The following is a 72,089-nucleotide window of genomic DNA, read 5'->3' as shown; positions in this document are numbered from 1 at the left end:
GAGCAGATCGAAGACGGCGACCACACCGCGCTAGAGAATGTGGGGTCATTTGGAAGCAGGGTGTTGTGACGACGGCTGACTGACTCCTCCCCCACCCTCTCTCTCTTGCACAAAATTACCAATCCCTCTCTCCCCCGCACAAAATTGTCAATCCCTCAACCCATGAGATCCTTCCCCTCTCGTCCATGTTTTTCCAGCTCTCTCATCAAACATGTTGTCTCTTCTCCTTCCATGTATACAGAATCTAGATGCACACGCATCTCACGTATATTACATGTCTCCATCTTTCTCACAGACCTAACTTCTTCCTCTCTCTTTCTCTTTCTCTCTCTCTCTCTCTGTCTCGTTGGGTTTGTCTCCTACTCTCTCATCCACATACATACAATCTTTCCTACCCTATCTGCTCCATCTTCAAAAGCTCTCTCTGCATGTTTCATTCACACATTAGGATATGTCAAAATGTTGCTTCTATAATGGCCGATGTAGAGTTTTGGTTGTTTTTGTTGCATCCTACAAAGTAATAACTATGAAATGCATTTAGATTCTCATTTGACTGGGATTATGTGAGTTTGAGCATGTTGTGAAGTACTATAGACCTTGTATACATCTTGGGATTCGACAATGATTGTAACTACTGAATTGTATAGACCATTACATTCGAAGTAAATAGCCTAATATATTTATTTCACAATTTCAAAAAATGATTAGTTCACTACAAACTAAGAAAACAAATGTGTACTCCCTCCGTTTTTATTTAAGTCCACGTATTAGCATTGGTCAAAGTCAAGTTTTGTAAACTCCCAGAAAGCTTATAACAAAAAATATTAACATATACAATAACAAATAAATACCATTAGATTCATTATTGAATGTACTTTCACATCATACATATTTGTTATGGTAAATGTTTATATTTTTATATAAACTTGGTCAGACTTTAGGAAGTTTGACTTTGGTCAAACCTAATATGCAGAGTTTACTACTACTACTCGCTAGTTGCTTAGCCGAATCACTCAACACGCCACACGGGGAGTCCAGTGTCACAAAATTTTGAGGTCGGCGGGAAAATCTCCCGTGACCCTGATTCGAGCAGTGGGAAGTTACCATCATAGCCTTCGGAACAGGCATACGGATGACGCTTGGTAGGGGGCTGTTTTCGTAACTTCAGGTTCACCCTACCTAGCCAACCCCACCCCGGCACCCAGAGTAGTACACCTGAATACTCCACATTTTCTATCCCCACCGCAAAATAGACTTCTCCACGGCACCACAGCCTTCGTGCTCCTCCCCTTTACATCGGCGCACTCGTCCACCGCAGCGCATCTGCCTCATCGACGACCTCGTATGCCGCACTGGAGCCGGTCCACCGTCGTCGTCGTAGATGGAGCCTCTTCCACGGTCTCGGATCTGCTTCCCGAAAGCTGACGCCAAGCGCAGAAGTACCACCATCGTGGACAATGAACTGACTCCCGTTGCCGACCATGACTCACAGAGGCCGCCGCGACCATCGTTCTCCTCCTTGATTGGTAATGTGTGTATTGAATCACTTAGCAATACATGTGCAGTTCCAATTTTGTTCATACCTACCCTTCAATTTTCTTGGGTGCTATTGTTCCCGTAAAAGTAATTAGTTATAGCCTCCATTGTCCAACAGAATATCAGCTTGTAATTGTGCGTCGCTCTTGTACCGCGCTGTGCTTGGGTAGGTTTTTTATCTGCAACCAGTAGTGTGGCAAATGATGGAAAGGTTTTTAGAACTAGCAAGATGCCCATGCGTTGCACGCATCAAGATGCATTTGTATGAGTAGTTTATCTTGTGGGAGAAAAGGATGAACGAGGTAAGGCCTTATTTGCAAATCTGGAGAGGGGTATGGGTATCTTTTCGCAAAATTCCCATTTGTTTCCTTCCTATCTGTCAGATATAAATCGGACGGCCTATATTGCAAGAAAAAAAAGTATAGAGAAAAAAAAGTAGACGTCGGGAAGAGAGTAGAGATAGCAGAGACGTCGGGAAAGGATCGCACACGCGCGGGGAAAAGCGGCCGGGCGTGCGCTAGTTTTGGCGCGTGGCGTCCGGCGCGCTTTATAAAATCCAACTCCCTCCCACCGCTTTGTGCCTTGCCACCGCTCTGTGCCTCGCCACCGCTCTCTCCCCGCTCTTTTTCGCCTCGCCGCCGTTGTGCCACCATGCCGCCGCATTGCCGGGAAACTTGGGGATACCGCGGCATCCGCCCGTGCCCTTCCGGCGGCTTCTCTGCCGAGATCCGGTTCCACGGGATGCGCCTCGGCCTCGGCAATTTCGACACCACCAACGAGGCCGCCCGCGCGTATGACGCGGCGGCGTGGCACCTCCGGTGGCCTCATAGAACATTGAACTTCCCCAACGTGCCGACGTGGGAGCGGGCGCAGGAGCTCGCGCCTCTGCCGCGGCTTAGCACCAACGAGGATTGTCGCGAAAACCGGAGGCGGGAGCACCGTCTCGGCATCGCCGAGATGGACGAGGAAGCCATGGCGTTGTGGCGCCAACACTTCCTGTAGAACATCATCAACGAGCGCGAGTTCTACGCGCAAAGGAGGGCGGAGAGGGATAAGAGGAGGGCGGAGCGAGCCGCTTATCGCGAGGGCAAGCGTAGGCGAAAAGCAGACGCTCAATTCAACATGAGGCTAGGAGCAGCGTCGCCCTGGAAATCCGACGACGATCGGTATCTTCACGCCTACAGTAAGATGTCTAAGGAGGACATCACCGAGGAGGAGTCGGACGACGAGGAGTAGTTGAATTATCTTTTTTTATCTATCTATGCTGAGAACTATCCTCTACTCTCTAGTATCTACTTCTCGATCTCAGCAGTGTAAATGCTTTTTTAAAGCGCCACGCGTTGCGATTCTGTTGGAGATGCTCTAACATGGCAGAGAGTGCTTTAATGTTGCCCACAAGATGCGCGAGTATTACTAGTAGTATTTTTCTTGCCATGTTGAGATTTTAAAACCACGAGTGTGAACATGCAGAGGAGCAACGAAGACCAAACACGGGATATTCGGGACATCTTTAAGGAGCGTGGCAAGTTAAAGAGGAGTTACATTGAACCTGTAAAACGAGCTTTGGTAAGTAACACCCTTTCAATTACTTTTGTTTAGCCTCGTGTTCTTCGATGTGTATATGTTGTTGTTTTTGTTTCTATTAAGCATGGTGTTCTTCGATGTGTAATAAGAAGAGTCTTAATCGTCCTAATGCTTTCGTTTTTAACTTGATGTAGGAAGTGGGTGTTCTCACCTTGTAGTCTGTTTTTATATTTCTTTTCCTTTTGAATTCACTTCTCCGAGTTCTATTTATCTAGCTTCTACTAAATGGATCTAGGTTTCTCTGAGTATTGATCTAAAAAAGAAGTAACTTCATGTCAGGATGCAGTTCCTGCGAGGAGGGAAGTATGGTCAACCTCGAGATCATGTTTCCAAAATGAGGTTGGATTACACACAAGGTGCCAGTTCCCTAATGATGCTGGATTAGACACAAGGTGCAAATTCCCAGATGATGCTGGATTACACACAAGCCAGGTGGAGTCGTCAGCTGTTCGTGTCCTCGTGGCATTAGTAAAGGCTGAAAGAAAGCATGCAGCAGCCCTTGAGAATGTAGCCGAGTTCCTGAAGAAGCGAAAAGAGCAATCAAATGCTCTCTTCACCCAAGCCAAAGAAGAGATGGAAGAAGCCAGAAATAAGCTAGCAGAGGCAGAGCAGGCTAGGCGTCTCCTGCTATCTAAAACTGTTGTCAATACAAAATTTCCTTCATAATAGCTAGGTTCAAATGTTTATCCAGTCAGCATGCATGTTGTGATGTCTGTGCATCTACTGATGTGGCACAAAATGTTTTTTTGGGTCATGTAATAACAACAATTACTTTCCTAACAATAACAGACGAAGCGTTGGACATGGTATAGTTCACGCACAAGCCCGACATTCCAAGTTCAACTTCCACATCAAACTCATGTTCACAGATATCTGCACATTCATACATAATGTCCACAACCATGATTCACTTCAAAGCCAAAAAAATGTGAGGAGAGTTATAAATAAAGAAAAACCTCTACTAGTTCCTGCTACCAGTGCGAGCACAACAAGTCAAGACCATGCATAAATTAATTATATTTTAGTCATTTTTTCCGTTCTAAAATGCTTGCCGGCTCGTGGAAGGACGTGTTGCCGGCACACGCGCGGATTCAATGAAGGCAGGCGGGGCAGTCTTAAGCTGGTTGCACGCGGCGAGGAGGCGTGCTCAGCCGGGCTTGCAGCGAGTGCGGCCCTCTTGGCCGGCGTGCCGGTTCAATGCCTGCGCTATGAGAGGTCGCGTCCGTGTTAGAGCAATCACTCCCTCCAGTCCTTTTTTGTTTCGGTATAACAAAATCTCGTTTTCCATTCATATTTTACAAGTAAAATTCGTAGACAAACTTTGACCCAAAGTACGATGGGGACTAGTAAACCAGAAAGGAGGTAGTGGTTTTTTAATCAAAGAAGGGTTTCCCCTTTCGATTACTGAAAACTAGCATCTAAATCTAAACCATAGTATTTTCCCTAGAACTACCAGGTTCAACATCTTGCAACATAAACCCATACAACCACACGCCAAGGAGGTACGTAGTACTATGAATTCCATTTTCTCTCCATACCAATCGTTCTAAAAACTACTTACTACTTATAACGTGCCATTGAAAATCGGAACTCTTAACCCCGCTAAAAAATGATATTTTAAACATGGCTACTCGATCTGTGGCAACTGGCGAGCCACCGCGCTCCAAGTCATTCACTTGTGGTCCCGACCATCAACTCCTACAAAGGTGCTCCACCACGTACCCGGTACCCGCGAATGCAGCAATCGTGGACCTAGGGTTTTAGGGTTTATTTGTTAACGTCGCCTTTACGTAACACTCATGTGTGCGAGACAGCGGGAGGCCGACTGCGTGCGTGCACCTCTTCTCTTCGCATATGTACTCCACCATTTGTCTGGTGTTCAAAAAATTATAATAACTAGTCGTCAACCCGTGCACCTGCACGGGCTAGTAATAATATCATCATAAACAAACTCCAAATTTTTATCACACATGAATGCAATTGAAGAAATTTAAATAATACACTTTGAGCATTGCCATGATATTAACATCCATCTAGTGCTCATCAAATTGTGTGCACTTCCTAAATGCTTCTGAATCAAATCAGTATTGGATTTTTTATTAAATTCGGTATGCTCTCAGCTCAGTTGAGAAGAGTTTGGTTAACACCAAAGTAAAGCAACATATGTTGTGTAGTAGCGAGGAGAAAATATGCTCTTTAATAATTGAGTGCTTTGCATGGCCAAACCACCAAAGGGCAAAGAAACATTTTACATCGCAAATATACATTTCTTTCTTCATCAAGATTACAACCCCACAAAAGGGGATCATGAGCAATGCATCGGACTTTCTCGTTTATTGAGTAAATATAGGTGCTACTGATTATAAAAACAACAAACTAGGAATAAGAAATTATTGATTTCCTTCACAATGCCGTAGCAAGGCCCTCTGCGGCTCGCCTCCATCTCTAGGGTGAGGTCACCATCTGGCTTAGCTGCTCTGCCACCTCAACCATGTGAATAGTGATGTTGTTGAGAGCATGCCCCAATTGATTCTGATAACCATCCGAACTCCCCAACGCGAGGAAGAGACTACACTCGGCACAAAAGATAGTTGGAGAAATTCGTATTTGAATCAAAAGCCCAGTATAATATATTGATGCATGAAGCATTCACTCATTGTCATAAATATCAAATGATATATAATCCACACATTGAAGGCCCAAATAGGTATGGTTTAAATTGAGCTGCACATTCAAACTATCTTTTATTCTCCACGTACATAGATCAGTAATTTTGAGGCCAAGCACAGTTGAAGAAATGACATCTATTTGCATACGGATATATGATGTTAATTATATGTTTGCATATAGGAGAACAACTTGCAGAAGTTCTCAAGGTAGCAACACCAGTCTTTTAAAGCATTATAACTACATCCAATATCTACTACTTGCATCCTCTATTTATTTGATTAGATTAGATTGATGTTGCTAATTGTTGTACCACAAATCGGTGAGAGACAAAAAATAGTACTTCAGTGGAAGATGTACAGACTGAGAACATCTATCGTAACTTAGTAGAGATATTACATTGATATTACCTGCAGGCCAATCTAGCACAATGAATTTTCTTGTTTGCACGAATGCAACCTCATAAAGAAAACATTTAGTCAAGAAACATTTCGAGGGTTGCATTAAACTTCAGACAATCATGTCACATAACTGGAAAAGAGAAAGAAATGTGCATACAGGAACAAATAGTATAAGTAGGTGACGCCAAAACAATTAGCCACTTCTTTCCATGCTTAGTTGTGTTTTGTAATTAATTACTAAACCAATAGTTCGTTTTTTAGTTTTGAAACATCACACTTTCGTAACTAAAAACTAATCGATCAATTGAATATTGAGCAATATAAGTAAATGTACGTCTCTTTTTGATAGCTTATCACTGCAATTTATCCATAATTTATTTTTCTTTGTAGAGAACAGAGTGGAATAGCAGTAAGTAAAATTACAGTAACTAAACCTTGACTTGCTTCTGTAGCATTTTGATTAAGATCAAAACAAAACACCGTCAAATGTTTCGTAATAGAAAAAACAAATGTACACATTTTTAACTCAACATGTGCACTTCGTCAATATGTCATGAGTCCTTATGCTTCAAGCACATTAACCTGATGCACTGTGTATGGACATGCACGGCCGAACCCATATGATCTTAGCTCAAATCTAAGAGGAGGTTAATGTGTGATATTTCACCAGTTTATACATTGGACGCGTCTAGTGGGTGGCCGGCTGCCCACTAGCGCGATCGAGCGGCTGGCCGAAAAAGGTAACCCCCTGTCCCCCGCGCAACAGAAAAGAAAGGGGCCACCATCCCGACTGATCGAGCGGCCACCAGAACAGACCGATCGAGCGTCCACCAACAGAATCGCCCCCTACGTGGCCAGCTGTCCCCAGCTCGCCCCCGCGCCCGCTCGTCCCCATGCCCCAGCCCCTCCCACACTGCCTTCTTCTTCTTCTGCACGCCAGAAGGAGGGACATCCAATAGAATCGCCCCCAGCCCTTCTTCCTCCTCCTACACAGTCGACATGGGAGCCCCAAAGTAGAAGAAGAAGCTGCTTCAAAAAAGAAGATCTAAGGGCAGGGTGGTCAGAGCCATACCAGGCAGCAGCATCAAGTAGGTAAGCCCCCTATGCCCCTCTTCACTTCCCCCTTTCTTCTACTGCATATGTAAACCCCCTTCTCCATGGATCTAGGACAAATCCATGGAGAAGCTGCTTCAAAAAAAAGGTGAATCTGGCACATCACACCAGCCTACTTGATGTTACTGCTGGATGTGTTAAACAAGCCAAAAACTACTTGATGCATGCCAAACAAGTTTCTCCCACCTGGATGTGTTAAATAAGCTGCTTCAAAAGTGTTTCCCCTGCCCCTTTTATGTGTTCAACAAATCAACTAAGACATATTTTCTGGCCAACTAATACGTGATTCTAGGCAAGTGAACATGCATGCTTGCCAACTGGATATATGCATCCTAGCTAACTAAAACGTCTATTATAGCCAGCTGAAAACATTGACTGTACAACAGATCATGCATCCTGGGCATGCTGATATATGCATCCTGGCCAACTGAAATGTCTATTCTAGCCAGCTAAATACATTGGTTGTGCAACAGAACATGCATCCTAGCCAAAATGATATATGGATCCATGAAAATTCAAACATCTATTTTAGCCAACTAAACACATTGGTTGTGCAACTGAACATGCATGCTGGCCAACTGATATATGCATCCTAGGAAAATTGAAACATCTATTCTATCCAACTGAATACATGGACTTTGCAACTGAACATGCAAGCTGGAAACTGATATATGCATCCTGGAAAATTGAAACACCTATTCTAGCAAAAATTGAACACATTGACTGTCAAAGTAAATTTGCATGCTGGCCAACTGATATATGCATCCTGGCCAACTCAAAGAACTATTCTAGCCAAAACCAAAAAACTGCAGTACGACAACTTCTGCAGCAATATGTGCGACAGATAAATAAACAAGGTTATTGAAGCCATAAAACCACATTAAAGTAGTCACGCATATATTGCTTATACCACACATATATTCTGGTAGCACACCTATTGAAAAGCTATAGTGTAAAAATATGTTCAAATATACTGGAAGTAGAAACAGGAACGGCGACGAAAAACATATATCTATAGTTTGTCCTCAAATTCTTCTTTCTTCTTTCACCTGAATTTTGCATCTGAAAAAAGTAGCATTAAATTGTGTCCCAATTATGTGCAGCAAAATCTGAATAAGTTCCTTGCCAACGGAAACCCTGCGGATCATTGCAACAAAAGCAGAGGAAAAAGTCAGAAAACTCTATGGTAAAAAGAAGTCAAGTTCTTACCAACTATTTACTGCAAACTGTGCAACTAACATAACAAATGTGTGCAAAAACAAAAAAATGCATGCATGTTATAATAAAAGATTCTGCTACAAACATGTTGCTTTTGGAACTAAAATTGTCATAAAATGGTGTGCAACTGCCTATTTACTAAGTTTTTAGGTTGTTTGAAACACTCTTTTCTATGATTAACAACTGATGACATCACTTTCTTCTTTTTTATATGTGCAGTGAGTGTGTGGCAGCATCAAAAAAAGAAAAAAAATGCTTGATCTCAAGGAGTTGTCTCCTGATCTCAATGAGCTTCCTCATGATACGGATCAGCAGCAACCCAACATACCACAAGGAAACTAGACAGAAAATGTTCGATCTATTTACTACACGCAGGCAAGTCATGGTGGAAACCCTATGGGCCATGACAATGTGGCAGGCGAGCCATCAACCCGTGGTGCCCCTGTAGTGGTGTCTTTGCAATCAGAGAGCCATACTCTAGATGACACGGGAACCGAGGCAAATGTTCCTGGTCCAACCAGGACTGAGCTAGGAGCTGGGGCTGTTGACGGAGCTGTGCAAGAAGAAGAAGGAGAGGATGAGGCTGGTTCTCAACCTATGGAACCCTATGTTGGCATGAGGTTTGACAGCCTTCAAATTGCTAAGGATCACTACAACAGCTACGCACTACGGATGGGTTTCTCTATCAAGATGAACACATCTAGATGGACACGCCGCACCAATGAATTGATAAAACAACAGTTTTGCTGCAACAAGTTCAAGAAGCCCAAAGCTGATGATGGAGGAGCTGAGGCTCCTCCTGTCCTGGACCCTATTCCAGATCCAAAATCTGTTGATAATGATGAGGAGATGGAAGAAGAACCTCCAATATTTGCTGAAGAGGAGGCTGGTACTAGTAAGAAGAAGAAGAAGAAGCACAAACGCGAGACAATAAAGCAGACTCCGTGCAAAGCGAAAATGTTGGTGAAGCTGATAGATGGGCGATGGGAGGTGACGCACTTTGTTCGTGACCACAATCATCCGCTCGTGAACAAACCTTCATTATCCAAATACTTGAGACCCCACCAAGGCATCTCACCTGATGAAAAGGAGTTTCTGCGCATCTCGTATAACTGCAACTTGACTACAGGTGTGGTGTTTTTCTATATCCCTTAAAGAATTAAGTTTTCCTCTAGGCAGTCCAGTGTGCAACTATTATGGTACTACTGTGCAACTGAAATGACTTAACTGTGCAACTGCTGTCCAACTGGTGTGCAACTGAAATGACTTCACTTCATGTGTAGTTGTGCAACTAGATTGTCTTTACTGTGCAAATAAACAATGTCCTGTATGCAAAAAGTGCAAACGTGTTTTAAAAAATATGCAGCTAGGTGTCCATTTCCTGCGATTATCTTCTGTGCCAACACATGTCCTATTACTGAGCAGTTGGATGTGCGCATTCGTGCAACTAAAAAAAGGATACACTGTTTGTTTTTGTATTATGCAGGACGTATGATGCATGTAATGGCAGAGTTCTATGGATCTGAGATGATGGTGCCATTCAGACCAAAGGCAATAACTAATATGTGTACAAGTTTCCGTAGAGATGACACAAAGGAGGGTGATCTGATTGGGACAATTGCGCACTTCAAGGATATACAAAAAACCGATCCAGACTTCTTCTATAAGGTGAAATATGATGAAGAGGACAGAGTTGTCAACATATTTTGGGTGGATGGCTTAGCTCGAAAAGCTTATGCGGAGGCATACCACGATTGCATATCGTTTGACACCACCTACATGACCAACATGTACAATATGCCGTTCGCGCCCTTCATAGGAATAAACCTACATGTCCAATCTTTCATGATGGGTTGCGTGTTTGTGAGGCAGGAGTTGGCATCGAGCTTTGATTGGGTCTTTGGAGCATTCCTAGAGGCTATGGATCGCAAACCTCCTGACAACTTCATCACCGATCATGATGGTGCAATGAGGCAGTCAATACAGAGCATCTTTCCAACCACCGTGCACCGCTGTTGTCGATGGCACATCATGAAAAAGGCTCAGGAAAAAGTTGGTTGGCTACTGTGCCGGAATCCAGGACTCTCTGATGATTTCAACAAGTGTGTTGACTTCAGCTTCACTATAGACGAGTTTGAGCAGAATTGGGTTTGGTTAATGGTGAAGTACGAGGCTATGACACGCATGCACTTTGAGAAGTTGTACGAATACAGGTCAACTTGGGTGTCGTGCTACTTCAAGCACAGGTTCTTCCCGTTCCTACAGTCTACACAGCGTAGTGAGGGGTTCAACGCCGTCCTGAAAAGATATGTGAACCCACACAACTCAATGCTGAACTTCGTCAAGCAATATGAAAAAATCCAGAACCACATCCTTGCCAAGGAAGGCTGCAATGATTACAGGACAGAACACCTTGAGATTGAGCTGTGGTCCAACTTCCCAATAGAGAAGCAAGCTTACAAAACCTATACTAGGGACCTTTACCGCAAGTTCAGAGAAGAGTTTGAGCTGATTGGACGTTATAATGCATTCCAAGTTGGTGCTGATATATTTGAGCTCAGACCGAACCAGGAATTTGTTGCCAAATATGGTTCTCGAAACTACTTGGTGCAGGCAAGGGTGGAGGAGGGTTCCTATTTGTGTGAGTGCTGTAAAATGGACAAGGACAGCATCCTCTGTTGCCACATCCTCAAGGTGTTCACCCATATTGGAGTTGATGTCATACCGGAAAGGTACCTGCTAAGACGGTGAACACCTACTGCTGTACCTAGTGCGCCAGGGACTGGTTATGAGCAACCGGATGAAATGCCTCCTCAGTCAAAGAAGCAGATAAGGGAGAGGAACATGATATACGATTTTCAGAAACTAGCAAAGTTTGCAAGTGGTTCTGATCCAGCACAAGCTATTGTATACAAGCATATGCGCGCAACACGTACCGAGATTGGCCACCTGAACAAGTCCAAGAAAAAGAAAAAACCGACTGCTGTCACGGGGCCATCAGATGATGGCAACCCTCGAGGACCTCCTCCACCTCCAGATAGCAATAAGGGGGCGCATTATCCAGGTAATTACCTGCCCCAACTCCTGATCTAACTAGGTGTGTAACTTCAGTTGCACACATCATTGTGCCCAGTTGCACACATCATGGTGGCCAGTTGCACAGAAACAGGCTGCCTAGTTGCGCATGCTGTGTTAGTTCAAGCATCGAGATAACACAACTAACTTGTTTTCCTATTCTGGATATAGATGATGTCAACCCTCAAGGACATCCTCCATCTCCTGGCCCTACAGGCAGCACTTAGGGGCCTCATCATCCAAGTAATTACCTGCCCCAACTCCCCATCAAACTAGGTCTGTAACTCCAGTTGCACACATCATGGTGCTCAGTTGCATAGAAAACAGGCTACCTAGTTGCGCACACTGTGTTAGTTCGAGCATCAAAGATAACACAACTAACTTATTTGTCCTGTTCTGGCTATAGGTGATGCCAACCCTCAAAGACCTCCTCCCCCGCCCGGCCCAACTAGCAGTGCCCTGCGTGCTACTCCCAATGGACCTACAGACAAGACTCAGGGGGCTCATCACCGAGGTAAAAATACCTTCCCCAACTCCCAACAAAACTAGGGTGTGTGACTTCAGTTGCACATATCATCTTGCCCAGTTGCACAGAACATGCTGCCTAGTTGTGTGCGCTGTGTTAGTTTGAGGATCAAGATAAAAATCTAACTTGTTAGTCATGTTCTTCCCATAAGCGATTACAATCCAAGTACCATGACGGGCCGTGCTACTACAGGTGTTTTTTCAACTTAACTTGCACACAGCAACCAGTTAGTTGCACAACATAGGCTGTGTGGTTGTAGAGAACATCAGTGCTGGTTGCACAACAAAAAAGGTACTAAATTTTTTATATGATTATCACACAGGTGATCGTGATGGTCCTACTACCCCGTTGGAGGTTGCATCCCCTGCACAAGCTTCTGATGATTTTGTGCCCAGGGATCCTCCAAGGTCTACTACAAAGGGTAGGGCAAAAAGTCGACGGTACAAATCGGCGTGGGAGCTACACCCAAAGAAGAAAAACAAATGCAGCCAATGCCAATCTACAGAGCACACTGCTGGTGTGTGTCCACTCAGGCTACTGTGATTCTGTTTCATCGTTTGTAACTTTGAGACAAAAAAGGAAAAGAATGATGTTTTTTAGCAATATTGGGACCAAGTGGACACATTCAGCATCTATGATATCTCTTTATGTAATTTATGCACTGTGTAAAAAAGGTTGCTATTTGTGCCTTTGTTGGCAACTGGTTAAATATTTAGTTGTTGAACAATTGTATGTCCAGTGCTTCTAATGTATCAAACAAAAGTGATGACATTGACTTGCAAACGGAATTGCTACTAGTGTGCAACTACAAAATATGCTTAAAAATTGTGCAAACCAGCAACTACCTCCATGGAGCAGAGAAAGAAAGAGAGTACTGACCTAGTCCTTGTCGTATCTCAGCAACTTCCTCCATGGGGCGCTGTTGTGCATGTTGGTAACCCAGTCATATGCCAGCTTCTTCCTGATGTTGAGTACTTCCTTGGGTTCGTAGTTGGGAAGTTGGCTACCGTTCCACTCAGTGGCGTTAAGCAGTGCGAACAGCCCACACTCGTTACTGCGATGGGTAAGAACAGAAAATTTGTCACATAAAATTAAAATCAATAAAGATAATGCACTCTGTGCAAATTCTTATATTCTACAGTGCAACTGCTTATGTGCCACAGTGCAACTGCTTATGTGCCACTGTGCAACTGCTTATGTGCCACTCTGCAAAGTGGCTAGATAATCCATTAGAAACTCATAAAAATGATAAACAGATTGCAGACTAGTACTGTGTCTTAAAAAACTAAAGATTGCACATGTAGAAAAATTTAATAACTACAAAATGATGGTAAGAAATTGAGAAGAGAGCCGGCAAACGGGGGATCACACTCTTAAGTAATGACTGCACTGCATTCATGCGCATGTGGCTAAGGGTCCGGCGGCAGACCGGACCGCTGAAGTCGCCGAACTGAGGCGACAGATTGAAATTGTGGACGCCGACATCACACTTATGAACGAACAGCTTAACGAGTCACAAAGTATGTGCTCTGTTTTCCTTATTTTTATAGGAAATATTAAGAGGAGCATAATGTTAATGTGATATGCTTCAACTACAGGCGGAGCTGCTGCCTGGAGGCCCTGAGGGCGGAGCTTGCCCTAGCCAAGGAGCAACCCGGGCTAGCAATGCGGCTGCCCTAAAGGCGGTCGAAGAGTTGAGAGCCGAACAGGCTGCTCATCGCCGAAGCGAAGATAAAATAGCGGAGATGGCTGTGGAGCTGAAAAACACCGCCGGCTTGTATGAGCTCCTTGAAAAGGAGAATCAGGCGAAGTCGGCTGACCTGAAGAAGGCCCTTGATGCGGCCAAGGAGACGCGTTCCGAAATTAGGGATGCGCGGGAGGAGCTTCGACAGGCCGGAGAAATCGCGACTAGAAGCCCCTATTTGTTGCGGATGAACTTCTTAGATCCAAAGTACGCTCCTCTGGATCGGCGCTGGAGCCCTGCAGATGCGTATGCAGATCTGGCAAAGAGTACGGCTGATGTGGCCAAGTTTTTTGAGGATCAAAAATATAGTGAAGTAGAAAGGCTGTTCTGGTCGCAATTCAGTGCCCCAACGCGCCCGTTGCCATTGAGTGAAAAGATGGCCGTTGTGGCCGAGCTCCATAGGTTGTCCGGTCTTGCAATGAGGTCTGTAATAGACCATCTATGGCCGAAGGGGCCAAAGCTGGACAATTATTTTGGTTTAGTGCAACAATTCCTTGGTGCCGTATCACAAATCGATGCCATGAAGAGGTCGGCGTGCATAGAGGGTGCGCTGATGGCTCTTGCCCGTGTTAAAACATATTGGGAAGATATGGAGGCCACCATCATTGCAACCCAGAATCCGGCGGGAAGCCAGGATCCAGCCGAGCACTACTTGAAGCAGGTAATAGAAGGTGCTCGTTTAATAGAGGCTCAGTGCTCGAAGAGTGTCATGTTCGAGTGACAAATCATTTTGTTGTAGAAACAATTGTATTTTAATTATAGAGGCTATGTTTATACTTTCGCCCGAAAGTGTTATTGTGCCTCCTGTGCGGCCGTTTGATGTATATATAACCTGAAAGTTAGCAGTCGTTGGCTTCAGCCCCTACGCAAAAATATGTGTAATCACACTTGATCCAACGTCTTGGTCCATTAAGGAGGTGATCGCATGTCGAACTAGGCAACCGGACTATATAGCTTTAACACTTTCACTTAGCCATAGGAGTTTGACGGTGGGGCTACTATGTAGCCCCTGGTACCTTTGCGTGCATCCGAATACGGGCATGTGTGTACATGACCGGGGAACAATCCTTCATTAATGCGGAGGAATCCTAAAGATTCCGGTGAGTCCTCGAGTGGTTGACCAGTCTCGCTATATCATGACAGTCAGTTTTCGGCTTTCTCTACTGAGGTGCTCATCCGGAATAACCAGGGCAGAATCGCAGTAGTTCTCCTTTGGCCGGCTTAGCCGATAGAAGCGAAATGTAAGGCAGCAAACACAGGAGCCGGGCAAACCCAACATTTGACCAAAGACATGATTCGGAGCTAATGCATATAAGGCCAAACTCGTGACGCCGAACACTCCCGAGGGTATTCGGACTTCATAACATATACTGGGCTGAGTAGCGCCCTTGATTATGAACCCTGTATTTCCAGGTACGTGCAGTAGTCTGTCGTGGCGAAATGCCAATCACGCCAGTATCCCCTGTGGGTGTATAGAATACCCATGGGATGTCAAGCAACAAGAGACAATAAAGAAGGTTTACACAGAGGCTTAATCTAAAGAGAAACCTTTGAGCGGGACCCTGCTGCACGTTTGCGCCTTCGTCTCTGTTGTGCCGTGTCGTGGTAGGGTGTCGCACGAATGTTGTCTGTAAAGAGGAAAACTCATGTAAAAGAGTACGGCGTAATCGTGCGAAGAGTTGATTATTACCAATGGATAGTAAGGGTGTAAGTGATAGAGGCGGGGTGTCCCGATCTTTCGATGAGATGATAACTATCGATTTGGTGAAGATGACTTTGACGATCCGACTACAAACATGCACGACGTTGCGCCTTAGCAATCGCTAAACCAACTTCGAGAGGTTATTGACCACGCCGGAGCATAATCAACCTGACCACGAAGGTCTATTCCTGCAAGCAATCGAAGAACAAGCAAGAATATGATAAAAGCAATCTGAATATTGCGAGTATATATAAATTATTGATAGATAAAGGTGGGGATCCGTAAGCGGTCTTGGTCCGGTCGTTGGACACAAACGAAGTACACGAAGTTGCAATGGCTAACTTTTAACTAAACAAATCCCAAGGGAAAAGCTACTAGATTGATCTACTTATATAGGAGCAAGGGGTGGTGGCCTAGGAGGTGGTAGGACGTCCCAAGGCAGCCTAAAACTAACCCTAGGTCGTACAAGGCCAATGGGCCCAAGTGAAGGTGATGCAACACCTTTGGACTTGTTGTTTGACTCGGATTCTGCTGCAGCGTCTGATTGTTTCGTCGATATCTCAACGCTCCAGACGAATTTGAAGGTGAATCCAATTGGGCTGGAAAGAGCACACAATCTAGAATCCAACAAAAAAAGAATCACCCAATTCGGAGTCCGTATGAAAAAGTTGTTGGTGTTTTGAGTCAGGTATGTCTGTGCAGTCCGAATCTGAATCTAGAACGTGAGAGACTTGGACTCTATCTTCTCTTGGCCCAAAAGTGACGTGAGAGAACTTTTTGAACAGCACTTAAACATCTCTTTCTCCCTTATCTTCATATGTGAATTGTACAAATATCCCATACACCTGCAATTAGACAAAACACAAAAGTGTGTGAAGTATTTTTGTTCTGGATAACATAAATAGATTATTGAATAGTTTGCACTAGAAATCAGTTGACAAATATGCATGTATGCAATATTTTTAGTCGTATCCAAGGTAGTCATGTCCTCATCATCCTCCCCTTTTTGAAAACAAAGCCGTCCTCGGCGTTGCTTAATCTGAAATGTGGCTAACAAAAGAGACAAGGTATACATGTTGTATATGTATATGTCATCCATTTTTACTTCCCTTGATTTTTGCACATATGACACATGTATACATGAGTAACTTTCATAGATCATAAAATATAAAGCCAAAATATTATCATAAGTAGAAGGCATGAAAATATTGTAACTCGGTTTGCACATATAAGTGAAGCTCTTATTCCTATCAAAAGATTGACAATATTCATCATTAAACCATCCCAACATTGGTGAATAAACCTTACTTGCATCAAATTTACATGCTACAACATGCTTAAATAAGCAAACATGCAGTAAGTCATTGGACACAGAATCATCACCAAGATTAGAGGTCATATCAAAATGATTAAACATTGGTTCTTTTGCATCAATAGTTAATTCAATGGGTGCACTCAAAATTGTTGGTATTTCAGTTGTTTGATCACATGATGCATTCATGATAGTAACATGATTCTCTAAAATAGGTGGCGTGCTCAAATCAACAGGTAACTCAACACATGATGTTTCTAAGTTAATTAGGGATGCATCATTCTCATGTGAAGTTATATCATCAATACATTTACTGTTACCTTGTCGCAAAGACGTAGCTGATGTCGGTATGGACAATGACAATGTACCATACACTTGAGATGATGTCGCACTCACAATCTGAGGTGTGGCTGCTCCAGTAGGTGCAACGGTGGAGGAATCAACTGATGGTAGTGAGCATGAGTTGGAATAGTAGTTGTTGTAGTCACCCAATGCATCCTCCTGTAACTGTCTCTCAAAGGTACAAGCACAAACATACATACCAGTAATGCAACGAGGAATATACCTAAATCTTGCCTGAATATCATGGTTCAAACCACCAAAAAATCTATTCATTGTATCATCCTCAGATTCTTCTATGTCACAATGATGCATATAAGATTTGAACTCTTGGTAGTAAGCATGAACAGTGTTATTGCCTTGTTTAAATTGTTCGAATTTGCGAAGCAATTCACGACGATAGTAAGGAGGGAAAAATTGTTGTCTCATTACATGTTTCAAATCTTTCCAAGTTGTGGGTTGGTTATCAATGTTTTTCTTACAATGCACACTCCACCAAACGGAAGCAAAACCAATAAATGTTCTAGTGGCAGCTCGTACTCGCTCAAGTTCAAAAAAGTCATGGTAACTAAAAACTTGTTGTACTTCAAGCTCCCAATCTAGATAAATAGCAGGATTAAATCTACCCTCAAATGATGGTAAAGAGATAACCTGACCATGTGCTTGTGTGTGTTGTCCCAACTCTTGCGATGGTGAAGATGTGTTCGTCGTCCAAAAACTTCTATCTCCGGTACCTGTCATGATTAGTAGAAACAAGAAACAAAATTCGAGAATAATGTTCCTATGAACTACTAGGATGTGGTTGTAACGTGCTCACAGGAAGCAAATATCAATATCTTATAAGTTCTTACCATGCGGTAGGTGGTGACAGGCAACCAGCAGTGTCAAGTAACTCTGAAGATTGTGTAAAGCGATTGCCAGGGGAACGTACGTATACATGGTGTAGAAATATGTGGAGCTGGATTGGCTATATATGGTAGCAAAAAATTAGCAATAATCAATTCAAAGATGCAATGTTGAATAAATGCTCAACGATGGTACTGTGCTGGTCCTAGGCTAGACCAGACTAGATACGCGAGCCTAGAACACTAATGAGGTCACGGCATAGCACAACTAGCATCAATGAAGGATAAGTAGCTCTTGACAGCAAGATATAACTGAAGATCACGACGGTAGTAAAGATAATGATGAATAACAACTGCCAAGCAGGATATATAACAACTCTCTCTCCAACTTTCCCCTTGAAAAGTTTGCTACTAACTCAAGCTTTCCAATGCAAAAAGAATCACTCAATTCCGAATTGATATGAGGAGTCAAAGAATTCTAAAACTGGCCTGAAAAACTAGAACAAACTGTATGCGCGAACTTCAGAGGGCAAAAAGACCTATTTAGAAGCTGATTTTGAGACGTCAAATATTGAACTAGCTTTTGCAACTATTCAGATGTGTCTAGTCGCTAGCTTTAATTTGAGTACTTGTGGAGCCAAAACGGACTTCGTATGAGGAAGTTATGCCTGTTTTACTGAACAGTGCACAAAACAGATTCCAATTCGAATTCAACTACGAGATTGAGTCTAGATAGATCCGAATTTTGTTTTTTTTTCTCTTCTTTTTTCTTTTCTCTCTTTTTTTCTGTTTCTTTTTTTCTCTCACTCTTTCCAAAACAAACTAGATAAGATGCAGATTGGATCAAGTGAAGATATGATGATCTCAACTATGATTATGACAATGAACAATGGGTAGCACGTGGTGGAAATTGATGGATGGGTGGTGGACAGCGGAAGAGATAACGATGCAGCGGCGGCGTGGCTAATGTGAGCAGAACTCGAAACTCTAAACGAACTATGCACTAAGACCAGCAACTCGACACGAGGATGCAACCGATAATTCAATAATGCAAAGAATGAAAAAAAATTGTAAAGGCTCAGACCGGCTTGGACAAAGGATGAATAGATCTAACTTTTTTTGTGGCTTTTTTTCTTGGAAAATAGGTAAGAAAATAAATCTAATCTAGGGAAAACTAGAAATTCTCATCGAGCAACCTGAAAACTGATACCACTTGATAGAGGCGGGGTGTCCCGATCTTTCGATGAGATAATAACTATCGATTTGGTGAAGATGACTTTGACGATCCAACTACAAACGTGCACGACGTTGCGCCTTAGCAATCGCTAAACCAACTTCGAGAGGTTATTGACCACGCCGGAGCACAATCAACCTGACCACGAAGGTCTATTCCTGCAAGCAATCGAAGAACAAGCAAGAATATGATAAAAGCAATCTGAATATTGCGAGTATATATAAATTATTGATAGATAAAGATGGGGATCCGTAAGCGGTCTTGGTCTGGTCGTTGGACACAAACGAAGTACACGAAGTTGCAATGGCTAACTTTTAACTAAACAAATCCCAAGGAAAAAGCTACTAGATGGATCTACTTATATAGGAGCAAGGGGTGGCGGCCTAGGAGGTGGGAGGACGTCCCAAGTCAGCCTAAAACTAACCCTAGGTCATACAAGGCCAATGGGCCCAAGTGGAGGTGATGCAACACCTTTGGACTTGTTGTTTGACTCGGATTCTGCTGCAGCGTCTGATTGTTTCGTCGATATCTCAACGCTCCGGACGAATTTGAAGGTGAATCCAATTGGGCTGGAAATATCACAAAATCTAGAATCCAACAAAAAAAGAATCACCCAATTCGGAGTCCGTATGGAAAAGTTGTTGGCGTTTTGAGTCAGGTATGTCTATGCAGTCCGAATCTGAATCCAGAACGTGAGAGACTTGGACTCTATCTTCTCTTGGCCCAAAAGTGACGTGAGAGAACTTTTTGAACAGCACTTAAACATCTCTTTCTCCCTTATCTTCATATGTGAATTGTACAAATATCCCATACACCTGCAATTAGACAAAACACAAAAGTGTGTGAAGTATTTTTGTTCTGGATAACATAAATAGATTATTGAATAGTTTGCACTAGAAATCACCTGAAAAATATGCATGTATGCAAAAATTTTAGTCGTATCCAAGGTAGTCATGTCCTCATCAGTAAAACATTGGCCTGTTAGTAAGGTCAAGCAAAAAGGTGGGCTTTATTGCATGTTTGCAGCCCCTGATGCCCTCTATGGGGTTACATGTATAGCACCCAGCTCAGGTTTATCTGGGCCGTTACCGAGGGTGGTGTGCCGGACTCGTCTAACCGTGTTCGTGGTCTTAACGACCGATCATGCGTTCTGATAGGAGAGGCCGCTTAGTGTCCGGCTGCTAGAGCCGCCGCATACTCTTCCGCACGTAAAGAACGCTTTGTATTTCCGTTGACGGTGATGACGCCATGTGGACCGGGAATCTTGAGTTTAAGGTAGGCGTAGTGCGGTACTGCATTGAAGCGAGCAAAGGCTGTTCTTCCGAGCAATGCATGATAACTACTTCAGATGGGAGCGATGGTGAAGAGTAATTCTTCGCTTCTGAAGTTGTCTGGAGAACCGAATGTCACCTCTAATACAAGGGAGCCCCTGCAGCGGGCCTCAACGCCTGGTATCACCCCTTTAAAGGTGGTGTTACTTTGGCTTATTCTGGATGGGTCTATCCCCATCCTGTGGACAGTGTCCTGATATATTAGATTGAGACTACTGCCACCGTCCATGAGGACACGAGTGAGATGGTATCCGTTGATTATTGGGTTGAGCACCAGGGCAGCCGATCCTCCGTGCTACATACCAGTTGGGTGGTCCCTGTGATCAAAGGTGATCGGGCAGGCCGACCAGGGGTTGAGTTTGGGGGCGATGGGCTCTACAGTGTATGCGTCTCTGAGCGCGCGTTTGTGCCTTCTCTTTGGTATGTGAGTCGCGTAGATCATGTTTACTATTTTTACCTCTGGTGGGAATTTTTTCTGTCCCCCGGTGTTCGGCTGGCGAGGCTCATCCTCGTCTTCACTTGGTGTTTCCCTTCCCTTGTGTTCGGCATTTAACTTGCCGGCCTGCTAAAAGACCCGGCATTCTCTGTGAGTGTGGTTTGCAGGTTTTTCGGGGGTGCCATGAATTTGACATAGTCTGTCTAGGACTTTGTTCAGGCCGGATGGTCCCTCTTTGCTGCCTTTAAATGGCTTCTTTTGTTGACCGGGTCGAGGGCCCCTGAATCCGGCGTTGACCGCCGTGTTGATCAGACTTTCTTCCTTGTTTCGACACTTGTTTTTATTGCACCGTGGCTTCCCGTTGCCATCCCTGATTTCGGATGTGCCCGGGTCCCTGGTGCCTCTGCGGGCCAACCAGCTATCTTCACCTGCGCAGAAGCGGGTCATAAGGCTTGTTAAGGATGCCATTGTCCTTGGCTTTTCTTGGCCGAGGTGTCTGGCGAGCCACTCGTCTCGAATATTTTGCTTGAAGGCCACTAGGGCTTCGGCATCCGGACAATCGACAATTTGATTCTTCTTAGTGAGGAATCTATTCCAAAGCTTCCGGGCGGACTCTCCGGGCTGTTGTATTATGTGACTTAAATTGTCAGCGTCCGGAGGTCGGACATTGGTCCCTTGAAAGTTGGCCCTGAAAGCGTCCTAAAGTTTCTCCCAACTTCCGATCGAATTTTTGGGGAGGCTTTTCAACCAGTGTTTAGCTAGTCCCTTCAACTTGAGGGGAAGGTATTCGATGGCGTGGAGGTCGTCCCCACAAGCCATGTGGATATGAAGTATAAAATCCTCAATCCAGACCCCAGGGTATGTCGTTCCGTCGTATGCCTCTATGTTCACGGGTTTGAATCCCTGTGGAAATTCGTGATCCAGTACCTCTTCAGTGAAGCACAGAGGGTGCGCAGCCCCTCTGTATCTGGACATGTTGTGGCATGCTGTCGACTGTTGTTGTGTCTGGTGTTGATTCCGAACTGGTATTCGATCAGTCTTATCGTTTTGGTGACCATAATCCTACGCCGGAGCATGTCCTCTAGATCCATAGATGGACCTGGTCACGCCGGCCTTTTTGTCCAGCAGCTCACGTAAATCATGTGCGGCGTCAATAGCTGCTCTATTGCGGTCATGGAGTGGTTGGTCCGGCATACTGGCTGTATTGTTCTTTGGCGGAATGGCCTCATCATCAAATTCTGGCAGCAGCTTGCGCTTTGGGTAGCTCTTCGTGTGGCGATCGTCGCCATATCTTTCTTCAATGTCTAGCACTTTATTCCATCTGCGATTGAGCGTTTCCTGCGCGGCCTTAAGCCTTTGCTTCTGCTTCTTTAGGCTTCTCGCAGTGGCCATAAGCCTTTTGTGGAGGTTATCTCGTTCCAGACGTTTTTCCGGGATGATGAATGCATCGTCGTCCGGGCTGTGCTCTTCTCCCGAGGCAGGTTGATGAGTTCGGCCCTCAGGATTGCTGTGATTGGGCGTCTGCTTCGGACTGTGTTTGACGTGGCCTGGCTCTTCCTGCTCCATCGCTTGGTCCATATGGTCGTTGTTGCCTTTGGAGTTGACTGGGGTGTCGATTTTTCTAGCGCTGTTATCGCTATTTTTACTGTGGCTAGACTTAGAGCGGCGTCTGCGCCGTCATTTTGGCTTTTGTCCAGGGGTTTTATCCTCTGTTGTGTCCTTTTTGTCGCCATTGTCCTCCTTAGGCGTGTCCACCATGTATATATCATATGATGAGGTGACCGTCCAGCGCCCCGTGGGCGGTGGTTCCAAATCGTCCCCTGCGCCGACGTCCATACCGTTGGTGTCGTGGGAGTCGAAGTCAAGCATGTCTGTTACGTCAACGATAGTGGCTATGAAGTGGGTGGTGGGTGGGCAACTAATTTCCTCGTCGCCTGCTTCCCACTCGAGCCGGACATAGTTCGGCCAAGAGTCCCCTGACAAAGAGAGAGACTTTAATGAATTCAGCATGTCACCAAAGGGCGAGTGCTGGAAGATATCCGCAGCGGTGAACTCCATTGCTGGAGCCCAACCAGATTCGGCGGGCTCAGGGGCGCGCGGTCTGGAACCTACGACCGGACACAAGTCCAGGGGTCCAGTGACACAGACTTCCTTGGGGGTGGAGTCTGTGTTCGGCTTTACCGCCAATGAGTATGCGGCCTCCGGGGTGGGGTCCATCCACCCGTCCTCGGACGACGCGATCTGCCCCGGATTTAGGTCCGGAGCTCTTGCAGGTGCGATATCCCGAGTATTGTCTGACAGTAGGTCTAAGTCGTGCTCGTCGTGACTGTTCGGCGCTCCTGGCGTAGGCCCGAATCCGTCGAAGATCAAGTCTCGGCGGATATTGACCGTGTAGTTCAAGTTTCCGAACCTGACCTGATGGACAGGGGCGTAGCTGTCGGTCTGCTCCAGATGGCCAAGCGAATTGGCCCGCAGTGCGAAGCCACCGAACCTGAAGATCTGTCCGGGGAGGAAAGTCTCACCCTGGACCGCGTTGTGGTTGATGATTGAAGGAGCCATCGAGCCTCGCAGCGACGACACAGAGGAACTCTCAATGAAAAAGCACCAATGTCGGTGTCAAAACCGGCGGATCTCGGGTAGGGGGTCCCGAACTGTGCGTCTAAGGCTAATGGTAACAGGAGGCAGGGGACACAATGTTTTACCCAGGTTCGGTCCCTCTCGATGGAGGTAATACCCTACTTCCTGCTTGATTGATCTTGATGATATGAGTATTACAAGAGTTGATCTACCATGAGATCGTAGAGGCTAAACCCTAGAAGCTAGCCTATGATTCTGATTGTTGTTTTTCTATGGACTAAACCCTCCGGTTTATATAGACACCGGAGGGGGCTAGGGTTACACAGAGTCGGTTACAAAGAAGGAGATCTAACATCCGGATCACCAAGCTTGTCTTCCACGCAAAGGAGAGTCCCATCCAGACACGGGACGAAGTCTTGAGTCTTGTATCTTCACGGTCCAACAGTTCAGCCAAAGTACATAGTCCGGCTGTCCGGATACCCCCTTATCCAGGACTCTCTCACTTCCATCGATGTAACTCTTTACGACGAGCTCTTTTATCACCTCCATAACCGAGAAATATTTCCTTAGTCCTCACTAAGGATAATTTTGACTGTTGTCCAGTGATCTACTCCTAGATCAAAAATTGTACTCCCTTGCTAAACTCAGGGCAGGGTACACAATAGGTCTGGTACACAACACAACATACTTTTATAGAACCTATGACTGTGGCATAAGGAATGACTATCATTCTCTTTCTATTTTCTGATGTGGTCGGGCTTTGAGTCTTACTCAACTTTACACCTTGTAATACAGGCAAGAACCCTTTCTTTGACTGATCCATTTTGAACTTCTTCAAAACTTTACCAAGGTATGTGCTTTGTGAAAGTCCAATTAAGCGTCTTGATCTATCTTTGTAGATCTTGATGCCCAATATGTAAGCAGCTTCACTGAGGTCTTTCATTGAAAAAACTCTTATTCAAGTATCCCTTTATGCTATCCAGAAATTCTATATTATTTCCAATCAACAATATGTCATCTACATATAGTATTAGAAATGCTACAGAGCTCCCACTCACTTTCTTGTAAATACAGGCTTTTCCAAAAGTCTGTATAAAACCATATGCTTTGATCAACTCATCAAAGCGTATATTCCAACTCCGAGAGGCTTGCACCAGTCCATAAATGGATGGCTGGAGCTTGCACACTTTGTTAGCACCCTTTGGATCGACAAAACCTTCTGGTTGTATCATATACAACTCTTCTTCCAGAAATCTATTCAGGAATGTAGTTTAGACATCCATCTGCCAGATTTCATAAAATATGGTAACTGCTAACATGATTCGAACGGATTTAAGCATCACTACAGTTGGGAAAGTCTCATCGTAGTCAACTCCTTGAACTTGTCGAAAACCTTTCGCAACAAGTCGAGCTTTCTAGATAGTAACACTACTATCATTGTCCATATTAATCTTGAAGATCCATTTGTTTTCTATGGTCTACCGATCATCGGGCAAATCCACCAAAGTCCACAGTTTGTTCTCATACATGGATCCCATCTCAGATTTCATGGCTTCAAGCCATTTCGCGGAATCTGGGCTCATCATTGCTTCCTCATGGTTCGTAGGTTCATCATGGTTCGTAGGTTCATCAGGGTCTAGTAACATGACTTACAGAATAGGATTACCGTACCACTCTAGTGCGGACCATACTTTGGTTGACCTACGAGGTTCGGTAGTAACTTGACATGAAGTTTCATAATCATCATCACTAGCTTCCTCACTAATTGGTGTAGGAATCACTAGAACTGATTTCTGTGATGAACTACTTTCCAATTCGGGAGAAGGTACAATTACCTCATCAAGTTCTACTTTCCTCCCACTCACTATTTTCGAGAGAAACTCCTTCTCTAGAAAGGATCCATTCTTAGCAACGAATATCTTGCCTTCGGATCTGTGATAGAAGGTGTACCCAACAGTTTCCTTTGGGTATCCTATGAAGACGCATTTATCCGATTTGGGTTTGAGCTTATTAGGTTTAAGATTTTTCACATAAGCATCACAACCCCAAACTTTAAGAAGTGACAACTTAGGTTTCTTGCCAAACCACAGTTCATATGGTGTCATCTTAACGGATTTAGATGGTGGCCTATTTAAAGTGAATGTGGCTGTCTCTAATGCACAACCCCAAAACGACAGTGGTAAATCGGTAAGAGACATCATAGGTCACACCATATCCAATAAAGTGCGGTTACGACGTTCGGACACACCATTATGTTGTGGTGTTCCAGGTGGCGTGAGCTGTGAAACTAGTCCACATTGTTTTAAATGAAGGCCAAACTCGTAACTCAAATATTCTCCTCTACGACCAGATAGTAGAAACTTTATTTTCTTGTTATGATGATTCTCCACTTTACTCTGAAATTCTTTGAACTTTTCAAATGTTTCAGACTTGTGCTTCATAAAGTAGATATACTCATATCTTCTCAAATCATCTGTGAAGGCCAGAAAATAACGATACCCGCCACGAGCATCAACACTCATTGGACTGCATACATCGGTATGTATTATTTCCAATAAGTCACTAGCTCGTTCCATTGTTCCGGAGAACGGAGTTTCAGTCATCTTGCCCATAAGGCACGGTTCGCAAGCATCAAATGATTCATAATCAAGTGATTCCAAAAGTTCATCTTTATGGAGTTTATTCATGCGCTTTACACCAATATGACCCAAACGGCAGTGCCACAAATAAGTTGCACTATCATTATCAACTTTGCATCTTTTGGCATCAATATTATTAATATGTGTATTACCACGATCGAGATCCAACAAACTTATTTTCATTGGGTGTATGACCATCGAAGGTTTTATTCATATAAATAGAACAACAATTATTCTCTGACTTTAAATGAATAACTGTATTGCAATAAACATGATCAAATCATATTCATGCTCAACGCAAACGCCAAATAACATTTATTTAGGTTCAACACTAATCCCGAAAGTATAGGGAGTGTGTGATGATGATCATATCAATCTTGGATCCACTTCCAACACACATCGTCACTTCACCTCAACTAGTCTCCGTTTATTCTGTAACTCCTATTTTGAGTTACTAATATTAGCAATCAAACAAGTATCAAATACCCAGGGGCTACTATAAACACTAGTAAGGTACACATCATTAACCTGTATATCAAATATACCCTTGTTCACTTTGCCATCCTTCTTATCCACCAAATATTCCGCTTCAAGTGACTATTTCCTTTGCAGTAGAAGCACTCAGTTTCAGGCTTTGGTCCAGCTTTCGGCTTTTTCATGGGAGTGAAAACTTGCTTGCCATTCTACTTGAAGTTACCTTTCTTTCCCTTTGCCCTTTTCTTGAAACTAGTGGTCTTGTCAATCATCAACACTTTGATGCTCTTTCTTGATTTCTACCTTCGTCGATTTCAGCATCACGAAGAGCTCGGGATTCATTTTCGTCATTCCTTGCATACTATAGTTCATCACGAAGTTCCAGTAACTTGTTGATGGTGACTAGAGAACTCTGTCAATCACTATCTTATCTGGAAGATTAACTCCCACTTGATTCAATTGATTGTAGTACCCAGACATTCTGAGCACATGCTCACTAGTTGAGCAATTCTCCTCCATTTTTAGGCAAAGTACTTGTCAGAGGTCTCATACCTCTTGACTCGGGCATGAGTCTGAAATACCAATTTCAGCTCTTGGAACATCTCATATGCTCCGTGACGTTTCAAAAATGTTTTTGAAGTCCCGGTTCTAAGCCGTAAAGCATGGTGCACTAAACTATCAAGTAGTCATCATATTGAGCTAGCCAAACATTCATAACGTCTGCATCTGCTCCTACAATAGGTTTGCCACCTAGCGGTGCATTAAGGACATAATTCTTCTGTGCAGCAATGAGGATAAACCTTAGATCACGGACCCAGTCGCATCATTGCTACTAACATCTTTCAACTTAATTTTCTCTAGGAACATATAAAAACATAGGGAAGCTATAACGCGAGCTATTGATCTACAACATTATTTGAAAAAAACTATCAGGACTAAGTTCATGATAAATTAAAGTTTAATTAATCATATTACTTAAGAACTCCCACTTAGATAGACATCCCTCTAGTCATCTAAATGATCACGTGATCCAAATCAACTAAACCATGTTCGATCATCACGTGAGATGGAGTAGTTTTTAATGGTGAACATCACTATGTTGGTCATATCTACTATATGTTTCACGCTCGATCTTTCGGTCTCCAATGTTCCGAGGCCATATTTGCATATGCTAGGCTCGTCAAGTTTAACCCGAGTATTCTGCGTGTGCAAAACTGGCTTGCACCCGTTGTATGTGAACATAGAGCCTATCACACCCGATCATCACGTGGTGTCTCAGCATGAAGAACTGTAGCAACGGTGCATACTCAGGGAGAACACTTATACCTTGAAATTTAGTAAGGGATCATCTTATAGTGCTACCGTTGAACTAAGCAAAATAAGATGCATAAAGGATAAACATCACATGCAATCAATATAAGTGATATGATATGGACAATATCATCTTGTGCCTTTGATCTCCATCTCCAAAGCACCATCATGATCACCACCGTCACCGGTGCGACACCATGATGTCCATCGTAGCATCGTTGTCGTCTCGCCAACTATTGTTTCTACGACTATCGCTACCGCTTACTGATAAAGTAAAAACAATTACAGGGCGATTGCATTGCATACAATAAAGCGACAACCATATGGCTCCTGCCAGTTGCCGATAACTCCGTTACAAAACATGATCATCTCATACAATAAAATATAGCATCATGTGTTGACCATATCACATCACAACATGCCCTGCAAAAACAAGTTAGACGTCTTCTACTTTGTTGTTGCAAGTTTTACGTGGCTGCTACGGGCTAAGCAAGAACCCTTCTTACCTATGCATCAAAACCACAACGATATTTCGTCAAGTATGTGTTTTTAACCTTCACAAGGACCGGGCGTAGCCACACTCAATTCAACTAAAGTTGGAGAAACTGACACCTGCCAGCCACCTGTGTGCGAAGCACGTCGGTAGAATCAGTCTCGCGTAAGCGTATGTGTAATGTCGGTTTGGGCCGCTTCATCCAACAATACCGCCGAATCAAAGTATGACATGCTGGTAAGCAGTATGACTAGTAACGCCCACAACTCACTTGTGTTCTACTCGTGCATATAACATCTATGCATAAACCTGGCTCGGATGCCACTGTTGGGGAACGCGGCGCACACGCAAGATTATGGTGATGCATAACAACGAGAGGGGAGAGTGTTGTCCACGTACCCTCGTAGACCGAAAGTGGAAGCGTTATGACAACGCGGTTGATGTAGTCGTATGTCTTCACAATCGACCGATCGTAGTACCGAACGTATGGCACCTCCGCGATCTGCACACGTTCAGCTCGGTGACGTCCCATGAACTCCAATCCAGCAAAGTGTCAAGGGAGAGTTTTGTCAGCATGACGGCGTGATGACAGCGATGATGATGCTACCAATGCAGGGCTTTGCCTAAGCACCACAACGATATGACCGAGGTGGATTATGGTGGAGGGGGGCACCGCACATGGCTAAGAGAGATCAATGATCAACTTGTGTGTCTATGGGGTGCCCTCCTCCCCCGTATATAAAGGAGTGGAGGAGGGGGGAGGGCCGGCCCTCCTATGGCGTACCCTGTAGGAGTCCTACTCCCACCGGGAGTAGGATCCCCCCTTCCCTAGTTGGACTAGGAGAGAAGGAAGGGGGAGAGAGGGAGGAAGGAAAGGGGAGCGCCGCCCCCCTCCTAGTCCAATTAGGACAAGAGGAAGAGGGGGCACGCGGCCTGCCCTGGTCTCCTCTCTCTCTCTCCACTATGGCCCAATAAGGCCCATACACTTACCGAGGGGGTTCCTGTAACCTGCCGGTACTCCAGTAAAATCCCAATTTCACATGGAACTATTCCGATGTCCAAATATAGTCATCCAATATATTGATCTTTATGTCTCGATCATTTCGAGACTCCTCATCATGTCTGTGATCATATCCAGGACTCCGAACTACCTTCGGTACATCAAAACACATAAACTCATATTACCGATCGTCACCGAACATTAAGCGTGAGGACCCTACGGGTTCGAGAACTATGTAGACATGACCGAGACACGTCTCTGGTCAATAACCAATAGCGGAACCTGGATGCTCATATTGGCTCCTACATATTCTACGAAGATCTTTATCGGTCAAACCGCATAACAACATATGTTGTTCCCTTTATCATCGGTATGTTACTTGCCCAAGATTCGATCGTCGGTATCCCAATGCCTAGTTTAATATCGTTACCGGCAAGTCTCTTTACTTGTTCCGTAGTGCATCATCCCGCAACTAACTCATTAGTCACATTGCTTGCAAGGCTTATAGTGATGTGCATTACTGAGAGGGCCCAGAGATACCTCTCAGACAATCGGAGTGACAAATCCTAATCTTGATCTATGCCAACTCAACAAGTACCATGGGAGACACCTCTAGAGCACCTTTATAATCATCCAGTTATGTTGTGACGTTTGGTAGCACACAAAGTGTTCCTCCGGTATTCGGGAGTTGCATAATCTCATAGTCATAGGAACATGTATAAGTCATGAAGAAAGCAATAGCAACAAACTAAACGATCAAGTGCTAAGCTAACGGAATGGGTCAAGTCAATCACATCATTCCCTAATGATGTGATCCCATTTATCAAATGACAACTCATGTCTATGGCTAGGAAACTTAACCATCTTTGATTAATGAGCTAGTCAAGTAGAGGCATACTAGTGACACTCTATTTGTCTATGTATTCACACATGTACTAAGTTTCCGGTTAATACAATTCTAGCATGAATAATAAACATTTATCATGATATAAGGAAATATATAAATAACAACTTTACTCTTGCCTCTAGGGCATATTTCCTTCATGTAGAGCATCTTTATAATCACCCAGTTACGTTGTGACGTTTGATAGCACACAAGGTGTTCCTCCGATATTCGGGAGTTGCATAATCTCATAGTCAGAGGAACATATGTACAAGTCATGAAGAAAGCAGTAGCAATAAAACTGAATGATCATTATGCTAAGCTAACGGATGGGTCTTGTCCATCACATCATTCTCCTAATGATGTGATCCCGTTCATCAAATGACAACACGTGTCCATGGCTAGGAAACTTAACCATCTTTGATCGACGAGCTAGTCAAGTAGAGGCATACTAGGGACACAATGTTTTGTCTATGTATTCACACATGTATCAAGTTTTCGGTTAATACAATTCTAGCATGAATAATAAACATTACAAAATAACAACTTTATTATTGCCTCTAGGGCATATTTCCTTCAGTTTGCTGCCCAGGCTCCCGAGTTTGTATGTATATAGAAGACCGAGATTCGTTCGGTGGAAGAAGAAAAAGGATAAGGTTGTGTCGGAGCTAAATCCGACAGATCTTGGGTAAGGGGTCCCGAGGTTGTGGTCTCTACTAGATGGTAACAGGAAGAATAGGGACACGGTGTTTACCCAGGTTCAGGCCCTCTCGAGGAGGTAAAACTCTACATTTTGCTTTGATTGCATTGATGTGGATGGAGCACAAAGTACAATTGATCTACCTCGAGATCGTATGAATGAGTGTGAAAAGTCTTGCCTATATGGACTAAACCCCTTGGCTTATATAGGGGTCGGGGGGTACCTAATGTTACACACGGTCGGTTGCATCTAGAGATAAATATGCTGAATATTTGAATATGTCTTCAAGTGTGCGCCAAGTCTTTGAAAAATTCCATCTTGAGTACGCCGAAGGTCATGGAAAATATCAAACATGACCCATTCTTCGGTTATAGGTGGGTCCTCGACCCGGCCCATGATGAGTGGTAGGCCGACAAGATGAGTACCCCCTAATCGAGGACACCGCCAGGTTGTGTGCGATGTGGGCCAGGGGCATGAGTGCTCGAGCGAGGCGACCACCGGAAGTTCTTCTGGTCAACCAAAATGAATCGTTTACCTTTTGGTTATCAATGAGCAATACTTCTTTCTGGGGAGCACCTATTCGTCACGTAACTGAAAAAATGTTTCAATAATCACTTTCTTTTCTGACCATCAAATTGACATTCAACGGCTGACTCATCCTCCTCAAACCCACTCAGCCATGTTCATCTTCTTCCTCACGCAGTTGACAGCCGACCTAGCCCTAACCACCTGCCCTAGGATGTTGCTGCAACCTCTTTCATTTGCACCAGGATGATGTTTTATGTTTTTGTTATATTATAGTACCTTTGACAGCGGGTAGCCTTCTCTTTCCACCTCCACAAGAAAGATTCCATGCTTTCCTCCTCCTCCCGTCGATGCCACCGCCGGTCCGCCTCAACTTCGATGGCCTTTGGGCCATGGAAGTGCGGAGAACCTCCTCCCCCCTCCCACAGGGGGAGGGACCCCGTTCTCGTTCTTGTTAAATTTAGCGTCATGGTTGGGGTTGTGTGGTGGTGGCGATGTCCCTCAGTTGGAATAACGTATCCCACATTCTATCCCCATCCTAGTGCATCTAGCTTCGACAAAGGGTATGTGTGGAGGTGTGTCTCCGTCGGATCTCATGAGATTCAGTCGGTGCTGGTCTTTAGTGGATCTATTTGGATCCGGTCTTCTTTCGTCTTTGTGTTGAGTGTTTACTTCTGATCTACGACTTTCTTCATCGACGATGGTTGCTCCTCTAGTGCGGGTCCTATGAGTCCTTAGCACGACAACTTCCCGACTGTCTATTACAAGGTTTGCCCGCTCCGACGAGGGAGAGACAATAACGACGACACACCTTTGGCTCGCACTAGTGTTTGTAGTCATCACTAGGTGATCGACGGATCTGGTTGTAATTTTTATTACCTCTGTTGTTTGGTGTTCCTATAGACCCAAAGCAGTCGGACCCTTCCCTGGACCCTGCACAAGCGGGAGCTACGTGCACAAGGATGTACTTGTTTTTTTGGTGTTTAGTGTTCCTTATACTGCCAGGATTGAAGATGAATATATTGCAAGTTTCTCCGGAAAAAAAATAGCACCTTTGACGGTGGAACCCGTTCCTTGTTTTGGATTGCATGGAAAAGAAAGAGAGAAAACATATTTTGAGGTCCGTCCGCGCGTAACGGTGTTTCTCGCTGCTTCTAGCGACTGTGTGGCGACTCAGTGCGTGTTCTCGTCGGCAACCCTTCACGTTTAATCCCCATCTGTTTTCCAAAAAAACATACACAAAATCGCCCTGATTCTCCTTCCCACCGCCCCATACAGAGATTCCTATCCTCCTCCAGCAAGTGTGAGAGCCCTATCCAGATCTGATTCGGAACAACCTGGTGAGGAATAGAGAGGATTTTGGGAGGAGGTTGTGGGGTGTGGCGGCGGCATATTTGGAGGCGTGAAGGGGGCTACGGTGGAGAGGCGAACCCAGCAGCCATCACCTGCATTGGGGGGACCTGATGGCAGCATACATGGAAGGAGTGGAGATTAAGTTCAAGAACCTGCAGCTCTGTGAAGCGGAAAAGAAAGGGATCAGGATTGGTAGGAAGCAAGCATGCTCCTCTCAGGTGAGTAAGATTCAGGCAGTAGGCAAGCTATTTGCAGAGAGGCCTGCTAGGGCTGAACATGTGGGAAGAACTCTAGGGGGAGTCTGGAGCCCATTGTTTGGGGTGGATTGCAAAGACTTGGGTAGGAATAGATTTCTATTTATTTTCCAACAAAAGGCTGATAAGGAAAAGGCACTAGATGTTGGACCATGGAGATTTAACAATGACCTATTGGTGATGGAAGATTTTGTGCCAAGTAGAACCATAGATGAATATGAATTCAAGACAATACCTATTTGGGTTAGAGCTTACGGCATCCCAATTGGAATGATGAACAGAGAGACAGGAGACTTAGTAGGAGAACAAATTGGAGAAGTTATTGATGTAGACCCAGATGTTAATGGTGATTCAATGGGGGCATTTATGCGGATCAAAGTTAAATTAGATATCACTATCCCAATTATGAGATTTATAACAACGTTCACTGAAGATGAGGTAGAACAAGAACAGAAAGATGAAATGATTCTTTTGGGAGATGATGAAATGAAAGAAATAAGAAATGAGAAGAAAGAAGGGGAGGAAAAGATTGTCTCATTCACATACGAGTATCTTCCCGACTTCTGTTATAGTTGTGGAATTATTGGACATACTGAAAAATCGTGCCCAACTAGATCTAGAAGAACGGGGTCTAGGCAATTTGGATCATGGCTGCGTGCAAATATGTACAAGGGGATCTCAAGCGAAGAAAGAAGTAGGGCTCCAAATAATAAAGGAAAATTCTAGCCACGCAATAGTACAGGTAACAAGGGGAGCAAACAGGGAAGCGATGGGCCGTTCTGGCGAAGAGATGTACCAAGCGAAGATGATGAGGGAGGACCAAGGAGTGATGGGAATGAAGTTACAAGTCCTCTCAAATTAAAACAGTGTGAGAACCAGGTAGTAGGGGAGGAGAAAAGACTGGATCGCGGCGGAATAGTGATACAAGACCCCACTGAAAAGGTACAAAGAATGGAAAGAGAACCAAGTAAGGCTGAAGAGATGAATGACACTATCACAAAAGTAATACATGATATCCAAGGGTCAACAAAGGTTATTTTGGAGCAGAACAAGGAAGAGTCCCAGAACAAAGAAGGAAATATATTTATGGAGTCAGGAAAAGGCATAAAGAGAGGTACTTTCAAGCGAATTGAGAGGAAGGAAAGAAACCAGCAGAACCAATTAAGTACGACAGAATAGAAGAAGAGAAAGGTAATTATGATGGAAATTGATGAAGATATAGAACTAGCAAAGAAAGCAAAGATGGAAGTCGAGGAGGGTGAAGAAAAAGAGGAGAACAACTCTGAAACTGCAAACGTCGGGCTGCAGGGACAGCCTGGCGAGCCAAAATGAGAATTGTAGTATGGAACTGCCGGGGATTGCGGAATGGCCCGGCGGTGAGAGGACTTCTGGATCTTCAGAAGCAGGTGGACCCCGACATCCTCTTCTTATCTGAGACCAAATTGGATAAGAGGAGGATGGAAAAGTTTAAGTGGATGTTACAGATGGGAAACATGATAGTGAGAGATTGCGAGGGGAAGAGTGGGGGATTGGCATTGTTTTGGAAAAAAGAAGTAAATTTGGAGCTGCTCAACTATTCTAAGAATCATATTGATGCAAAAATAGTGGAAAAGGATGGGTTTAAATGGCGATTTACAGGTATTTATGGAGAGCCAGCGAATGATAAAAGGAATATAACTTGGAAATTACTTCGTGTAATAAGTCAGCAGCTGAACCTTCCATGGTTGTGTGCGGGCGACTTTAATGAGATCAGGTATAACCATGAGAAGAGAGGGGGGCCAGCCAGAGCTCAAAGCCAAATGGAAAATTTTAGAGCAGCCCTAGCAAGTTGTGGGTTGAGAGATTTGGGCTATGTGGGGGATAAATATACGTGGCGTAACCATAGTTGGGATGCTAGCCGGTTTGTTAAAGAAAGACTGGATAGAGCTGTGGGGTCGAGAAGTTGGTGTGCAAGATTTCCTAACTTCAGAGTCCTAAATGGAGACCCACACCACTCAGACCACAGGCCTATAACTATCCAAATAGGGTAAGCTGGGAGAGTATTTTCTTATAAAAGAAGGGCTCATAGTTTCAGGTTTGAAGCTAGGCGGTTGCAGGAGGATGATTGTGAAAAGGTGGTCAACAATGCCTGGTCCAATGCTGGCCTACGGGGAGAGCAAAATACCCAGGCGATGTTGAGTAAGGTAGCAGGAGATCTAAAGGACTGGGAGACTAATGTTTTAGGTGATCTGGAGAAAAGAATCAAAATGTTAAAAAAGGAGCTAGAAGAGGTGCGAAGAGGAGACATTACCCAAGAAAGGGTTAACAGAGAGCACTTTTTGAGGGAGAAGTTGGACAGATTGGAGCACCAAAAAGATACGCACTGGAAACAACGGGCCCATGTCAAATGGTTACATGATGGGGATAAGAACACATCATTTTTTCACGCCTTTGCATCTGAAAGGAGGAAAAGGAACACCATCAAGAGGCTGAAAAGGGAGGACAACACTTGGGTGGAGGGGGAGGAACCTTTGAAAGAGCACATTGCAAATTACTTTTTTAACATCTTCTCTTCCATGGCTGGAAAGGATAATGAAGAAATTCTACACGTGGTTCAACCAAGGGTGACAAAAGAGATGAATGATATACTGTGTGCTGAGTATACAGAGGAGGAGGTGAAACGGGCCTTAGACAACATAGGTGACCTGAAAGCACCAGGACCTGATGGTATGCCAGCCATATTCTTTAAAAGATTTTGGCAAATTGTTGGGAACCAGGTCACAAAGGAGGTTCTTCAAATATTGAGAGGAGGAGAAATGCCTGAAGGGTGGAATGATACGCTAATAGTATTAATTCCGAAGAATGCCAACCCAGCAAGCATAAAGGATTTGAGACCAATCAGTTTGTGTAATGTGGTGTATAAGCTGGTCTCCAAGGTAATCACAAACAGGCTTAAGGTAATTATTCCCGACATCATCTCCCCTAACCAGAGCGCCTTCGTGCCAGGGAGGCTAATTTCGGATAATATTCTTTTGGCATATGAGCTAACTCATTTCCTGCAGAGGAGAAGAAGCGGCTTGATGGGCTATGCAGCTGTCAAATTGGATATGAGCAAAGCCTATGATCGTGTTGAATGGACATTTTTAAAAGATATGATGCAACGGCTAGGCTTTAAGCGGTGTTGGATTGAACTGATAATGCGTTGTGTCTCAACTGGTAAGTACCAGATCAAGGTGAATCACGACACAACTGAAATAATTACACCTCAAAGAGGCTTGCGCCAAGGAGATCCACTCTCTCCATACTTGTTCCTCATATGCGCAGAGGGGTTATCTGCCATGTTACATGAAGCTGAGATGAGGGGGTCACTGAGGGGGATTAAGATCTGTAGAGAAGCGCCCAGTGTAAGTCACTTGTTGTTTGCAGATGACTCATTGCTACTCATGGAGGCTAAAGCTGAGAGTGCCCATGAAGTTAACAAAATATTGAACTCCTATGAAACTGCTTCAGGCCAAATGATTAACAAAGACAAGTCCTCAATATTATTCAGCACAAACACAAGTCAAGAGATGAAGAAGGAAATGAGAAGTATTCTACAGATTAAGTCGAAAGGTTTAACCTCGAAATATCTAGGTGTTCCATCCTACGTGGGTAAAGCCAGAGCGAGATGCTTTGAATATATGAAATAGAGAGTGTGGAAAAAGATCCAAGGCTGGAAGGAAAAACTCCTTTCAAAAGGTGGGAAAGAAATCCTTATTAAAGCAGTAGCACAAGCAATCCCGGTGTATTCCATGGCTTGCTATGATCTAACCAAGTCCTTGTGCGACGAGCTAAGCTCCATGATCAATAAATATTGGTGGAGTCAAATAGATAAGGAGAATAAAACACACTGGGTCAGCTGGGAAAAACTGACGAAGACAAAGAAGACCGGGGGTCCAGGATTCAGGGACCTCCATGCTTTCAATATAGCCATGCTTGCGAGATAAGCTTGGAGGCTTATTCAAAATCTAAACTCATTATGTGCGCAGGTTTTGTCTGCAAGGTACTACCCAAATGACTCGATTCTAAATGCCAGTCCCAAGGGTGGTATCTCCTACACATGACGCAGTATATTAAAAGGGATAAACTTGCTAAAGAAGGGGATTATATGGAGAGTTGGTAGCGGTAACAACATTAATATCTGGTCTGATCCATGGATTCCGAGAGGAAGTACTAGAAGAGTCATCACTCAAATGGGTAGAAATGCTATTACCAAAGTTAATGAGCTGATTGATCCCACCACAAACAATTGGGATGAGGATCTAGTAAGGCAAACCTTCCTTCCTGAAGATGCAAAGATTATCCTACAGCTCCCAATTCATGAACATAACGACGATATTATAGCATGGCATTTTGATAAAAAAAAGGTAATTTTTTCGGTAAAATCTGCATACAGAGTGGCTGTGGACAGTGCAACCCGGAATCAAATACAGGACTAACTTCTTCCTCAAGTGCAGATGAAGGAGGAGGAGGTCTGAACTGGCAGAAGTTGTGGTTGCTTCCCCTCCCAAACAAGGTTCTTCACTTTCTGTGGCGCTTATCTACGGACAGCTTACCCCTGCGCATGAAGCTACGACACAGAGGTATGCAAGTAGATACTCTCTGTCCTGTTTGCTTTCGGTTGGATGAGGATGGCGGTCACTGCTTTATTAAATGTAAAAAGGTTAAGGAAGTATGGAGGAAAGCCCAGCTGGAGCACGTTAGACTGCGGATTATATCTTGTGTAGATGCATTGAGTTGTATGGAGGAAATTCTAAATCTCAATGATGATGAAAAAATCAAATCTTGCCTGCTACTTTGGCGGTGGTGGCATGAAAGGAATAGGGCTAATGCAGAAGATGCTATTAAATCCTCTGATGAAATATTGCACTCTATTGATTATCTTTTTATGCATCTATGCAAGGTGAAACAGAATGAAAAAATGCAAAAACAACAGCAAGATGGAAGATGGTCCAGGCCTCCACCGGGAACTCTGAAAATCAACACAGATGGTGCCTTCTTGAAGGAGACAAATACTGGAGGCTGGGGCTTTGTTATTAGAGATGATTGTGGTGAGGTGATGGCTGCAGGTGCAGGCAATCTAGAGCGAGTCTCTGATGCACTTCATTCTTAGGCGTTGGCGATGCTTTATGCCATAAACACAACCATTCAGCTAGGTTGTGATAAAGTAATAATTGAAACTGATTCCATACAACTGTATATTCAGAGATATTAAGGCTCAATTGTACGTAGGTTTCAATGATGTATGTGTGGTGTCTTGCCCTCGATCTTGTAATGTAGTGGTGCACAAGCTAGCTACTTACAGAGCTAAACTAGGAGCTAGCTTATGTAAAGCTTGGCTTGGGCAGGTCCCAGATTTTGTAAATAACGTTGTGGCTGGCGATGTGTCCAGTTCTGTAATATAATGGAATGCTATGCGTTCCTTTCAAAAAAAAAGAAAGAGAGAAAAGACAGTCGACCCACAAAATACCCAGGCCCACAGCGGAGCAAGCTACTCCCTCCGTTCGGAATTACTTGTCTCGAAAATAGATGTATCTAGAACTAAAATACATCTAGATACATCCATTTTCGCGACAAGTAATTCCGAACGGAGAGAGTAGAAACTAAACAGCATCATGCATTTGTGATTTGCCTACACTCTTCACGTCCATTGATTGCTGCCCCGACAGCAACAGATCCAACATTAGAATATACTCCCTCCGTTCGGAATTACTTGTCACAAAAATGATAAAAATGGATGTATCTACAACTAAAATGCATTTGGATACATTTATTTCTTGGACGAGTAATTCCGAACGGAAGGAGTAGTTGAGTACATCTAATGTGCAGTTCGGGCTTGCTACCAACACCACATGACACAAGCAGGTGGCAGCAAATGGTTTGCTTCTCATCTTACTTCTTAAAATACTACTGCCACATGAGCACCAGTCAGCTAGCTCAACCCATGAGCACCAGTCAGCCTTACACACACAAGGGACTGCATCCCTACACTTCCATGATCCCATCAGTCGTTGGGGCAGGCACGAGTCTTGTCCTCTGAGCTAAGATGGTCGCGGCGACCTCCGGCCAGGGCAGGGGCTACGGCTACCGTCATGTGTTGCCAGCTTCCTGCAAATACGTACACGAGATTGTCATCGCAGCTGTAGTGAAACAGCGACCTCATTTTCGCCAAAAGAAGATTATACACGCTGATGTGTAGACATAAGCCCTAGACTAACTATTCAACTCTTAACAAACGGTTCCGATGCATTATACCATTGTCACTATGCGGAAAACTCAAGAACCAACATCTATAGTATGATATGTAGATTGTAGCATACCAATCAGAGGTCTTTTCATGTAAGGGTGCTCAGAAAAGGCAAAATAAAAAACCATTTTTCTAACATTTTGGCAGATAATGCAGGGTATAGGTTATACAAATTAAGTTGCAAATTCTCAATACGTACATAATATAGGTCCGGTAGACCATAAAAAACTGTAGGCTGAGAAAATACCAAGTTGGGGTATGCCCAAACACATAATCTGTTTGTATCCAATACAAGTGATCAGGATGTTTCTCAAAAAGAAACAAGATAGATGAGATCTACCAACCAAAACATCAACCTGCTGCGAGTTGCAACCTACATACTGCAATATCATAACTACGTTATACCACTCATATTAAGCAGTACTCAAGGAGCATAACTTACTCATTGCAACCATTATTAACATCACGGAGGTCATTTCTATCAGCAGGCGTATATGACCCCCTCTTCTTGTTGTCACCATGTTCCTTTAACTGTCTTGGTGATTTTCCCCGGTACTCTTCCTTTCTCCGTCCGGAAGCTGAGAAGTCACCTCGCCTTCTTGATACGATGGAGTATGAACAACATTAGTACTGGAATAGCGTAGCAAGATTACACTCACATTGACCAGCAGTGAAGGAACATGGCTTACTCTCTCGAACCATTATCAGCATTGGAGCGGTGGCTTCTATCATCAGGAGTATACGATCCCCTTTTCTTATCATCATCATGTTCTTTTGATTGTCTTGATGATTTTGCCATGTAGTCCTCCATTCTCTTTCGGGAAGTTGAGTAATCATTTCGCCTTCTTAGGAAGGTGAGGTATAAAAAACATTAGTTCTGGTATTACCATAACAAGATTACACCTGTCACATGCTAAAAGAAGTAAGATTACACTAATCAGATTTTAGCAGCAGTGAAGCAACAGAACTTACTCTTTGGAACCATTATCAGCATCACGGGGGTCATCTCTATCATCAGGAGTGTATGATCCCCTCTTCTTATGCTCATCATGTTCCTTTGATTGTCTTGGTAAACTTGCCTGGCGCTCTTCCTTTCTCTTTCCAGTCGAGTAGTCCTTTCGCCTTCTTGGGACAGTAGAGTATAAAAACTATTAGTTCTGGATAGCATAACAAGTTTACACCCGCCACATTTAGCAGCATGAAGGAACAGAGCTTACTCTTTGGAACCATTATCAGCATCGCAGAGGTCATTTCTATCATCACGAGTATAGCATCCCCTCTTCTTATGCTCGTCATGTTCCTTTGATTGTCTTGGTAAACTTGCCTGGCGCTCTTCCTTTCTCTTTCCAGCAGCTGAGTAGTCCTTTCGCCTTCTTGGGACAGTATAGAGTATAAAAACCAATAGTTCTGGATAGCATAACAAGATTACACCCATCACATTTAGCGGCATGAAGGAACAGAGCTTACTCTTTGGAACCATTATCAGCATCACGGAGGTCATTTCTATCATCACGAGTATAGGATCCCCTCTTCTTATGTTCATCATGTTCCTTTGATTGTCTTGGCAAACTAGCCAGGCGCTCTTCCTTTCTCTTTCCAGCAGCTGAGTAGTCCTTTCGCCTTTTTGAGATAGTAGAGTATAAAACCTATTAGTTCTGGATAGCATAACAAGATTATACCGCCACATTTAGCAGCATGAAGGAACAGAGCTTACTCTTTGGAACCATTATCAGCATCGCGGCACTCCTTTCCATCATCATGGGTACAGGATCCGTTCTTCTTACCGTTATCATATTCTTTTGACTGGCTTTGTGATTTTGCTTGAGGAGGCTTTTCCATTCTCTTCTGTGAAGCAGAGTCAGGTCCTGCACGCCTCCTGTGAACAACATACACCGTTATTACAGAGGTGTAAATGACCAAAAGTACTAACATTAACATATGATCAACATGGAAATAAATCAAGCTCTGCAAACAATGCATGCAATAAAATATGTCTACCAATACTAAACAGAACACAGTTTAGCAAAACAAACAGCAAGCGGTACGATGACATTACAATGAAAATCATATATGCAACAACCTTTACTCTAGTTAAAACGGCAAGTTTCTCCTCGACAGACTATATACTCTGATGCCAGTAAATTACTCGACTCCCCAAGAAGGTTCTGGTGCATCATAACAATGTCAGAATAGCATATATGTGCTTCCCAATACTCAGAATGAAGCTGAGTTTAGTAGGATATCTTCAATCTACTGTGAACTGTGACTGTTACACAGGATATGCTGTAGAAAACATCTACGTAAGTAATATTGTGACGTGTGAGCTGTGTCTGGTAGACACCACTAAGGATTAAGAAGATGAAGTTTGACGTCCCAATAAGTATAACAACAGAAGTTCTGGGAATAGCAGATTACCCCAGTCAAATTTAGCAGCAGCGAAGGAACTGAACTTACTCATTGTAGCCATTGTCAGCATCAGTACGGTCAATTCCATCATTATCCTCACGTTCTTTTGTCGGTCGTGGTGATTCCGCCCTGCACTCCTCCTTTATCTTTGGGGAAGCAGAGTAGCCATCTCGCTTTCTTGGGGCAGCAGAGTATCAAGATTGAAAACATCAATTCTCTAAAGCATAACTAGATTACGTCAATAACATTTAGCAGCAGGAACACAACTTACTTCTTGTAACAATTAACAGCATTATGTCGGCCATTTATATCATCAGAAGTACATGACCTCCTCTTTTCATCCTTGTATTCAATGGACTGTTTTGGTGATTTTGCCCGGCACTCTTCCTTTTTCTTTGGGGAAGCAGAACAGTCATCTCGCTTTCTTGAGCGTGATCCAGAAGATGGTCTGGGTGACCTCCGGCAGGCATGGGACCCCTCATCGTCAGGTGTTACCGGCTTCCTGTCGACATGCAAATTGCTACTACAAAGATACAAACATAAAGAAAAGGAATGTAAACCATTTACTCGTATATGACCACATAGAAATAATTCTGAACTATGCACACACCTCATCTAAATAATCCTAAACGGTGAGCAGTACGATGGTGCAAAAAACCAAAGGTGCAACCACAATCCTGTCAGAAGTCAGAACTAAGGTGAAATCAGGACTTCTCTAGCCAAAAGATTATACTGTATTGTATAAGCTGATGCCAAGGGGCTCTTATTCTCTTCCTTCCCCTCTCTCCCCTCGTCTCCTTGAGAGTCGCCTGCCCTAACCCGGCTCCTCTCCCCTTCTCCTCCGGCGGCTCCACCGTCCGGAGTGGGCATGGGAAGGGAGCCGTGTCGCTGCCCTGTATTGTCAGGGTAGATCTAGGTCATCGTGGTTTGCCTTGATAGCGTTTGGCTATATGCCGTTGAGAAGCTTGGCATCGGCGCCCCTGAGCGGCGACCGGTGGAGGCCACTACATCTAGTTTCCATCCATGGTGGACAGCGGCTGAAAGGGGTGGATCCATCGACGGCTTTGAAAATAAACTCATGTGGACGACGGATCTAGAGGTTTTTCGAGCTGCTCTGACATGCTCTCTTAGGCACTGCTGTGGCGTTAGGGGAGAGGATGGCGGATCTGGCTCGGGACATTGCAGAGCCGGCATGCCAAGGGGTTATCAGCTGGCATCAGAGCTTTCTCATCTTCCTCTGCACCGACCTCCGCCGCCGGAGCTTCAGATCAAACAAAGATTTATCTCCGACGTGCGATTTGGGCGACTTGGGTGCAATGCTGGCTTCATGTGGATTTGCCGGCAAACTCCGACCTCCCCTTTTCTTCAACCTCCAGAAGAGAGGCCCTACTTTCCTTGACCTACGCTGATAAGGCTGTGGCCACAGGTGGTGGCCAAGGCATCTCCGGCGAGGTCACCAGACAATTCAGGAATTGATTGTGTTTTTGTGTTCTCTCTTGGGGTCCTGAATGTAAAACGGGAGGACTTGCTTGTAATTTCTGTGTTCTTTGTGGTCCTCTGCGCAGTGTTATAATACTTTTGTTAACTTAATGCCAGCTCTGGGAAAGCTGATGCCAGTGAACTCTGAAGGTTCTGGTGAATGGTGTACTCACTCAGAATTAACATGCATCTAGAAGGATATGTAGCCCTAGCAGGAAAGGAAGAACTTTCAATATGATAATGCTTGTGAAAGGAAGAGTAGACCATTTTCATATATTTTGGCAGACAATATAGTGGTACAGGTTATGGCTACGCGAGAAGGCTAAATAGATCACCCATAGAATTCAATTAATATAGGTCCAGTAGACCATAATACACTCCTGGGCGAGAAAAAAACTAAGCCTGTATGCCCAGGGTTGATCACAAACTATATGTTATCCAACACAGAGATCAGCTATTGCACACACATGATTGGTGCTGTACAGGTAAAAAATAATCCAAAAAGGATAACTAACAACTATCAATTTATTGCAGGCTGTAACCTATATACTGAAGCAAGGGGTATAAAGGGATGAAGTTCGAGACACCAATAAGTGTAACACCATTAGTCTATTAGTCCTGGATTATCACAACTAGATCATGGCGGTAACATTTAGCAGCAATCAAGGAAGAGAACTTACTCTCTGGAACCATTAACTGCATCATGGCGGTCATTTCTATCATGAGGGGCACAGGATCTCCCCTTTGTATCCTTGTTATATTCTTCTGACTCTCTTGATGATTTTGCCTGGCGCTCTTCCTTAATCTTTGGTGAAGTAGAGCAGTCACCTTGCATTCTTAGGTCAGGGGAGTATGAACATAAGTTCTGTATAGCATAACTAGATCATGCCAGTAACTTTTAGTAACAGTTTAGAAACAAAACTTACTCGTTGTGACTATGATCAGCACCATGGCAGTCATTTCTATCATCAGGAGTATTGGATCTCTGCTTCCTATGTTTATCATGTTCTTTTGACTGTCTTGGTGATTGTTCCCGACGCTCTTCTTTTCCCTTTGGGGAAGCAGAGTAGGCATCTCGCCTTCTTGAGTGTGATCCAGAGGATGGTCTGGGTGACCTCTGGCGGGGACAGGATCTCTTATCATCAGTTGTTGCCCGCCTCCTGTCAACACACACATTGTTACTACAATGGTGGATATGCACAAAAGGAATGCAATGAACCATTTATTCATATGACAACCATACAAATAAATCTGAACTGTGCACACAGAATATGTAACCAATCCTAAATAGAACACTGTTCAGTAATACAAACAGCGAGCAGCACAATGGTAATAAAAAAGCATGGATACAACCACAACCATGTCAAAACAATAGCTAAATGCGATAATTTTTCTCACCAATAGATTATATATGCTGATGGCAATGAACTGTGCAACTATGTCCTGGAGATAATTACCAAACTCTAAAAAGAAGGTTCTGGGGCATGATATCAGTGTCACTATAGCGAATAATGTATACTCACACGGTAGTAACATGTTTCTAGTAGGATATGTAGCCCTATCAAGATATAAGTACTTCCGATGTAACAGATCTCAAGAAAGACACAGTAAAAACTTCATGTATTTTGACAGATGTAGTGGTATATGTCATGGCCTATGGGTACGCGACAAGGCCAAAATATCACACATGAAATGCAAGTAGTATAGATTGAATAGACCGCAATACACTATTGGTCGAGAATAAATTAAGTTTGCGTATGCCGAGGCTTACATCACAAACAATCTATTGTCGTACACAGATGATTAGCTATTGTACACACAAGATTGATGCTGTACTCAAATTGTGCAGTAAAATAACCTTTAAATAAGATGACGTAACTACATCCATGTATTAGTTCCATATTAGCTAACTAAATATTTCGCAGTCACATTTAGTAGCAGTGAAAGAAGAGAACTTACTCTTTGAAACTATTATCAGCATCACGGCAGTCACTTCGATCATCACGACTATAGGATCTCCGCTTCTTATCCTTATCATGTTCTTTGGACAATCTTAGTGATTTTGACAGGCGTTCTCCCTTTCTCTTTGATGAAGTAGAGTAGTCATCTCGCCTTGGAAGGAGAGCATGGACAACATTAGTTCTAGAACAGTATAACTGGATTACACAAGCTGCATTTAGCAGCACAGTAGAAACAGGATGTCAGAACCTACTCATTGTGGCCATTGTCAGCATCACGGCGGTTGTTTCTATCAGGACTAAAAGATATACGCTTCTTATCCTCATCATGTTCATTTGTCTGCCTTGGTGATTTTGTCTGGCACGCTTCCTTTCTCTTTGGTGCAGCAGAATAGTCACGTGTTGCCCGCCTCCTGGCCATATACAGTACTGTTACAGAGGCAAACGCCGAGAAACAAGCAGCACTCGGTTGGCTAAAGGTGTGTGTCCAGTCCACACGCGCTCAAGGACTGGCCTCCTCAGGGTGTCCTCATGGTTGTCTACTTTTCTTGATTAAAATTTAGCAGCAGTGAAGGGACAGAACTTACTCATTGGAATCATTGTCAGTGTCATGACATTCACTTCTACCACCAGGAGTACAGGATCCCAGCTTCTTATCGTTGTCATATTCTTTTGATTGTCCTGATGATTTTGCCTGGCACTCTTCCTTTCTCTTTGGTGAAGCAGAGTAGTCACCACGCCTTCTTGAGGCAGGAGATTGTGACCTACAGTGTAGGTGAGATCACTTATTAACAATAAATCAAATATTTCGCACACTTCTTCATGGTGAGGCACTCATTTGGCAAGATTCACTGAAATACCGTGATCTATCACGACCACCTTGGCGAGGAGAACGGGAGTGTGAACGAGAACGAGACCGTCCTTCAAGGAAGATAGCAATTTATCAATATTGCAATTGTAGCACATGGTATAGACTCATTCTAATACGATATTAATTTTGAAAAGGAGATTTTTCTGCCAGATACCAGCAGGCGTGGCCCTGGCAGGAAAACTAGTGCCTGCCTGTCCGGTGAAGATAGAACCAATGAAAAGGAATTGCAATATATATATCAGGGCAGCCTTGTGCGCGTAGCTCCTGCTTGCGCAGGTTCCGGGGAAGGGTCATACCACTTTGGGTCTTTTGTAGGCATAAAACTAAATGAACCATGACTCTACTTTTTTGTGTTCATATTTAAGAGTTTATCTAACATCAAAAGATAAAGTGGGCAGCTTACAGTTTCTATCAGTAAAAGAAGATCACCTAAACTCCCCAGAATTCGGCAAAGCATCATGATGAAAAGGACACAAGTATAGCAGATGAAATAAAACAGATTACCATGGCGAGAAAGATCGCGCCCTTTAGAACCAGAATGAACTCTGCAGAGCAGGAACACAAGTTAACAAAAATAAAACATACAAATTTTCTCCAAAAAAAACAATGAAACAGAAGAAACTTCTAACATAGTGATGGGTATGGCCTACCTTACTCCAGTTCGTCTACGCATGTCTTCGGGCCGTTTCCGTTTATCCGTGGCAGGCTCAACTTTAATCTCACGTCCGCAAAACAGCTTACAGTTCATGTGATATTGAGCCTCAGAAGCATCATGGGAGTCAAAAAACTCAATAAAAGCAAACCCTTTTGGCTCCCTGCACAGCACATATGTTAATATAATAATTATAAAATGTTAGATAAATAATATTCAGACCATGCTATACAAATTAAAAACACATATTGGTAAAAAGTAGTATGTGCCCGACGAGTTACCACCACAGTTTCGTATAAGCTAACCCTGTACGATTCTTCACAAAACACAGCCAATAACTTGCTAGCATTTTCACCAAAATAGTAGCGAGCTTCCCAAAAACCAGTTGAGAGCCCATGCTATTCTAGTAGCCAAATTTGTTGTATAATCACAATCACATCTTCATAAAACGATTCACTTCAAATTCCTCAAATGTTTGAAAACTCATCAAAGTACTTGAAACCAACTTCTCGCTGCTATAACTTTCACATGGAAGGTCCAGTAAAACCATCATCTCTTCAGAACACCAATTTTGCCAACAAACCGAATCTTGGCCCTGTTTGGATCCATGGGTTAGAGTTAGTTTGAGCTAGTTTGGGCTCAAATAGCCCTAAAGTATCCAAACATGAGGGCTAGTTTGAGCTAGTTGCATCTAACCCACCCAAAAGAACTATCCCACCCAAGAGGTGCTAATTGGAGCTAGTTCTCCTAGTGCATTTATTGTCAATCTAACCCTTTCATCCAAACACCTCTTTGGCTAGAGTTAGTTCAGAGTTAGTCATGAGCTAGAAACTAACTCTAACCTCTAGCTAAGTTAGAGTATCCAAACAGGACTCTATCTAATCACATGTACTTCAAGACATCCTGGAAATCATTCCAAAGAGTGATTCATACCAGAAGAGAACACATAAGTAGCAGAAGATAAAGTAACTATATCCTCCATAGTCTATAGGTTGTTAAAATTTAAGTTTGAGACTTCAATGAGTTACTAGGCTTATACATTTATCATAAATCTATTCTGCAATATTTATGGATTTTGCAACAAATACAAACAAAAGGAGGAAATAGGGTACGCGTGGGGCTTTTATGCAAAATTGATATGTCACTGGTCAGCTTCTCCATGCAGTATGTAAGGACTCAGAGTTTGGGGCCGTGCAGACATTAACAATCATTTTTCCATATGAGCAGAAGAAAAGCACCCCAAAAGGTTGCTCTTCTAACTCTTCAAGCACATCATCAGTAAGAGAGGACATGAAGCAATGAAGCTTCAAAAGCCGCTGGATCTTCAGTGGTCGAACATGCCTAAATGTCTAATGAGAGAAAATCAGTTGGCGCTTTGGTAACACTTACCCACTGTAGTAATCTTTTGGCATGTAAATATCCCGAACAGGACCAAACTTTGCAAAAGGAACTTGAAGATCTTCGTATCTGCAGGAAATTGTGAAAATCATGAGGACAAGCAAGTTAGAAACCACAAACGTGAAACATGGCCAAGTATAAATAGCAGGCGGAGGGGTTCAAAATTCTGTACCTGCAGTTATGAGGGATGTTACGCACCAAGAGGCTTATAGGACCTTTTTCCTTCCTTCCTCCTTGCTCATCAGAACTTCTCCTAGGAGTGCTTCGTCGCCTGCCGTCATCTTCGCCCTTGGGAGAGCGGCTCCTCACCATTGCTCGTGGCACCTGAACACATGTCACCACTAATCATAACTATGCACCCACATATCATTCACCTTGTCCATGCAGGCGACTCGTGGTATTGATAACAAGCAATTCAGAATTGCACCCACATTTCATCATATAATTGTAAGAGAACCAGATCAACAGCATCAGCTTTCATGATGAGTCATCTGAATCACTAATAATTACCGGCACTAGTGACAGCATGAATATACGAATAACTTTATCGATGGGAAGATGAGGACTGGCTGATTAGGGCATAAAAGATATGCAATGACATTAGGATAGGCTCTCAAGTGTAGTTATATCCCTGCATTGCACAAAACTAACTAGTCAATCCAAGATGTGCAGAAGGCGCCCCTGATCAAGGAAGGATCGACTTCCACACAATGACACAAGGCAGTGAGAAATCAAGAATTTTGTAATTTACTAAAAGAGGGGGTAATATTGTAAGGAAAAGGAACCCACACTACCGAAACAAACTAGTCCATCTAGGTTTCACTCAGACATCCGTACTAATCCGATGAACTAACGCGGCGGCTTAAAAACAAGGGAAATTTCGCAACAGAAGGGAAATCAAACGCTAGCACGCGCCAAGATGAGATGAGGCGCGACGGTTTCTGTGGGGTGGGTGCTGGAATTCAGCACGACACGGACCCTATCTACAGTAGTTAGTTGTAGGGCATTCTGCCCCCCAGAACCCAAATACTTCATCGCCGGGAAGAGAGGGCGAGAGATAGAGGAAGGGGTGGGGTTACCAGGATAGTGCAACGCCACCGCCGCCGCCGGGCGACCTGTGCCGGAGTGGTGGAGGTAGCTAGGGCAGGACGTACAGGGACCGGGGACCGCACGCACGCGAGGAAGGAGGCAGACGGTGAGAGAGAAATGGTGGCAGTGGCAGCCGACTCGGGCGAGGTTGGGTGGGGTTTTTTCTTTTATTGGGCCTCTAGGAGGCTGAGTTATTATGATTATGGCCTTCCTTTCATGCCTGGGCTTGCAGATTTAGGCCACGTTTGTTTTCGTTTTGTAACTAAACCTTTTTTTTTAGTTAAAAAAAAGTAGACCTTTTTTTTTGCGGGATAGAAAAAAACCTTACCTCCCCCTCAAAAAAAAACTAAACCTTACCTTGTGCTAAAAAAAACTTATCTTTCCCCCTCAAAAAAAAACTTACCTCTACCTAAAAAAGCATTTGTAATTTAAAAAAGCTAAAAAGCATTTGACTACTTTTCTCAGCAACAACAAACATGTAAAATGTGTACACGGCAATGATCATAGTGTTCCAGGGGAAAAGGAAGCGCACCCGCCTTTGAATCTATCAGGTTTCGCTCGCCTCCTGTTTAGCATTGTACGGTGAGGGAAACATCGGGTGCTCGTACATGTGTTTTTTAGTTTTTAGGAAGAAAAACGTGTTCTTCAATGGCAACATACTAGCCATGGACATAGCGTTTTTGAAAATAAATGTCATTTGATTCTTTTTCTGATGCGACGAGGCTTTTCCGGGCGACACAACATAACGTGGTTATGTTTCCGTCACGGGTTTGGTGCAACTACTCTTGCGGAGTTTAAGTTTGTGTCCTCACGTGACGGATCTTTTAGATTTGTCGAGTATTTATCGATGAGCCTTGGTGCTTTTGTTGATTTGAATTACTTGAGCCTGGATTATTTCCTCGGCATTATGGTGCACATCTTGCGGTTCGACAACCTACACTTTTAAGGTAGCCTCAAGTCCATTCACCGTTCATGGCAGTCTCGCTACTCATGTCTAATTGAAGTGCCTTTTTTGAAGGTTTGGGAGGATTTCATCTTCTTGGGAAAAAAGCGACATATTAAGGCAAACTTAGTCTCTCTCTTGAAAAATTGAAATCAACTTTGATTAATCATAAAAGAAATCATTTAAGGCATGTACAATAGTGCCACTTTCTGCTAAGAGAATAAGCATCGCTTAGCACATGACACTGGTTTTCTACTAAAAGATGAAGGCAAATTAATTACAATACACTTTGTTTTTTAAGCCTCGAGATTTGAATCTAAGCTATGTGGTACAGAAGTCGGGCTTCTACTATGTTATGCATGACATCTAGATATGACAATAAAGGCATGTCATACAATGTTTTGTTTATACACATTATTGGAAACCAAGTAATGGTCGAGCCTAAATCAGAAGCGATGGACAAAAGAATGTGATGAATGAAAAATTGATCTTAGGTCGAGAGAAGCCAAGGACTTAAATTATCCCCTCTTCTAGCTGAACAAAATCTATAATTAGCACCGTGAAAATTGTGGTCACGTCATTATACTTTGAGCACGGTGACGATAGCTAAACATGTAATTAGGAGCCCAATGATCCTAGTGTCTCTGGCAAGTAGAAATGGTTAGCAAAAATATGGATGATGAATGGAAACACTCGTAAACCACTAAAACATTGTATGTAACCTCTTTCAGGCATTAAAGCACTTTGAGTAGGACTAATGATATCTGGTAGAAAAACCTTCAAACGAGATGCCACCATTTTGCAATTATTTTATACACCACATTACACAAGTTGGTCAGCTTAAATTGGTTTACCTTTCTCAGAGAATTAACCTTGGAGGAGGCGATTTCAGTGTGTTATGGTTGTCTTAGGGTACTCTAGGTGTTCATGGTCCTTTGTGTTTGTGTTTCAGTGTGCTTGTAAGGATCAACTACTTTGTACTGTTTCATGATTTGATTGAAAAAATTCTCAAAAAAAAGAGAATTAACCTTGGATAATCATAATCATTGTGTCATTCCTGTTGGGGAACGTAATAATTTCAAAAATTTCCTACGCACACGCAAGATCATGGTGATGCATAGCAACGAAAGGGGAGAGTGTAATCTACATACCCTTGTAGACCGAAAGCGGAAGCGTTAGAACAACGCGGTTGATGTAGTCGTACGTCTTCACGGCCCGACCGATCAAGCACCGAAACTACGGCACCTCCGAGTTCTAGCACACGTTCAGCTCGATGACGTCCCTCGAACTCCGATCCAGCCGAGTGTCGAGGGAGAGTTCCGTCAGCACGACGGCGTGGTGACGATCTTGATGTTCTACCGTCGCAGGGCTTCGCCTAAGCACCGCTACAATATTATCGAGGAGGACTATGGTGGAGGGGAGCACCGCACACGGCTAATAGATCTCAAGGATCAATTGTTGTTGTGTCTTTGGGGTGCCCCCTGCCCCCATATATATAGGAGCAAAGGGGAAGGTGGCCGGCCTATGGAGGAGGCGCACCAATGGGGGGAGTCCTACTCCCACCAGGAGTAGGACTCCTCCTTTCCTTGTTGGAGAAGGAAAGAGGAGGAGTAGGACTCCTCCTTTCCTTGTTGGAGAAGGAAAAAGGAGGAGAGGGAGAAGGAAAAGTGGGCTGCCCCCCTTGTCCAATTCGGACCAGAGGGAGGGCGCAGGCCTCCTTCCTTTTGGCCTCTCTCCTCTATTCCCGTATGGCCCAATAAGGCCCATATACTCCCCGGCGAATTCCCGTAACTCTCCGGTACTCCGAAAAATACCCGAATCACTCGGAACCTTTCCGAAGTCCGAATATAGTCGTCCAATATATTGATCTTTACGTCTCGACCATTTCGAGACTCCTCGTCATGTCCCCGATCTCATCTGGGACTCCGAACTCCTTCGGTACATCAAAACTCATAAACTCATAATATAACTGTCATCGAAACCTTAAGCGTGCGGACCCTATGGGTTCGAGAACAATGTAGACATGACCGAGAACTATTCTCGGTCAATAACCAATAGCGGAACCTGGATGCCCATATTGGCTCCTACATATTCTACGAAGATCTTTATCGGTCAAATCGCATAACAACATACGTTGTTCCCTTTGTCATCGGTATGTTACTTGCCCGAGATTCGATCGTCGGTATCCAATACCTAGTTCAATCTCGTTACTGGCAAGTCTCTTTACTCGTTCCGTAATACATCATCTTGCAACTAACTCATTAGTCACATTGCTTGCAAGGCTTATAGTGATGTGCATTACCGAGAGGGCCCAGAGATACCTCTCCGACAATCGGAGTGACAAAACCTAATCTCGAAATACGCCAACTCAACATGTACCTTCGGAGACACCTGTAGTACTCCTTTATAATCACCCAGTTACGTTGTGACGTTTGGTAGTACCCAAAGTGTTCCTCCGATAAATGGGAGTTGCATAATCTCATAGTTACAGGAACATGTATAAGTCATGAAGAAAGCAATAGCAATATACTAAACGATCAAGTGCTAGGCTAACGGAATGGGTCATGTCAATCACATCATTCTCCTAATGATGTGATCCCATTAATCAAATGACAACACATGTCTATGGTTAGGAAACATAACCATCTTTGATTAATGAGCTAGTCAAGTAGAGGCATACTAGTGACTATATGTTTGTCTATGTATTCACACATGTATCATGTTTCCGGTTAATACAATTCTAGCATGAATAATAAACATTTATCATGAAATAAGGAAATAAATAATAACTTTATTATTGCCTCTAGGGCATATTTCCTTCAGTCTCCCACTTGCACTAGAGTCAATAATCTAGTTCACATCGCTATGTGATTTAACACCAATATTCACATCTGCATGTGATTAATACCCATAGTTCACATCATCATGTGATCAACACCCAAAGGGTTTACTAGAGTCAATAATCTAGTTCACATCGCTATGTGATTAACACCCAAAAGAGTACTAAGGTATGATCATGTTTTGCTCGTGAGAGAAGCTTAGTCAACGGGTCTGTCATATTCAGAGCCGTATATATTTCGCAAATATTCTATGTCCACAATGCTCTGCACGGAGCTACTCTAGCTAATTGCTCCCACTTTCAATATGTATCCAGATTGAGACTTAGAGTCATCTGGATTGGTGTAAAAGCTTGCATCGTTGTAACTTTAACGACGGGCTCTTTTATCACCTCCATAATCGAGAAACATCTCCTTAGTCCTCACTAAGGATATTCTTGACCCATGTCCAGTGATCTACTTATTAGATCAAAATTGTATTCCTTTGCCAAACACAGAGCAAGGTATACAATAGGTCTGGTTCACAGCATAGCATACTTTATAGAACCTATGACTGAGGCATAGGGAATGACTTTTCATTCTCTTTCTATTTTCTGCAATGGTCGGGTCTTGAGTCTTACTCAACTTCACACCTTGTAACACAGGCAAGAACTCCTTCTTTGGCTGTTCCATTTTGAACTATTTCAAAATTTTATCAAGGTATGTACTCATTGAAAAATCTTATCAAGCGTCTTGATCTATCTATATAGATCTTGCTGCTCAATGTGTAAGCAACTTCACCGAGGTCTTGCTTTGAAAAACTCTTATTCAAGTATCCTTTCATGCTATCCAGAATTTCCATATCATTTCCAATTAACAATATGTCATCCACATATAATATTAGAAATGCTACAGAGCTCCCACTCACTTTCTTGTAAATACAGGCTTCTTCAAAAAGTCTGTATAAAACCATATGCTTTGATCAACTCATCAAAGCATATATTCCAACTCCGAGATGCTTGCACCAGTCCATAGATGGATCGCTGGAGCTTGCACAATTTGTTAGCACCTTTAGGATTGACAAAACCTTCTGGTTGCATCATATACAACTCTTCTTTAAGAAAACCATTAAGGAATGCAGTTTTGTTTATCCATTTGCCAGATTTCATAAAATGCGGCAATTGCTAACATGATTCAGACAGACTTAAGCATAGATACGAGTGAAAAACTCTCATCGTAGTCAACACCTTGAACTTGTCGAAAACCTTTTGCGACAATTCTAGCTTTGTAGATAGTAACACTATCAGCGTCCGTCTTCCTCTTGAAGATCCATTTAATCTCAATGTCTCGCCGATCATTGGGCAAGTCAATCAAAGTCCATACTTTGTTTTCATACATGGATCTTATCTCAGATCTCATGGCCTCAAGCCATTTTGCGGAATCTGGGCTCACCATCGCTTCTTCATAGTTCGTAGGTTCGTCATGGTCTAGTAACATAACTTCCATAACAGGATTACCGTACCACTCTGGTGTGGATCTTACTCTGTAAGACCTACGAGATTCTGTAGTAACTTAATCTGAAGTTTCATGATCATCATCATTAACTTCCTCACTAATTGGTGTAGTAGTCACAGGAATAGATTTCTGTGATGAACTACTTTCAAATGAGGGAGCAGGTACAGTTACCTCACCAAGTTCTACTTTCCCCCCACTCACTTCTTTCAAGAGAAACTCCTTCTCTAGAAAGGATCCATTCTTAGCAACGGATGTTTTTCCTTCGGATCTGTGATAGAAGGTGTACCCAACAGTTTCCTTTGGGTATTCTATGAAGACGCACTTCTCCGATTTGGGTTCGAACTTATCAGGTTGAAAACCTTTTTCATATAAGCATCGCAACTCCAAACTTTAAGAAACGACAGCTTAGGTTTACTGCTAAACCATAGTTCATACGGTGTCGTCTCAACGGATTTAGATGGTGCCCTTTTTAAACGTGAATGCAGCTGTCTCTAATGCACAACCCCAAAACGATAGTGGTAAAACCGATAAGAGACATCATAGATCGCACCATATCCAATAAAGTGCGGTTACGACGTTCGGACACACCATAACGTTGTGGTGTTCCAGGTGGCGTGAGCTATGAAACTATTCCACATTGTTTTAATTGAAGACCAAACTCGTAACTCAAATATTCGTCTCCGCGATCAGATCGTAGAAACTTTATTTTCTTGTTACGATGATTTTTCCACTTCACTCTGAAATTCTTTGAACTTTTCAATTATTTCAGACTTATGTTTCATCAAGTAGATATACCCATATCTGCTCAAATCATTTTGTGAAGGTCAGAAAATAATGATACTTGCCATGAGTATCAACACTCATTGGATCGCATACATCGGTATGTATTATTTCCAATAAGTCAGTAGCTTGTTCCATTGTTCCGGAGAACGGAGTTTTAGTCATCTTGCCCAAAAGGCATGGTTCGCAAGCATCAAATGATTCATAACCAAGTGATTCCGAAAATCCATCTTTATGGAGTTTCTTCATGCGCTTTACACTGATATGACCCAAACGGCAGTGCCACAAATAAGTTGCACTATCATTATTAACTTTGCATCTTTTGGCATCAATATTATGAATATGTGTATCACTATGATCGAGATCCAACAAACTATTTTCATTGGGTGTATAACCATCGAAGGTCTTATTCATGTAAACAGAATAACAATTATTCTCTAACTTTAAATGAATAACCGTATCGCAATAAACACGATCAAATCATGTTCATGCTCAACGCAAATGCCAAATAACATTTATTTAGGTTTAACACTAATCCCGAAAGTATAGGGACTGTGCGATGATGATCATATCAATCTTGGAACTACTTCCAACACTCATCGTCACTTCCCCTTCAACTAGTCTCTGTTTATTCTGTAACTCCTGTTTCGAGTTACTAATCTTAGCAACCGAACAAGTATCAAATACTCAGGAGCTACTATAAACACTAGTAAGGCACACATCAATAACCTGTATATCAAATATACCCTTGTTCACTTTGCCATCCTTCTTATCCACCAAATATTCAGGGCATTTCCTCTTCCAGTGACCATTTCCTTTGCAGTGTAAGCACTCAGTTTCAGGCTTTGGTTCAGCTTTGGGCTTCTTCGTGGGAGTGACAACTTGCTTGTCATTCTATTTGAAGTTCCCTTTCTTTCCCTTTGCCTTTTCTTGAAACTAGTGGTCTTGTCAATCATCAACACTTGATGCTCTTTCTTGATTTCTACCTTCGTCGATTTCAACATCACGAAGAGCTCGGGAATTGTTTTCGTCATCCCTTGCATACTATAGTTCATCACGAAGTTCTAGTAACTTAGTGATGGTGACTAGAGAATTCTATCAATCACTATCTTATCTGGAAGATTAAATCCCACTTGATTCAAGTGATTGAAGTATCCAGACAATCTGAGCACATGCTTACTAGTTGAGCGATTCTCCTCCATCTTTTTAGCTATAGAACTTGTTGGAGACTTCATATCTCTCAACTCGGGTATTTGCTTGAAATATTAACTTCAATTCCTGGAACATCTCATATGGTCCATGACATTCAAAACATCTTTGAAGTCCTGATTCTAAGCCGTTAAGCATGGTGCACTAAACTATCAAGTAGTCATCATATTGAGCTAGCCAAACGTTCATAACGTCTGCATCTGCTCCTGCAATAGGTCTATCACCTAGCGGTGCATTAAGGACATAATTCTTCTGTGCAGCAATGAGGATAAACCTCAGATCACGGATCCAATCCGCATCATTGCTACTAACATCTTTCAACACAATTTTCTCTAGGAACATATCAAAATAAACATATGAAAGCAACAACGCAAGCTATTGATCTACAACATAATTTGCAAAATACTACCAGGACTGAGTTCATGATAAATTTAAGTTCAATTAATCATATTACTTAAGAACTCCCACTTAGATAGACATCCCTCTAATTCTCTAAGTGATTACGTGATCCATATCAACTACACCATGTCCGATCGTCACGTGAGATGGAGTAGTTTCAACGGTGAACATCAATATGTTGATTGTGACACCCCAAAAATTTGGCCTTGTTTTAAAGAATTTAAATTTTTTCCAGGAATTTAAAACTTTGGTTATCTGAGCTCCTTATTGATTTTTTTTAAATCATTTCCTTCCATGTTATGATGAGTTTTTCCCAAAGAGAAAACTTTTCAAATATGTTATTGGACTTGTTTAACCTCTCAAGAAAAACTTTCCTTTTATCAGTATAACTAATTAACTAATTTAATTGCTTGATCTTTATTTTCTTGAAGAATGGATTTTCAAGGTTAAATGGCCATATTTGAACTACAACCATTTGATAGATTCACTTAAAATTCCCACAAAAATTTGGAGATGTCATGTGATGTTTTTAAATCACTTTTGTGCGAAAACATCTTTATTTTATGTAATATTTTGAGCTCTACAGCAAATTTTGTTCTCTGGTCCAGTGGGCAATTTTGCACTACAACTCCTTTAAATAATTCTTTCTAGCCTCCACCAAAATTATGGGATGATGGTAATGGCCTAAGATTCCACATTATGCAAAAAACCTCGTGCTGTTCTTTGAGAAATTTGAGTGAATCAACCTCATTTTCATTCTGGACCAACTTGATGGTTTGTACAACAACCATATTTTTGATTGCTCTTTAACCCTTGATTATTTCTCCTACTTGTAGTCCTCCATGTTAAACCCTTAAGTCCAGGAGCATGAACCTTTTGGATCATTTTTGGTTCATGAAATAATGCTATTTATTTCCTGTCCAGAATTGAAGTTTTGTAAAACTTGCACTAACAAGTTTCTTCTTTTGGCAAACTAACCTCACCACCCTCTTGTACATCTAAAGAGACCCCAACCTGGAAGTTTTGGCTACCCCAAGAGATGCCTAGGTGCATGTGGCATTCTATCGAGCACCCTGTAGGCATGACCAGTTTTGACATGAGTTTTGGCATTTCACTGTGAGCTTGCACCTCTGATCAAACTAGCATGTCCACTAGACTCCCAGTTGCTCCTAACCTCGATCTGGTAAACCCCAACCTCACCTGCGACCTGTAGCATGCCGCGGCATTGTGTCGAACATCTCCCGTGCGTGCACTAGACGCGCCCAGAGCGCGCGTATTGCACGATGCCGCGCCCGAGCCGACACGCTGGCCCCCCTGGCTTTGGCCCACACGGCAGCACCTCGCCACGCACTCCCCGCCTCGCAGCATCACGCCAAACCACCCTGGCACGCTACAGCGCTGCCGCCAGGGCATTCTTGGCGGCACTCCGGCGTCCGCAGTGGCTCCAGCCACGGGCAGCGCCGCCCAAACCCCTCCCGCTCGTCACCTGGCCCCTGGAGCAGTGCGAGCTCATCCGCAGCCATGTCCTCTAGCGCTCGTCGCCGCCACCATGCCCTGCCGCTACAGAACGTCGGTTCGCCGGAAGCTTATCCACGGCCGCCGCGGAACCGCCTTGCCTCGCTTATAAATGGACGCCCCGGGCCGTTCCCGCACACTGGCAACCTCAGGCCACCCCAATGACGCTTCCCTAGCTCGCCAATCGACCCAGGAGAGCTTTCTTCCCCATCTCCGGTAACTCCTGCCGCCGCCACTGCCCCGGCCATTCCGGCACCACCAGGGCCTCCCCCTCTCCATTCTCTTCGCCAGAAACTTCCTCATCCTCCCGTGAACCCATCCCCCTACTCAATTTTGATCGGGAACCACCGTAGCCCCAAATCCATCTTGCTCCCGAAGCTTCCCTCCGCCTTGGAGCTCGCCGCCGGCGATATCCTCCGCCTCCGACGACCCTACGACTACCGGAGTAACCACCTCGGCCCCCTGAATCCACTGGTGGCCTCAGCTTTCCGAACGGAGCCACCGTTCGCCGGCGATGATCGCCGGAGCCCCGCTCCACTCGGGCAGAGGAGGGAGACGACGCGGGCGACTGGTCAAACCTGACCAGTGGGCCAGGCGGGCCCACCGTTAGAGACCCAGCGCTGGTCCACGTGGTTAAGTGGAGGCGTAAAGCCTCAAGTACGCCTCCTCTGCACCGAAAGCGTAATCTCGTTTGAAACGTTTTCCTTTTCTATTTAAAAAAAAACAGATTTGACCAAATCTTTTACTGGCTATAACTTTTTAAATACAACTCCAAATGAAATGATTCTTTTTCCTACCTCTCTCAAATTTCACCTAGTTTATTTTAAGATTTATTTGAAAAAATTTCAGAACAACTTTTGGTGCTGTTTTTATTTTGTGTGTTAATTCTTTTATATTGCTAAAATAGGATTTTTGAAGAGAGGAGAAATGTTTCAAGTTTTGGAGTGCACCCTGCCTTTCCACACATTGAAGGCAAGCATTCTGAACCCCGGCATAATATTTTTGTGTGTTCGATGACACGTTCATAACATCACCTCACTTTGGAGAAACTTGTTATTTCATGTGATATGATCATATGCATGGGTGCATGTTATTGATTTCCATGCTGTTGGAAATGGACACACTTGTGATGATAATCACCCTCATGTGCCTTGCATGCATACCGGCAGGAACCCGGGAAAACCTATGCCTTGGGTAGGCATGAGTTTGTCGCCGGTCTCCGTCGGGACGGTTATGTCTGGTAAGGTGATATGAGCGGTGACTCTGTTGGTTGAAATATATTCGTCATGCTAATCATGCAGGGAATACTTAAACCTCCTGAGTCGACCGTAGATCGAGTCTTGTGCCAGTAACCCCCATACTTGTTCGTACTACCACTCGTCTCTACAGCAAGTAGAGTACGGTTCAGTAAGTTGTCAACCTCTTTCTAGCACACACCGTACAGAGAGGCCATGGTGGAGGATACCGGTTGTAGCTGGTAGGCAGGCCACCTGGTCCGGGGGCATGGGTGTTTCCGGTTGGGACCGAGAGGGGAGGCCACCCCTTAGAGCGCGCGATATAAATTTGATCCCATGCTACGCGAGGTTGTAGCCTCCCCACTTAGAGTTTGCTTAACAGGTGTCGTGGGTGATTCCAGACACGTGTGAGTTAAGTTGGTGTGTGCAAGTTAGGTGTGTTTTCAACAAAAAGATCGTAGACGGAATTAGTCCCGATGGACTAAAGAAATCCTTTACTCGTGGGTAAAGAGTACACCCTCTGCAGAGAATAAACCTATTCGAATAGCCGTGTCCATGGTTAAGGATTATAGTCTGGGATGGGTCAGGTGTCGGTCTTAGTGTCGGTCTTCGGAGGTGAAACTGTTAACCAGAAATGGAATTACTACTCGTGACTTGTGATAACTATGATTATTATTGTTGTTGACTAACCCGTGATATTATTGTTATTATCGAGTATCTCTGGGATGGTTCTACCTCCGGGATATTCACTATGATTGTTTATTTTAAAGCCCTTTATGTGGTGTCGCTCAGACGCCCGACTGTGGCATTTCTTTTAAAGCCCTTTATGTGGTGTCGCTCAGACGCCCGACTGTGGCATTTCTTTTAAAGCCCTTTATGTGGTGTCGCTCAGACGCCCGACTGTGGCATTTCTTTTAAAGCCCTTTATGTGGTGTCGCTAAGACGCCCGACTGTGGCATTGCTTGTTATTTGTTTCATAAATTTTAATACTACCATGTTATTGCATTTTTATAAATAACTTGCTTGCACGCATCAGAGTTTCATTTATCTTTTGTGACTGACGTCATGAGCATAAAATATTTTTAGCACATCATTGTTATATTATACCTGTGTTCATAATGTTTGCGAGTACATTCAAAGTACTCACTGGCTTGTCCCTGGCTATTGTCTTGGCCAGATTTTCTTGCACGAAGAGGAGCGACGCGATGACAGCCCCGGCACCTAAGTAATGGAGATAGCAGCCTCGCGAAGATAGGAGTTAACCTGGTCAGCTGTTCCCGTGGGAAATGGAGTCCCATAGACACTGATGTTTCACAACCCGCTTCCGCCATCAACCACTAGAAACCATTTGTTGTACTCACAGGCCAGAATGGTCTTGTACTACATATTTTGTTTTCTGCTTGGAATTTCTGTATCAAGTTGGAGCCTCATCAGCTAACAGTAATCCTGGGGCTGATGAGCACGACGGTCATTTCTGGAAATTTATGTCCGGAGAACCGGTCGTGACATTGATCATATCTACTATATGATTCACGCTCGACCTTTCGGTCTCCGTGTTCCGAGGCCATATCTATATATGCTAGGCTCATCAAGTTTAACCTGAGTATTCCGCGTGTGCAACTGTTTTGCACCCGTTGTATTTGAACATAGATCCTATCACACCCGATCATCAGGTGGTGTCTCAGCACGAAGAACTTTTGCAACGGTGCATACTCAGGGAGAACACTTCTTGATAATTAGTGAGAGATCATCTTAAAATGCTACCGTCAAACAAAACAGAATAAGATGTATAACAGATAAACATCATATGTAATCAAAATATGTGACATGATATGGCCATGATCATCTTGCGCCTTTGATCTCCATCTCCAAAGTACCGTCATGATCTCTATCGTTACCGGCACGACACCATGATCTTCATCATCTTGATCTATATCAATGTGTCGTTACATGGTCGTCTCGCCAACTATTGCTCTTGCAACTATTGCTATCGCATAGCGATAAAGTAAAGCAATTATTTGGCACTTGCATCTTATGCAACAAAGAGACAACCATAGGGCTTCTGCCAGTTGCCGATAACTTCAACAAAACATGATCATCTCATACAACAACTTATATCTCATCACGTCTTGACCATATCACATCACAACATGCCCTGCAAAACAAGTTAGACGTCCTCTACTTTGTTGTTGCAAGTTTTACGTGGCTGCTACGGGCTTAGCAAGAACCGTTCTTACCTACGCATCAAAAACCACAACGATAGTTTGTCAAGTTGGTGCTGTTTTAACCTTCGCAAGGACCGGGCGTAGCCACACTCGATTCAGCTAAAGTGAGAGAGACAGACACCCGCCAACCACCTTTAAGCATGAGTGCTCGTAACGGTGAAACCAGTCTCGCGTAAGCGTATGCGTAATGTCGGTCCGGGCCGCTTCATCTCACAATACCGCCGAACCAAAGTATGACATGCTGGTAAGCAGTATGACTTGTATCGCCCACAACTCACTTGTGTTCTACTCATGCATATGACATCAACGCATAAAACCTGGCTCGGATGCCACTGTTGGGGAACGTAATAATTTCAAAAATTTCCTAGGCACACGCAAGATCATGGTGATGCATAGCAACGAGAGGGGAGAGTGTAATCTACATACCCTTGTAGACCGAAAGCGGAAGTGTTAGAACAACGCGGTTGATGTAGTCGTACGTCTTCACGGCCCGACCGATCAAGCACCGAAACTACGGCACCTCCGAGTTCTAGCACACGTTCAGCTCGATGACGTCCCTCGAACTCGGATCCAGCCGAGTGTCGAGGGAGAGTTCCGTCAGCACGATGGCGTGGTGACGATCTTGATGTTCTACCGTCGCAGGGCTTCGCCTAAGCACCGCTACAATATTATCGAGGAGGACTATGGTGGAGGGGGGCACCGCACACAGCTAATAGATCTCAAGGATCAATTGTTGTTGTGTCTTTGGGGTGCCCCCTGCCCCCATATATATAGGATCAAGGGGGAAGGTGGCCGGCCTATGGAGGAGGCGCACCAAGGGGGGAGTCCTACTCCCATCGGGAGTAGGACTCCTCCTTTCCTTGTTGGAGAAGGAAAGAGGAGGAGAGGGAGAAGGAAAAGTGGGCTGCCCCCCTTGTCCAATTCGGACCAGAGGGGGGGGGGCGCAGGCCTCCTTCCTTTTGGCCTCTCTCCTCTATTCCCGTATGGCCCAATAAGGCCCATATACTCCCCGGCGAATTCCCGTAACTCTGCGGTACTCCGAAAAATACCCGAATCACTCGGAACCTTTCCGAAGTCCGAATATAGTCGTCCAATATATCGATCTTTACATCTCGACCATTTCGAGACTCCTCGTCATGTCCCCGATCTCATCCGGGACTCTGAACTCCTTCGGTACATCAAAACTCATAAACTCATAATATAACTGTCATCGAAACCTTAAGCGTGCGGACCCTACGGGTTCGAGAACAATGTAGACATGACCGAGAACTATTCTCGGTCAATAACCAATAGCGGAACCTGGATGCCCATATTGGCTCCTACATATTCTACGAAGATCTTTATCGGTCAAACCGCATAACAACATACGTTGTTCCCTTTGTCATCAGTATGTTACTTGCCCGAGATTCGATCGTCGGTATCCAATACCTAGTTCAATATCGTTACTGGCAAGTCTCTTTACTCGTTCCATAATACATCATCTTGCAACTAACTCATTAGTCACATTGCTTGCAAGGCTTATAGTGATGTGCATTACCGAGAGGGCCCAGAGATACCTCTCCGACAATCGGAGTGACAAAACCTAATCTCGAAATATGCCAACTCAACATGTACCTTCGGAGACACCTGTAGTACTTCTTTATAATCACCCAGTTACGTTGTGACGTTTGGTAGTACCCAAAGTGTTCCTCCGATAAACGGGAGTTGCATAATCTCATAGTTACAGGAACATGTATAAGTCATGAAGAAAGCAATAGCAATATACTAAACGATCAAGTGCTAGGCTAACGGAATGGGTCATGTCAATCACATCATTCTCCTAATGATGTGATCCCATTAATCAAATGACAACACATGTCTATGGTTAGGAAACATAACCATCTTTGATTAATGAGCTAGTCAAGTAGAGGCATACTAGTGACTATATGTTTGTCTATGTATTCACACATGTATCATGTTTCCGGTTAATACAATTCTAGCATGAATAATAAACATTTATCATGAAATAAGGAAATAAATAATAACTTTATTATTGCCTCTAGGGCATATTTCCTTCAATTCCAACATGAGACAGTACATGTATTAACCACCTGCAGAACCTCCTAAATCATATTATCCCCTAACATGGGCCAAAACCTTTTATAAAAAAATAGTATGAAATCCATCTGTTTCCGGGGTCTTTTAAATCACCAACAATGAACTAATCCTTACGAACATATTCGACGGTGTAAGGAGCGATAAGGGCATTATTCATCCCAGTAGATGCCATTCTTTGAACAAGGGATAAATTTTGGTTGCAGAACTTCTGAGGTGAAAAGATTAGAAAAATATTTCGTGACATGATCCTTCAATTTCGTACCTTGCCGCAAAATCCCCGAATCATTAAGAAGTTTCTTGATATTATTATTCTTTTTTCTAGCCATGGCCGCATTATGGATCAAAGATGTATTACGGGCCCCATGACGGCCTATAAAGGTCTTCCTCTCGTCTTCGTTTTTGGAGACGAGGTGGAGAAGAAGAAACGGGTGGATCCCCTCGACTCCCGCTGGGAGCAAATGGAAGTGGCCCTCGTCGAGCCGCAAGATGACACGGGAAGGGAGAGACGGATTTGGGACCGCCCATCCGTCTATAGGATTGAAAGTATGTCTAGAGGGGGGGGGGGATTAGACTACTTGACCAAATAAAAACTTATCCTTTTCACAATTTGAGTTGTAGGCAAGTTTTAGCAATTCTATCAAGTCAAGTGAACCCTACACATGCAATTCTAAGAGTTGAGCTACGGAAAGTAAAGACTTTGCATATGAATGTAAATGAGAGATCGTAGAAATCAAACGCAATGAAGACACGACAAATTTTCTCGTGGTTCTGATAGGTGGTGTTATCGTACATCGATGTTGATGGAGACTTCAACCCACAGAGGGTAACAGTTACGCGAGTCCACAGAGGGCTCCACCCTCCAAGGGTCCATGAAGAAGCAACCTTGTATATTCCATCATGGCTTATGCCCACGAAGGACTAGCCTCGCTCGAGTAGATCTTCACGAAGTAGGTGATCTCCTTGCCCTTACAAACTCCTTGGTTCAACTCCACAATCTCTTGGAGGCTTCAAAGTGACACCTAACCAATCCAGGAGACACCACTCTCCAAAAGGTAATAGATAACATTGTTGATGATGAACTCCTTGCTCTTGTGCTTCAAATGATAGTCTCTCCAACACTCAATCACTCTCTCACATATTTGCTTTGGTAGAAGAGGGGATTGAATGGAAAGCAACTTGGGGAAGGCTAGAAATCAAGGTTCAAATGGTAGGATTGAAATCTCTTGATCTCAACACATGAGTAGGTGGTTCTCTCTCAAAAAATGAGTAGTGGAAGTGTTCCGTTCTGATGGCTCTCTTAGAGAGTAAGTGGGATGGATGGGTATATATAGCCTTCACCAAAAGATCCAACCGTTACAAGTCTTTGACCCAACTCAGTGATATCGGACCGAAATCCGGTGATACCGACTAGTGTAAAAGATTCGAAAGTTGGAAGTCTCGGTGAGACCGAACAGAACATCTTGGTGCGACCAAAGTGTAATGGCTAGGGCAAGACCTCGTTTGGGTAGTTCTGATTGTTGGGGAACATTGCATGGAAAACAAAATGTTTTCTACGCAAACGCAAAATCTATCCATGGAGATGCATAGCTACGAGAGGGGAGAGTGTGTCTACGTACCCTTGTAGACCGTTAAGTGGAAGTGTTTATCAGCGTGGTTGATGTAGTCATACACCTTCATGATCCGCCCGACCAAGTACCGAACGTACGACACCTCCGTGTTCAGCACACATTCAGCTCGATGACGTCCTCGCCTTCTTGATCCAGCAAGACGGGCGAAGTAGTGGATGAGTTTCGGCAGCACGACGGTGTGGTGATGCTGGTGATGCAACTATCTCCGCAGGGCTTCGCTAAGCACTACAAAAATATGATCGAGGATGAACTAGAGGGAGATGGGCGCCGCACATGGCTAGGGAATCGTGGTGTGTGTTGCCCCTCTCCCTCCTCACATATATATAGGTCGAGGGGGAGGCGAGGCAGCCTTAGGGCGCCCCCTAGTGGTCGGCGGCTGCCTTAGGGCACCTTCCCTAGTCACGCCCCCCTTCCATATTTGGATATGGGGGGAGGAAAGGGGGGCTGGTTGCCTTAGGGCGCCTCCCCTTTCCTTCCCCTCCCTCCTTTGGCGCGTGGGCAGGGGTGGAGGGGTGCACCAGCCCCCTTGTGGGCTGGTGTGCCCCTCCCTTAGGCCCATAGGGCCCACCTCTTACCAATGGCATCTCGGAACCCCTTCCGGCACTCCGATAAATACCGGTTCTTTCCGAAACCTTTTCGGTGAACGAATATCATCATCATATATACCAATATTTACCTTCAGACCATTCCGGAGCTCCTCGTCATGTCTGTGATCTCATCCGGGACTCCGAGCAACATTCAGTCACCAACTCACATAACTCATATAATACTATATCATCAACGAACGTTAAGCGTGCGGTACCTACGGGTTCGAGAATGATGTAGACATGACCGAGACACATCTCTGGTCAATAACCAATAGCGGGACCTGGATGCCCATATTGGTTCCTACACATTCTACGAAGATCTTTATCGGTCGAACCTTTATGCCAACATACGTAGTTCCCTTTGTCTGTCGGTATGTTACTTGCCCGAGATTCGATCGTCAGTATCTTCATACCTAGTTCAATCTCATTACCGACAAGTCTATCTACTTGTTTCGTAATATATCATCTTGCAACTAACTCCTTAGTCACTTTGCTTGCAAGCTTCTTATGATGTGTATTACCGGAGGGCCCAGAGATACCTCTCCGATACACGGAGTGACAAATCCCAATCTTGATTCATGCCAACTCAACAGACACCTTCGAAGATACCTATAGAGCATCTTTATGATCACCATGTTATGTTGTGACGTTTGATAGCACACAAGTGTAGGATCGAAAGTATGTCTAGAGGGGGGTGATTAGACAACTTGTCCAAATAAAAGCCTAGCCTTTTCCCAATTTTAATTCTTGGCAGATTTTAGCAACTTAGCACAAGTCAAGCAATCATAATACAATTCAAGCAAGCCTGCAAAGAGTATATGAGCAGAGAAAAGTAAAGCATGCAACTTGCAAGGAAGTAAATGGGAGGAGTTTGGAGGGAGCAAACGCAATATTGACACAGAGATTTTTGGCGTGGTTCCGATAGGTGGTGCTATCGTACATCCACGTTGATGGAGACTTCAACCCACGAAGGGTAACGACTGCGCGAGTCCACGAAGGGCTCCACCCACGAAGGGTCCATGAAGAAGCAACCTTGTCTATCCCACCATGGCCATCTCCCACGAAGGACTTACCTCACTTGGGTAGATCTTCACGAAGTGGGCGATCTCCTTGCCCTTACAAACTTCTTGGTTCAACTCCACAATCTTGATGGAGGCTCCCAAGTGACACCTAACCAATCTAGGAGACACCACTCTCCAAAAGGTAATAGATGGTGTGTTGATGATGAACTCCTTGCTCTTGTGCTTCAAATGATAGTCTCCCCAACACTCAACTCTCTCTCACAGATTTGGCTATGGTGGAAAGATGATTTGAGTGGAAAGCAACTTGGGGAAGGCTAGAGATCAAGATTCTTGTGGTTAGAATGGAATGTCTTGGTCTCAACACACGAGTAGGTGTTTCTCTCTCAGAAAATGAGTAGTGGAAGTGTAGGCACGTTCTGATAGCTCTCCTCACGAAGGAAGAATGGGTGGAGGGGTATATATAGCCTCCACAAAAAATCTAACCGTTACATTCAGATTCCCAAACTCGGTGAAATCGAATGGTAAAACTCGGTCAGACCGATTCAAGTCAAAATATGAACGTTAGGATTTTCGGTGGGACCGATATGATCAACTCGGTGGGACCGATGTGCTACGGTTAGGGCATAACGTAATCTCGGTGAGACCGATCACATGAACTCGGTGGGACCGATTTCAGTAAATGGCACACAAGGAGTTGGTCACGCAAACTCGGTAGGACCGATTTGCTCATTTTGGTGGGACCAAAATGTTACGAAAGCAAACAGGGAGTTTGCATTGCGAACTCGGTGGGACCGATCGCTCATTTCGGTGAGACCGAAATGTTACGAAGGGAAACAGAGAGTTTGCAATCCCATCTCGGTGAGACCGAGATCCCTATCGGTGAAACTGAACTGATTGGGGTTTGTGGTAGTGGCTATGTCAAATGAACTCGGTGGTGCCGGATAGAGCAAATCGGTGGGGCCGAGTTTGACTTTTAGGTTTAGGACATATGTGGAAATGGGAAAGTGACTAAGGGTTTTGGAGTATATCCCTAAGCATTTTGAGCAAGCAAGCCATTAAGAAACACCTCATCCCCTTTTAATAGTATTGGCTTTCCTATTGACTCAATGTGATCTTGGATCACTAAAAGAAAATGTAGAGTCTTGAGCTTGTTGCCAATATGTATCCTTAGCATTTTGAGGGGTCCACATCTCTAGTCCATGCCATGCCAATCATTGAACTTTCTGAAAGGATCATCTTCAAACAACATTAGTTCAATGAGCTATATGTTGTTAAGATTTACCAAAACCACCCAGGGATTAGTTGCATCTCAATCTCCCCCTTTTTGGTAAATGATGACAACATATAGATCAAAGCTTCGATAAATGATAATAAGAATGAAAAACATCGTCGCTTTGAGAAGTATGTCATAAGCAAGAGCTCCCCCTAAATTTGTGCATTATTTAAAATTTGCTTTTGAATGCAAATGCACAACCAATTAGGATCATGGGTTACTCTTCCATGTCACATACATCTTGGTGGAGCACTCAAAATGATAGAAATAGGAACAAGCACTCATCACCAACGCAAAGTGAATGATCATACAATAAAGATAGAGAATATCATCATGTGAGCACAAGCATTAATCATGATATGATCAAACACATGACCATACAAAGTATCTCACACACACAAACATAAAGTATCAACCAAGCAAGCAAAGCAAATAAGTAGCAAAAGAAGCAAAGCTCTCTCTCTCTCTCCGAAGCCTATGATCTATACACTTTCTCCCCCTTTGGCAACAAGTTACCAAAAAGCTTGAAAATGCATAGTGCTATGCGCTCTCTAGGCTTGATCTTCAGGAGGTGGTGTTGAGAGGACTCCAAGGATGAAAGCATTTGTTGAAGTTGATGGAGTTGGTGGAGTTGCGACTGGAGGGGCAACTGGAGCTATGGCTGCAGGTGCTAATGCTATAGCTGCAGGTGCTGATGCTGTAGCTCTAGTGTCTGGCACTGGCACTACTACAGACCTTTGTGCCCTAGGCACTCTCTGAAACACTTCTGTAGTTGCTTTCCCCTTCCTCTCTTCTGCTTCTTCCTGGAGCTGCTCAACTGTTGTTTGAATCTCTGTCACCTTCAAGTCAAGATCATAGAGCTTAGTTTCAATTATCCTCTCCAGGCTCTCTTGGTTCTGAGTCAGGGTGGTCAATCCTTTCTCAATCCTCAAGGTAGCTTGAATAAGATATCCAAGTTGGTCTTGCTTTGACTTGAGGAACACTTGTGAAGCTTCTTCAGCACTTGGCATCTTTGCTGCCTTCTCAGCTTTAGCTTTCTGTCTCTTCTCTTGAGCTTCCACAGATGTGGGATCTTCAGCATTCGTGACAACAGTGTTGTCCTCAAAATCAGGCTTCAAGGGAAGATGCACTTTGTCCAACAAATACACTCCTTTGGGCATCTTGGAGTTAATCAACATTTGTATGTGTGGAGCCACTGGTACGTGCGGTGCTATACAAATGGTTTAAAACCCCTTTCCGCGACGGCATTTGGAACCGTCGCCTAGTGAGTGTGGGTGAAAGTGCAACTATCCCTAGGTGGTTTTGGTAATTCATAACAACATATAGCTCATTGAGCTAATGCTATTCCAAGACTATTATTTCAGGAAAGCTCAATGAATGGCATGGCATGGATGATGAAAGTGGATCCCTCAAAATACTAAGGACAAAGGATTGGCTCAAGCTCAATAGCTCAAGACTCTTCATTTTATATTTTAGTGATCCAAGATCACATTGAGTCTATAGGAAAAGCCAATACTATCAAGGAGGGATGAGGTGTTGCTTAATGAGCCTCTTGCTTCATGTGCTTAGTGATATGCTCCAAAACCCTCAGCTACTTTCTCACATCCACAAATTACCTAAACCCAAAGCCAAAATCAGTCACACCGATTCTTCCTATCCGGCGCCACCGATTTCAAATGTCATAGCCACTGCCACAAACCCTAGGCAAATCGGTTCTACCGATAGGGATCTCGGTCTCACCGAGATGGGATTGTAATCTCTCTGTTTCCCTTTGTAACGTTTCGGTCAAACCGAAGTGAGCGATCGGTCCCACCGAGATTGCAATGTAAACTCTCTGTTTCCCTTTTATAACATTTCGGTCTCACCGAAAAGAGCAAATTGGTCCCACCGAGTTTACCTGACCAACTCTCTGGAAAGCTTATTACAAAAATCGGTCTCACCGAGTTTGTGTAATTGTCCTTACCGAGATTATGTTATGCCCTAACCCTAATCAAATCGGTCTCACCGAGTTGCATGTCAGTCCCACCGAAAATCACTAACGGTCACTAGGTTTACTAAATCGGTCTGACCGAGTCTGTTGAATCGGTCCCACCGAGTTTGGTAAATTGTGTGTAACGGTTAGATTTTGTGTGGAGGCTATATATACCCCTCCACCTCCTCTTCATTCAAAAAGAGAGCCATCAGACTAAACCTACACTTCCAACTTACCATTTCGGAGAAAGAACCACCTACTCATGTGTTGAGGCCAAGATATTCCATCCCTATCATATGAATCTTGATCTCTAGCCTTCCCCAAGTTGCTTTCCACTCAAATCTTCTTTCCACCAGATCCAAATCCTATGAGAGAGAGTTGAGTGTTGGGGAGACTATCATTTGAAGCACAAGAGCAAGGAGTTCATCATCAACGCACCATTTGTTACTTCTTGGAGAGTGGTGTCTCCTAGATTGGCTAGATGTCACTTGGGAGCCTCCGACAAGATTGTGGAGTTGAACCAAGGAGTTTGTAAGGGCAAGGAGATCGCCTACTTCGTGAAGATCTACCACTAGTGAGGCAAGTCCTTCGTGGGCGACGTCCATGGTGGGATAGACAAGGTTGCTTCTTCGTGGACCCTTCTTGGGTGGAGCCCTCCGTGGACTCGCGCAACCGTTACCCTTCATGGGTTGAAGTCTCCATCAACGTGGATGTACGATAGCACCACCTATCGGAACCACGCCAAAAACATCTGTGTCTCCAACTGCGTTTGAATCCTCCAAACCCTTCCCTTTACTTTCTTGCAAGTTGCATGCTTTAATTTTCGCTGCCTATATACTCTTTGCATGCTTGCTTGACTTGTCCTAAGATAACTAAAATCTGCCAAACTCTAAAATTGGGAAAAGGTTAAGTTTTTAATTGGTCAAGTAGTCTAATCACCCCCCCTCTAGACATACTTCAAGGTCCTACAAGTGGTATCAGAGCCTTGGTCTCCATTTGCTTTGATTTCCATAGCTTTTGGTGGTCATAGCCTTGGTCTCACAACCTAGGAGAGTATGGCGTCTAGCGAGGGAAATTATCACCATAGAGGTCCTTACTTTGATGGTACTAATTTTGCTAGTTGGAAGCATAAGATGAAAATGCATATTCTTGGACATAACCCCGCCGTTTGGGTTATTATTTGTATTGGCTTGCAAGGTGAATTCTTTGATGGGAGAGAGCCGAACCGTGAAGCTAATGCGGAAGAATTGAAGATGCTGCAATACAACGCTCAAGCTTGTGATATCATCTTTAACGGATTGTGCCCCGAAGAGTTCAACAAAATCAGTCATCTTGAGAATGCAAAGGAAATTTGGGACACTTTGATTGATATGCACGAAGGTACCGAATCCGTCAAGGAATCCAAGTTGGATGTGCTCCAAAGTCAGCTTGACAAGTTCAAAATGAAGGATGGTGAAGGTGTCACTGAAATGTACTCTAGGCT

General features: G+C 43.7%; 2 protein-coding genes and 1 pseudogene across 16 annotated transcripts; 2 read left to right on the top strand and 1 right to left on the bottom strand.

Moving 5' to 3' along the window:
- The window catches only part of LOC119292614, a 163,553-nt pseudogene extending 150,890 nt beyond the window's left edge, over window positions 1-12,663 (top strand).
- Window positions 12,664-32,802: 20,139 nt separating this feature from the next.
- LOC119295716 lies at window positions 32,803-38,752 on the top strand. The gene is made up of 2 exons (XM_037574181.1): window positions 32,803-33,236; window positions 38,194-38,752. Exons 1-2 carry the CDS (start codon window positions 33,129-33,131, stop codon window positions 38,401-38,403), a joined length of 318 nt encoding a protein of 105 aa, XP_037430078.1. The 5' UTR covers window positions 32,803-33,128; the 3' UTR covers window positions 38,404-38,752.
- A 158-nt stretch (window positions 38,753-38,910) lies between these two features.
- On the bottom strand, window positions 38,911-49,515 carry LOC119295715 (uncharacterized protein DDB_G0283697-like). Of its 15 annotated transcripts, none has more exons than XM_037574166.1 (20): window positions 49,381-49,515; window positions 48,474-48,625; window positions 48,293-48,370; window positions 46,902-47,066; window positions 46,756-46,796; window positions 46,241-46,301; window positions 45,968-46,144; window positions 45,635-45,793; window positions 45,382-45,534; window positions 44,349-44,582; window positions 44,103-44,258; window positions 42,215-42,466; window positions 41,992-42,120; window positions 41,252-41,413; window positions 41,005-41,157; window positions 40,755-40,910; window positions 40,510-40,662; window positions 40,227-40,382; window positions 39,980-40,135; window positions 38,911-39,398 (listed from the first exon to the last, which is right to left on the bottom strand). In XM_037574166.1, exons 2-20 carry the CDS (start codon window positions 48,611-48,613, stop codon window positions 39,332-39,334), a joined length of 2,748 nt encoding a protein of 915 aa, XP_037430063.1. In that variant the 5' UTR covers window positions 48,614-48,625; window positions 49,381-49,515; the 3' UTR covers window positions 38,911-39,331. The 15 variants fall into 15 exon arrangements, with proteins under 15 accessions (XP_037430063.1, XP_037430065.1, XP_037430068.1 ...); XM_037574168.1 differs by having other exon boundaries at window positions 39,980-40,132; XM_037574171.1 differs by having other exon boundaries at window positions 40,227-40,379.
- Between the last annotated feature and the right edge of the window lie 22,574 nt (window positions 49,516-72,089).

The sequence above is a fragment of the Triticum dicoccoides genome, chromosome 4B (genome assembly GCF_002162155.2).
Source record: "Triticum dicoccoides isolate Atlit2015 ecotype Zavitan chromosome 4B, WEW_v2.0, whole genome shotgun sequence".
Taxonomy (NCBI): Eukaryota; Viridiplantae; Streptophyta; class Magnoliopsida; order Poales; family Poaceae; genus Triticum; species Triticum dicoccoides.
Note: the sequence above shows the minus strand (reverse complement) of the source record. Positions and strands in the feature narration are given on the sequence as shown.

Coding starts and splice junctions, on each gene's coding strand:
- LOC119295716 (XM_037574181.1), top strand. CDS start 33,129: ATGGCAGCATACATGGAAGGAGTGGAGATTAAGTTCAAGAACCTGCAG. Junction 33,237..38,193: donor AGCAAGCATGCTCCTCTCAG/GTGAGTAAGATT, acceptor CATCTATGCAAG/GTGAAACAGAATGAAAAAAT.
- LOC119295715 (XM_037574166.1), bottom strand. CDS start 48,613: ATGGTGAGGAGCCGCTCTCCCAAGGGCGAAGATGACGGCAGGCGACGA. Junction 46,797..46,901: donor CGTAGACGAACTGGAGTAAG/GTAGGCCATACC, acceptor CCTGCTCTGCAG/AGTTCATTCTGGTTCTAAAG. Junction 46,302..46,755: donor GCGCGATCTTTCTCGCCATG/GTAATCTGTTTT, acceptor TCTTCCTTGAAG/GACGGTCTCGTTCTCGTTCA.